The sequence below is a fragment of the Ovis canadensis genome, chromosome 20 (assembly GCF_042477335.2).
Source record: "Ovis canadensis isolate MfBH-ARS-UI-01 breed Bighorn chromosome 20, ARS-UI_OviCan_v2, whole genome shotgun sequence".
In the NCBI taxonomy this organism is placed as follows: Eukaryota; Metazoa; Chordata; class Mammalia; order Artiodactyla; family Bovidae; genus Ovis; species Ovis canadensis.
The window spans coordinates 43,781,372-43,853,460 of record NC_091264.1 but is presented as its reverse complement, the minus strand read 5'-3'; the positions used below and the strand labels follow the sequence as shown (position 1 = coordinate 43,853,460).

Below are 72,089 nucleotides of genomic sequence, written 5' to 3'. Positions count from 1 at the left end.
TTCAGCTGTCTTCACAGTCCAACTCTCACATCCATACATGACTACTGGAAAAACCATAGCCTTGACTAGACGGACCTTAGTTGGCAATAGAGAGAGACAAATTTTTTGACTCTAGGTGGGAAATTTTCCACACTCATGTGTTTGGTGAAGGCTAGTGCAGCCACTGTGTAGGGCAATTTGTCAACATTTCTCTAGTGTAAAATTCATTTGCATAAGTTTGGGCCATTTTCTTTTTTCTTAAATCATTTTTTTCTCTTGGAGTTCTTATTTATATATTCTGAGAACTCATCTTTTATTAGTGACTTGTAATGCAAAAATCTCCTATTTGGGGTGACTCTCTTATTATTGTAATTTTTCATAAATTATTATAATAAATAGAATTCTATTTATTATAGGTGAATGTATCTATAGTATTCTTTATGGTGTATTTTTTTTTGTTTCTAAGATATTCTCAAATAATAAATATATTCTCCTCTACCTAACTCAGAAAGTTAAAAAAATATGTTTTTCATTTCTGTGTACTTAATAGCCTACAATGTATTTATGTATGTAATATAAGGTAGAGACCCAATTTTGTGTTTTCTCCAAATGGTTAAAAAGTTTCTCTTGTGACACCAAGGTGAGTTTCTGAGAAAACAATCATTTTTATACACTTGTAAATGGAGGGTATATTGGTATAGATATATTTCAGGTTTTTGGCATTATTCAGTATGCAAAATTTATACAACCTTTGATGTAAAATTCTCGTTAAGCATCCAACTGAAATACTATTACATACACAGCAATACATGTTCACAAACTGTCTACTGCAGATTTTGTAAAAGTGAAACACTGGAAAGAACCAAAATGTCAATCATCACTGCAAGAGTAAATAATCCATTTAAGTATAAATTGTTGACATTGTTCTGCATTAAAATAATAAGATCTCTGTGTACTGATGTAGAATAATTTTCAGACACTCGTAAATGAAGAAAGGCAGTTGCATAAAAATACACTTTCCATGATAAAATTTGCTTTTCAAAATGTTCATGTAATCTTGAGTCTGTCTGTGTATGTGTGTCTGTCCATGCAAGGCGGGGGAAGGGGAGGAGAAGGAGAAATGGAGAGAGGAAGGGATCAGGAAAGCTTGGTTATAGCCAAGAGATTAAATCAGCAAAAACTATTTTTTTGCTTTTGGAAAGAACGTGTTATAGTACCAGGGCTACTTAGTCCTACAGCTTGATCTCATCAGCTCCCTCTTAGATTGTCTTCCTGCCCGGCTTCAAGTCTTCCACTTCACTCTTCTCCACAGCAGTGCTCCTGGTATGCCTGTCATCCCAAGTCCAAGATCCAAAGATTCCTAAATGTCCTTAGGAAGGTCTTACCCTCAGACCCCAGCCTAACTATCCTATCTCTTTATTTCTGCTATGCTAACTATACAGTCTATTTTGGTGAATGCTGTATGTGTTTTGTAAAAAAAAAAAATGTTTGATTCACTTCAACTAGTTCAAGTTGGCTGAGTGGTTTTCAAATACATTCTGTATCATTATTATTTTCTTGTCTAGTTGTCCTACTCATTATTGAGAGAAATGTGTTGATAGTCCCAATGATGTTTGTACATTTTCTATTTGTCCTTTGATGTTTTCAACTTCTGCTTCATGAAGTTTGAGATTTTATTAGTTGTGCACACACTTGTGACTGTTACCTATTCAAGATAGAGTTGCCAATTTAATCTTTATATAATATTTCACTTTTTCTCTTATAATGCTCCTTGTCTTGGAGTCTGGTTTATTTGATATGAATATAGTTAAATCTGCTTTTAAAGCTTTGTGTTTGCATGGTATACTTTGCTAACTCTTTTAGTAAAAAGAGTTTTAAAAGAATCAATTTATCTTTTATTTTTAAAGTCTATTTCTTGAAAACAGGATATAGTTGGATGTTGTTATTTATTAAGCATAACAATTTCTGCCTTTAGTTTGGAATGATTTTTCTGTATTTGTGTAATGTAAGTGAATAAAAAGCCTCTTGATGAAAGTGAAAGAGGAGAATGAAAAAGTTGGCTTAAAGCTCAACATTCAGAAAACGAAGATCATGGCATCTGGTCCCACCACTTCATGGCAAATAGATGGGGAAACAGTGGATACAGTGTCAGACTTTATTTTGGGGGACTCTAAAATCACTGCAGATGGTGACTGCAGCCATGAAATTAAAACACGCTTACTCCTTGGAAGAAAAGTTATGACCAACCTAGCTAGCATATTCAAAAGCAGAGACATTACTTTGCCAACAAAGGTCCATCTAGTCAAGGCTATGGTTTTTCCAGTGGTCATGTATGGATGTGAGAGTTGGACTGTGAAGAAAGCTGAGCGCTGAAGAATGGATGCTTTTGAACTGTGGTGTTGGAGAAGACTCTTGAGAGTCCCTTGGACTGCAAGGAGATCCAACCAGTCCATTCTGAAGGAGATCAGTCCTGGGTGTTCTTTGGAAGGAATGATGCTAAAGCTGAAACTCAAGTACTTTGGCCACCTCATTCGAAGAGTTGACTCATTGGAAAAGACTCTGATGCTGGGAGGGATTGGGGGCAGGAGGAAGAGGGAATGAGAGAGGATGAGATGGCTGGATGGCATCACCGACTCAATGGACGTGAGTTTGAGTGAACTCCAGGAGATGGTGATGGACAGGGAGGCCTGGTGTGCTGCGATTCATGGGGTCACAAAGAGTTGGACACGACTGAGTGACTTTACTGAGCTTAACTGAAGTGGATTAAAATATGGTTGGGTTCAAGTCTACAATTTTTTGCTTGTTTTCTATTTGTCTCAACTCTTCTGTTTTTGTTTTATTTCTCCTTTGCTGCCTTCTTTGGTATGAATTCATTTTTTTTTTTTTACTATTTCATTTTATCTCCTTTATTAACTTCTTAGATTGTGTCTTTTTTGTTGTTGAAGTTGCTTTAGTGGTTAAAAATACATATTTTTAACTGATAGGAGTGCACCATCAAGCTATTTTATTCTAATCCAGAAACAATAAAAGAAAATTAAAGCAGTATAATTCCATGTCCTCCTCTCTTCCTTGTGCTCTTGTTGTCATCTACAGATTTTATTTCAATATATGCCAAATACTACATATGCATTTTCCACACACATTTTTAGTTTTTAAACAGTCAGTTGTCTTTAAACCAACTTATACATATGTACATAAAACAGACAAATCTTTGATATGTTTATCTACATATTAATACTTGTGTATCTTGTTTGTTCTATATTTTCAGACTTCCCTTCAGCCTGAAAGGCTTCTTGAACTTTTCTTGTAGAGCTTTTCTTGTGTAGATGATTTTAAACATTTAAAAAATCTGAAAATGTCTTATGTTGCCTTAATTTTGAAGGTCATTTTCCCTGAATATAATATTCTAAGTTGATAACTTTTTCCACACCTTCAATATGACATTTTATCGACTTTTGGCTTTCATTGTTTCTGATAATAAATCACTCATTGTTATCATTATCACCCTGTATTCAATCTTTCTTTTTCTCTGACTTCTTTCAAGCTTTTCTCCTTGTTTTTTGCTTTCATCAGTTAGATGTAAGTTGGCTACATTAATTTTATTTTTATTTATCTAGATTTGGGTTTGGTGAATTTTTAAAAAATTTGTAGTGTGTTATTAACCAATTTTGTATTATTCCAAGCCATTACTTCCCTGATAGCTCAGCTGGTAAAGAATCCACCTGCAATGCAGGAGACCACAGTTTGATTCCTGGGTTGACTGGAAGACCTGACTCATTGGAAAAGACCCTTTCCCAATTGGGAAAGATTGAAGGCAGGAGGAGAGGGGGATGACAGAGGATGAGATGGTTGGATGGCATCACTGGCTCAATGGACATGAGTCTGAGTAAGCTCTGGGGGTTGGTGATGGACAGGGAACCCCGGTGTGCTGCAGTCCATGGTTGCAGAGTTGGACACGACTGAGCAACTGAACTGACTGACTGAAACCATTATTATCTTTTCAAATAATCTTTCTAATTCTTTTTTTCTCTTGTCACGTTATAGGACTTCAGTTACTCATATGGTAGAGAAGTTGATTTATCCTACAGAACATGAATGCTCTGTGTTTTGTTTTCTGACACTGTATTTTTTGTATCTAATATTTACGCTTTTTTGTATAATGCTCATCTTTTTGATGAAGTTTCCTGTATGTTCATAAATATTGTCTGCCTTCACCACTAAAAATTTAAACATATTTGTTACAGCTTTTGAAAATCCTTATAATCCTCAGGAAAATGCAAATTAAATCATAATGAGATATCCCTTATGTACCAAATGGAAGAATACTTTTTTCCAAAAGTTGACATTTCCAAGTGAAGAGGCTATAAAGGAAATAAATGCTCAACTTTGGAAATTTATTGGCAGTTTTTAATTAAAAATGAGTACACTCAATACCATTTACACCAGAAATTTCAATCCAAAGTATAGACTCAAAGAAATATTTGATTTTTTCCCCCTTGGCTATGCATGTGGCTTGTGGGATGTTAGTTACCCAACCAGAATTAGAACTCAGGCCCTTGGCAGTGAAAGTGGGAAGTCCTAACCACTGAACCAGCAGGAAATTCCCCAGAAATGCATACATTTGTCCACTGAAAGACATATCCGATAATGTATATATTAACACTATATGTAATAGCATTCCAATGAAACTATCCAAATGTAGGCAATAAAAATAAATTGCATTATATTCATAAATGTATAAGCATATGGTAATGAGAATGAATGCCCTAAATGGTACATGTAAAAACATAGATGAATCCTACAGACACAAAATTGTACATCTTAGATGAGTTTAGTTATTTAAATTTCAAAACCAAGCAAATATGGCTTATGGTTTGGGTAATTAAAAGAGTGTCTTAGGGGATAGTGACTAGAAAGAGGCACAAGGGGAGCTTCTGACCTGATGGATATATTCTCTCTTGCTTCTATGTGCCACTTCACAGGAGTCTTTCAACTCTGTAAAAATTCATTGAGCTTATACTTATGACTTTTTCATTTTTCTATATATGTTTTACTATTATACAATAAAAAATGTAATAAGAAAAGTTAGAACACAAGTTACAATCAAAAAAATCATATTCATATTGTTGCTAAAGGGCTAATCTCCTAATATATAAAAAGCTTCCTCAAACCAAGAGGAAACTTATAAACTCATAGTAAAATGGACAACAACATCTTCAAATACCAACAGCTATTTCACAAATAGGCAGCAGCATCTGAACGTACAGAAAGAACATCAACCTCATTTATTATAACAGAAATACAAAACGCAGTGACACAAAGATACAATTTCTTAACTATCAGGTTAAAAACTAAATCCAAAAGTTTCACAACATATTATATTGGTGAAGCTCTGGATTACCAAATGATGTAATTCAGATTAAGCTTTAATAAAAAGGTGTCAAGCCCTGATAGCTCAGTTGGTAAAGAATCTGCCTGCAATACAGGAAACCCCAGTTCAACTCCTGGGACAGGAAGATCCCCTGGAGAAGGGATAGGCTACCCACTCCAGTATTCTGGCCTGGAGAATTCCATGGACTATTGGTCGCAAACAGTTGGACATGACTGAGTGGCATTCACTCCAATTTCTTTCACTTTCAAACACAAAGTAAACACCCCTTATTCATCTTAAGATCCGTGAGTTTATATACTATGGCAGAATTATGTATAATTCATTTGCTTTGTAAGCAGTTTATGACGCTATTTTTATTTTTTGTATTTTCCCCATGGCCCAAGCGCTTTTCTCTATGAGTTTTAATTGCAACTGGCAGATTGGTTCCCCAAGGTCAGAATTTCCAGCATGCCCCATCCTAAAGTCACTAGATTCCCTGAGGAGTAAAAAACAAGGAGACCCTAGGTATCCTTGTATTCTTTTAAATATGGCATAAAAAAAAGAGGAGAGTCAATATTGTGATAAGATCTAGACACAAGGAATTTGTGCTAGGACTAGCGAGAGTGAGACACCTTACAAGCTGAACAATGCAGCAAAACAGAAGTAAGTGACACAGAACCTCTGAGAGGCTTCTTTCAGAGGAAAAGGAAACTTAGTTCCAAAAGAGGGGAAGTTACTTTTACTCTTGGTGCTATTCTTAGTCTTAGAAACTGTTGCTTAGAAGACTGTCACTTTGACAAGCAACAGGTTTGTTTGTGCAGACCAAGACTATGGACAACAGCAGGAGGGAGAGGTACTATCATGGCATGTGAATTAAAATAATTTTATTAAAGATAAAATTAATTAGAGGTAAAGAAAAAGGAATAATGATATTTAAATATTTGAATAGTAAGAGTGAGTAGGGTATTTAGGTTCCATCAGGTAACTTTTTTTCTTTTTTAATTTCCAAGATTTTTCATTTTGGGGAGAGCTTACTGCCAGGTGAGGAAAATTACCCTGAGTAATCCTTCTAAAGCATGAACTGATCTCTCCCCAACCAAGTCAATGTAGATTTGGTAAGATATCTTAGAATTTTGGGAAATGACCCAAATAATCAAGTGGATGAGTTCCTGTTTACTATGGAACCATATTTCTACATATTTGTAATTTGTAATCTGGAAAGGATTGCTAGTGGATTCAGGGGTAGTACAAATTCATTTCAGCATAACAACAGAGTACAGAAAGTTTGCGGATGTGCACAAGCTTCAGTGAATTTATTATTATGTCAGTTTGGTAGCATAAAAGGTAGAAAGAGATACTGTACTTGTTTCTAGGACCGGTTTGATTACACACTTCCTGTTCACAATGTCTTATTCTGTCAAAGATAAAGAAAAAATTCCATTTTATACTATTTTATTCTAAGAATGCATACAGTAAGAAAGCATATACTAACTGTACTATATACTAAGAAAGCATGAGGAAAGATGTTTTGAATGACTGTTGTGAGGTATTTACTTAGATTAAGTAGGATGTAAAAGTATTTTCTGAATACATCTTCAGCTTATATTTATCATATGACACTTGATCTTCAGAAAATGTTCCTATATAGAAATTGTTATTCTTAGCAATTGTTCTTTTCAGGAAACATTAAAATCAGAATCCCTTCCCACCTTTCTTTTTTCATCCTGTCCTTGCTTCCGTCCTACCATCCAAAAGGAGCAGTGAATAATATCCTTTGAGAGGTGAATATTACAACTGGCCACAGACTAATTTTTGAATTAGCTGAATTCTGACTTTGGTGACTTCATTTCTATTTCATAGTCTTATACTCCATTATCATTCCTTCTCAGTTTGGGAAGTTTTCTACACTGTCCACATAACCATCCATGCATAGAAGATTCCATATGCTGTAGAAGGTCCTCTTCTTTCCATAAGAATGACTCTCATATTCATATCAAACAGATCAAAATATAAGTGGTGAATGATGTATATATGGAAACAGTATAAATTTTACCAGGACACTATGGTAATCCAAAGGGTTTAAGCTTTTATTTTTTTTCCTTACTGCCTGTCAAATAATTCTGCTTATTTGTATTATGGATTTGACTAATCACAAAAAACAAATACTCCGGTATTCTTTCCAGGAGAATTCCATGGACAGAGGAGCCTGGTGGGCTAGAGTCCATAGGGGTTACGAACAGTTGGACACAACTGAGCAACTAAAACACACACACATATAAGAAGAATGCTTAATCACTGAATATAATTTGGAAAAGTGAAGTGAAGTCTCTCAGTCGTATCTGACTCTTTGCAACCCCATGGACTGTAGCCTACTAGTCTCCTCCCTCCATGGGATTCTCCAGGCAAGAGTACTGGAGTGGGTTGCCATTTCCTTCTCCAGGGGATCTTCCTGACCCAGGGATCAAACCCTGGTCTCCTGCATTCCAGGCAGACACTTTAACCTCTGAGCCACCAGGGAAGTCTTTGGAAAAGTGGAACATAATTATATGATGAAAATAATTAGTAATCGCAAACCCAATTTTTTTTTGTAGTTTTCTCAATTCTTTTGTAAGCATAATTTACATGTATTTTAGCAATATTCAAAAAATATGTCATATTTTAGGCATGTTTCATATACCAAGATGCTATGATAATGATGAACAGGCATTGCATGTATGTAATTAATTTTATTGACTGTAACAGTCTAATCAATAGATAAATTATATTCAACATTTTGCTATTCTGAAACATTAAAGTTATTTTTTCTAATTTTTTAAATCATGTAGATATACCAGCAATGCCTATCCTAGCATGTAAATATGTATGTGCATTGATTTTATATCTCAAGTGTTTTCTTAAGGAGAGGTTGACAAATGATATTTTTAATATCATTTAAAATAACATTCCTATATACTTTTAAATTATTGGTGATGTTTAAAATTTTTCAGCATGAAATTTTATTTGCATTTATATGCTAATCTTTTGGAATTGCACCTTTATTTAGTATTAATAATTATTTGCTATATGAACTTAATTTTAATAGAATTTTTAATAATTAGATCTCAGGATAGTAATTATGTATAAATTATCTCAAAATATTTTATTCTTCCTAGTCTTTTTACTTCTTATTTAATTTTATTATTTCACTGTGCTAGCTAATAAACCAGCTGACTGTTCTTTCCAGGACACAATCCTGTTTTGCTTAATGTACTTTGCCATCTTTAAGTTTAGACAAGAGTATCCTTGAATCCAGGCATACAGATAATTAAAGATAACAGATTTCATATCTTTACTAGCTAATATCCAATGTGACAAATAAAATGTTATTAAGTGAATGTTTATTCACACATTACAGGTTTATTCATGAATCCTATGGCTACATACAATAGTGTTTAAAAAACAGGGTTTTCTCGGAGGCAGAGACAAAGAGTCTGATGCTTATACTACCATTTACTACCTATGTAATTATAGGCCATTTACAATCTATGTAATCCAGGACTCACACAAGAGAGTTTGTATATTTTTCACAGCTTTTTCCACTTTGTTACAGCCCATTATGAGAATTTTTAATCCTTAGAAGTGTGGCTAAATGGAGGGAATAGTAAAACATCCATGAAAAACAAACTTTTTAAATATAAATATATACATATCTACATATATATATATCAAAACTTTTTTGATATACATATATACTATTTGGTAGAAATGTGTTCAACATAAGTAAAATAAGTAAAAATTTTAGTCCTACTTATGTTAGCTTCTACTAATTATTTCTTGGCTAAATGTGATAATAAATTAATTCTATAAGGGATTGTCTTTGGTCCTTGGAATTTTATCTGTATTAACTTAATTACAATAAGAGGAAAGGAGGCATACAGTAATTAAAAAGGAAGATTTATATTCTTTAACTGACAATGCCTATCAAAGATGGTAAATTTCATCTGATATAATATAAGTGCACTAAGATCAGCAAGAAAGTGAACTGAATTGAAAAAAAATAAGTTAAAAAATATATCGAGTGAATTAGAGATTTAATGAAGCTCCAGTGAAGTCTCAGTGTCTCTCCATCTTAACAGATCCAACACTTTCTTTTTGCAATGAATATTGTGTAATACACCTTTACAATATTTAGTTTTGTAATACCTCTACTTAGTTAGCTATGTGTTTACCAAATGAAAGCCATGGCTTAAAATATGGTTGTTAAAATATAGATATATTATTGTTAACTCTCATTCTTCTTGCCTAGGTAATAAAAGGAAATACATTAATGATCTTATTTGTTTCAGCATCCTCTACCCAGTTCCTCTATTACATGTAGGTTCATGAACCAACATTAAGTTCTAAGCAAAGGCTAATCAAGCTCCAAAATCTGCCTGTGGTGTTTCCAGCAAGTAGAGTCACAGCAATGAGAAGATTCAATAACACTCTTCATCACTCTAAGGGCTTTGTTCTGGTGGGCTTCTCTGAATGGCCCAAACTAGAAATGGTTCTTTTTGTGGCCATCTTCATTTTCTACATAATGACTCTCCTTGGGAATTCAGCCATCATTATCTTGTCACGTCTTAATCCTAGACTCCACACCCCAATGTATTTCTTTCTGGCCAATCTCTCTTTTTTGGACCTCTGCTATACTACCTCCACTGTCCCCCAGATGCTGGTCAACATACAGAGCCGCTGGAGAAATATCAGCTACGGAGGCTGCATAGCTCAACTATTCATCTTCCTTGGCTTAGGATCCACTGAATGTGTCCTTCTCTCAGTAATGGCCTTTGATCGTTATGTAGCTATCTGCCAGCCTCTGCATTACACAGTTATCATGCATTCTCAGCTATGCCAACAATTGGCAGCAGTGGCTTGGGCAACAGGTTTCAGCAACTCTCTGGTGCAAACAGTGTTGACTTTCCTGTTACCTCGCTGTGGTCAATATCAGGTGGAGAATTTCTTCTGTGAAGTACCTGCCATGCTTCAATTATCATGTGTTGATACATGGATCAATGAAGTGGAGATGTATGCTGCTGTGGTGGTCATAAAAGTTATCCCTGTGGGATTAATCCTGTTCTCTTACATCAACATTGTTAGGTCAGTGGTAAGAATCCAGTCTTCTGAGGGTCGAAAGAAGGCCTTCAACACATGTGGGTCACATCTGCTTGTGGTTGTTATGTTCTATGGCTCAGCCATTAGTGGTTATGCATACATGGCACCCAAGAGCAATTCTGCCAAGTTGAAGGGCAAGCTTCTTGCTCTCTTCTATGGGCTCGTAACTCCAATGCTCAACCCCCTCATCTACACCTTGAGGAATAAGGATGTAAAGGAAGCAGTAAAGAAGCTGCTGGGGAGAGAACTAGAGCAAGGGTGGAACATGGCTTAGGAGAATGTAGTCCTCTTATAATTCAAACACCACACTCCCAGACTGTCTTTACCAACTTTCATCACTCCTTTCACTCCCAAGTAACAGTAGCTGATTATTACTATAATCACCCAAGTATTTCATAGAAAGTCAAATGTTGATTATTCTCCTCTTGAAATAATGAAGCAGCTTGAAAAATGGATAATGAATATTTATAGGTTTTAATTAAATATTTCATTTTTACTCTGTCTTTTCTAATGAAGTTTAAAAATTAACATCCAAATATGATTTCTTATACATAGAATACTAAAACTGGTGATTAAGGAAGTGATCTTGAGACTTCTTTAAAAAGCAGAAAGATGACTACTGGAAAAGACTAAATTATGCTATAAAATTAGCGGAATGCACCTATAGAGCATCAACAGGGCAATTCATTTCTTCTTTTCATATACTGTCTTCAAAATGCTGTCAGTGTAGCTGTTGTATATGTAATATAATTTAAATCAAATGAGAATGGAAGCTCCTCAGGGAGCCAAGTACATGCTGTGGTTCCCTACACTATTCTGAAGAAAAGGGGCATACCTGTAGAAGGCTCTGTGCCTATGACTGTTAGCTCACTTATCCTTTCCTGCTAGCGACCTCTTACAGAATATTTTTACAACTCTGCAGGCCATTCTACAGAAGTTTTCCCTCATGGCACTCATCTCACATACTAGCAAAGTAGTGCTCAAAATTCTCCAAGCCAGGCTTCAACAGTATGGGAACCATGAGCTTCCAGATGCTCAAGCTGGATTTAGAAAAGGCAGAAGAACCAGAGATCAAATTGTCAACATCTGTTGGATCATCGAAAAAGCAAGAGAGTTCCAGAAAAACACACACTTCTGCTTTATTGACTATGCCAAAGCCTTTGACTGTGTGGATCACAAAAAACTGTAGAAAATTCTGAGAGAGATGGGAATACCAGATCACCTGACCTGCCTCTTGAGAAGTCTGTATGCAGGTCAAAATCAACAGTTAAAACGACATGGAACAACAGACTGGTTTCAAATTGGGAAAAGAGTACGTCAAGGCTGTATATTGTCTCCCTGCTTATTTAACTTATAAGCAGAGTGTACATCATGAGAAATGCTGGACTGGATGAAGCACAAGCTAGAATCAAGATTGCCAGGAGAAATATCAATAACCTCAGATATGCAGATGACACCACACTTACGGCAGAAAGTGGAGAAGAACTAAAGAACCTTTTGATGAAAGTGAAAAGGAGAGTGAAAAAGCTGGCTTAAAACTCAGCATTCAGAAAATGAAGATCTTGACATCATTTCATGGCAAATAGATGGGGCAACAATGGAAACAGTGACAGACTTTATTTTGGGGGGCCCCAAATCACTGCAGATGGTGACTCCAGCCATGAAACTAAAAGACACTTACTCCTTAGAAGGAAAGTTATGACCAACCTAGACAGCATATTAAAAAACAGAGACATTACTTTGGCAACAAAGGTCTGTCTAGTCAAAGCTTTGGTTTTACCAGTGGTCATGTATGGATGTGAGAGTTAGACTATAAAGAAAGCTGAGTGCTGTAGAATTGATGCTTTTGAACTGTGGTGTTGGACAAGACTCTTGCAAGTCCCTTGGACTGCAAGGAGATCCAACCAGTCCATCCTAAAGGAAATCAGTCCTGACTATTCATTGGAAGGACTGATGCTGAAACTGAAACTCCAATACTTTGGCCACCTGATGAAACTAACTCATTAGAAAAGACCCCGATGCTGGGAAAGATTGAAGGCAGGAGGAGAAGAGGACAACAGAGGATGAGATGGTTGGATGGTGTCACTGACTCAATGGACATGAGTTTGAGTAAGCTCTGGGAGTTGGGGATAGACATAGAAGCCTGGCATGCTGCAGTCCATGGGGTCACAGAGTCAGACACGACTGAGAAATTGAACCGAACTGAACATGTGGGGAACATGTACATCTCTCAGTAATGGTGTTTTGTCTAAAAACATCTTGTTGCCCAAACAGTATATATTTTATTTTTGGTGCTCATTCATCTTTATCAGCATTTTAATAGCTATTTTCAGCAGGCCAAATGGAAAAACTATTTTTTCTTTAAGTTGGAATGCAGGAAATCATATAGCTTCTTTACACAGGTTGTATTTCCCTAAACTCAAGTTTTACAAATTCTATGTTTTTATGTAATGACTACTGGATGTAAAAACCTGTGCTGTGCTGTGCTTAGTCATTCAGTCCTGTGCAACTCTTTGCGACTGCATATACTGTAATCCACCAGGCTCCTCTGTTCATGGGGATTCTCCAGGCAAGAATGCTGTGTTGGGTTGCCATGCCCTCCTCCAGGGGATCTTCCCAACCCAAGGATTGAATCCACATTTCCCACATTGTGGGTGAATTCTTTACCATCTGAGCCACCAGGAAAGCCCAAGAATACTGGGGTGGGTAGCCTATCCCTTCTCCAGGGGATCTTCCTAACCCAGGAATTTTTACCAGCTGAGCTACCAGGGAAGCCTGGATGAAAAGCCTACTTCTCAGCAACAGTATCTGGGCTTGAAACAGTCAAGAGCCCCTTGCATGTACTCTGAAAATAGCCCAAATATCTGAAAGAAGTTCCTACATGGATACATGCCACTATATATTAATCACATCTTTTCTTACCTTCTTATGCAAATTATGATGTTCCCATTGGGAACATAGGAGAAAAAAGCAGACTGAGTGGATTTAGCACAAAGTACAAAAAAGCATGCACTCTCAAAGATTGTAATGCAATAGGTCATTTTATTAATGGTGATGTACACTTGTCCTTTGCAGATATGTTTCAGCAGTGGATATATAGTTTATTTCTCCTAAAGAGTATGGAAGTGAGTTGCTTGAAGATGTTATAAAATTCCCATCAGAGTATTTTTTAAGAGCAGTTTTAGCTACAGGGGCTTCCCTTATGGTTCAGCTGCTAAAGAATCAGCCTGCAATGTGGGAGACCTGGGTTCAATTTCTGGGTTGGGAAGATCCCTTGGAGAAGGGAAATGCTACCCACTCCAGAATTCCGTGGACTGTATAGTCTATGGGGTCACAAAGAGTCTGACACAACTGAGTGACTTTCACTTTCACTTAGCTTTACAGCAAGTTTAAGAAAAATGTTCAGAGATAGTCCATATATCTTCCCCACCTCCCTCCCACCACCCCCCACCCCCACCACCCCACAACACAAACAGCCTCCCCTGCCCCCACGCCCCGGACTATCAACATCCCTCTTCAGAATGCTACATTCGTTTTAACTAATGAACCTGTACTGATACATCATTATCTCTCAAAGTCCATGCTTCACATTAGGGTTCATTCTTGGTGTTGTACATTCTATGAGTTTGAATACATTTCAATGACATATGTCCACCATTGAAGTATCATACAGGTTATTTTCACTGTCCTAAAAATCCTCTGTGCTCTGCCTATTCATCCTTCCTTCAACCCTAATGCCTGGCAAACACTAATCTTTTTGATCTCCATAGTTTGGCCTTTTCAATATATCATACAGTTGGAATCATTATAAACTGTAGCCTTTTCAGACTGGCCTCTTTCACTTGGTAATATGGATTTAAGTTTCTTCTGTGGCTTTTCAATGTTTGATAGTTCATTACTTTTTAGCACTGAATAAGATTCCATTGCCTGGAAGTATCACAGTTCATTTATTTACTCACTTACTGAAGGGTATCTTTTTGGGTTAGTTCTAAAAGGTCTTGTAGGTCTTCATAAAACCATTCAACTTCAACTTCTTCAGCATTACTGGTTGGGGCATAGACTTGGATAACTGTGATATTGAATGGTTTGCCTTGGAGATGAACAGAGATCATTCTGTCGTTTTTGAGATTGCATCCAAGTACTGCATTTCGGACTCTTTTGTTGACCATCATGGCTACTCCATTTCTTCTGAGGGATTCCTGCCTGCAGTAGTAGATATAATGGTCATCTGACTTAAATTCACCCATTCCAGTCCATTTTAGTTCGCTGATTCCTAGAATGTCGACGTTCAACCTTGCCATCTCTTGTTTGACCATTTCCAATTTGCCTTGATTCATAGACCTGATATTCCAGGTTCCTATGCAACATTGCTCTTTACAGTATCGGATCTTGCTTCTATCACCAGTCACATCCACAGCTGGGTATTGTTTTCGCTTTGGCTCCATCCCTTCGTTCTTTCTGGAGTTATTTCTCCACTGATCTCCAGTAGCATATTGGGCACCTAATGACCTGGGGAGTTCCTCTTTTGGTATCCTATCATTTTGCCTTTTCATACTGTTCGTGGGGTTCTCAAGGCAAGAATACTGAAGTGGCTTGCCATTCCCTTGGACCACGTTCTGTCAGACCTCTCCACCATGACCCACCCGTCTTGGGTTGCCCCGCAGGCATGGCTTGGTTTCATTGAGTTAGACAAGGCTGTGGTCCTAGTGTGATTAGATTGACTAATTTTCTGTGAGTATGGTTTTAGTGAACGAAGCAGGGCAAAGGCTAATAGAGTTTTGCCAAGAAAATGCACTGGTCATAGCAAACACCCTCTTCCAACAACACAAGAGAAAACTCTACACATGGACATCACCAGATGGTCAACACCGAAATCAGATTGATTATATTCTATGCAGCCAAAGATGGAGAAGCTCTATACAGTCAACAAAAACAAGACCAGGAGCTGACTGTGGCTCAGATCATGAAATCCTTATTTCCAAATTCAGACTTAAGCTGAAGAAAGTAGGGAAAACTGCTAGACCATTCAGGTATGACCTAAATCAAATCCCACACGATTATACAGTGGAAATGAGAAATAGATTTAAGGGCCTAGATCTGATAGAAAGAGTGCCTGATGAACTATGGATGGAGGTTCGTGACACTGTACAGGAGACAGGGATCAAGACCATCCCTATGGAAAAGAAATGCAAAAAAGCAAAACGGCTGTCTGGAGAAGCCTTACAAATAGCTGTGAAAAGAAGAGAAGCGAAAAGCAAAGGAGAAAATGAAAGATACAAGCATCTGAATGCAGAATTCTAAAGAATAGCAAGAAGAGATAAGAAAGCCTTCTTTAGCAATCAGTGCAAAGAAATAGAGGAAAAGAATAGAACAGGAAAGACTAGAGATCTCTTCAAGAAAATTAGAGGTACCAAGGGAACATTTCATGCAAAGATGGGCTCAATAAAGGACAGAAATGGTCTGGACCTAACAGAAGCAGAAGATATTAAGAAGAGGTGGCAAGAATACACAGAAGAACGGTACAAAAAAGATCTTCACGACACAGATAATCATGATGATGTGATCACTAATCTAGAACCACACATCTTGGAATGTGAAGTCAAGTGGGCCTTAGAAAGCAGCACTACGAACAAAGCTAGTGGAGGTGATGGAATTCCAGTAGAGCTATTTCAAATCCTGAAAGATGATGCTGTGAAAGTGCTGCACTCAATATGCCAGCAAATTTGGAAAACTCAGCAGTGGTCACAGGACTGGAAAAGGTCAGTTTTCATTCCAATTCCAAACAAAGGCAATGCCAAAGAATGCTCAAACTACCGTACAATTACACTCATCTCACATGCTGGTAAAGTAATGCTCAAAATTCTCCAAGCCAGGCTTCAGCAGTATGTGAACTGTGAACTTCCAGATACTCAAGGTGGTTTTAGAAAAGGCAGAGGAACCAGAGATCAAATTGCCCATATCCTCTGGACCACTGAAAAAGCAAGAGAGTTCCAGAAAAACATCTATTTCTGCTTTATTGACTATGCCAAAGCCTTTGACTGTGTGGATCACAATAAACTGGAAAATTCTGAAAGAGATGGGAATACCAGACCACATGACCTGCCTCTTGAGAAACCTGTATGCAGGTCAGGAAGCAACTTTTAGAACTGGACATGGAACAACAGAATGGTTCCCAACAGGAAAAGGAGTACGTCAAGGCTGTATATTGTCACCCTGCTTATTTAACTTCTGTGCAGAGTACATCATGAGAAACGCTGGACTGGAAGAAACACGAGCTGGAATCAAGATTGCTGGGAGAAATATCAATAACCTCAGATATGCAGATGACACCACCCTTATGGCAGAAAGTGAAGAAGACCTAAAAAGCCTCTTGATGAAAGTGAAAGAGGAGAGTGAAAAAGTTGACTTAAAGTTCAACATTCAGAAAACAAAGATCATGGCATCTGGTTCCATCACTTCATGGGAAATAGATGGGGAAACAGAGGAAACAGTGTCAGACTTTATTTTGGGGGGCTCCCAAATCACTGCAGATGGTGACTACAGCCATGAAATTAAAAGACGCTTACTCCTTGGAAGAAAAGTTATGACCAACCTAGCTAGCATATTCAAAAGCAGAGACGTTACTTTGCCGACTAAGGTCCATCTATTCAAGGCTATGGTTTTTCCTGTGGTCATGTATGGATGTGAGAGTTGGACTGTGAAGAAGGCTGAGCACCAAAGAATTGATGCTTTTGAACTGCCGTGTTGGAGAAGACTCTTGAGAATCCCTTGGACTGCAAGGACATCCAACCAGTCCATTCTGAAGGAGATCAACCCTGGGATTTATTTGGAAGGAATGATGCTAAAGCTGAAACTCCAGTACTTTGGCCACCTCTTGCGAAGAGTTGACTCATTGGAAGAGACTCTGATGCTGGGAGGGATTGGAGGCAGGAGGAGAAGGTAATGACCGAGGATGAGATGGCTGTATGGCATCTCAGACTCGATGGACGTGAGTCTGAGTGATCTCCGGGAGATGGTGATGAACAGGGAGGCCTGGCATGTTGCGATTCATGGGGTTGCAAAGAGTAGAACACGACTGAGGGACTGAACTGAACTGAAGGGTATCTTGGTTGTTTCCAAGTTTTGGCGTTTACAACTGGAGCCACTGTAAACATCCATGTTCAGGGTTTTGTGTGAACATAGGTTTTCAACCCCTTTGCATAAATACTAAGGAGTATGATTGCTATGTCATAGGGTAAGAATATGTTTAGTTTTGTAAGAAACTGCCAAACTATCTTCCAAAGTGGATGTACCATTTTGCAAACCCATCAACAATGAACGAGAATTTCTGGTGCTCTACATGCTCACCAGCATTCAGTGTTGTCAATGTTCTGAATCTTGGCAGTGCTTCTAAGTGTAGAGTGGTATCTCATTGTTTTAATTTGCATAATTTGCATTTCCTTGGTGGCCTGATATGGAGCATCTTTTCATATGCTTACTTGCCATCTGTGTATCTTCTTTGATGAGGTATCAAACTCTTCGGCCCATTTTTTAAATTGAAATATTTAATTATTATTGAGTTTTAATATTTCCTTGTATATTTTAGACAGCAGTTCTTTATGAGATTTTTTTTTTTGCAAATATTTTCTCCTAGTCTGTGGCCTTTCTAGAGGTAGCATCTTTTAAGTTTTACCTATATAATTTATTCTTCTTGCTCTGTTCAAAGCCTCACATATTTTAATACTATAAAAATATAAATTTCCTTGTTTTTCCAATATGTATTTATATTTGATGTATGCATGTGAGAGGTACAAGATGTTAAATATTTCAAATATCCTTGCATGTATGGTCCAGTAGTTTTGGGCTCTGTCTCTTGGTCACACAATTAACTATGACTTTGGACATAGTTTAAGTCCATTTAAACTAATTTAAAATTTAATTCCATTTAAACCAACATTCATTGGTTCTTCAAAATTTTGCTAGCTATTGTTAGGCATAAGCAGTGATTTTCTCTTGTAAGACGTTTACAGCTACACTTTATCATGTTCCCCTCTAATGTTAGTATGCCAAATGTTATTATGTTTTTATGTTATCATGAATGGATGTTGAATTTTATCAAAGGACTATTCTGCACCTATTGAAGTGATCCAATGGCTTTTTATCCCCTTTTTTATTAATACAGTATATTCCATCGAATGACTTTTCAACATTAATACAACTTTGAATTCTTGGAATAAAATCCCCTTGGTCATAATCTATTCTCCTTTTGATATATTTTAGATTCAAATGTTAATAATTTGCTTAGAATTTTTCATTATGTTCATGAGAGAGAGATAGATCTATAATTTTCCCCTTTGAACAAAGCGGGAAGACTTGGGAATCTTGATATCAAGATTTATTATTAATAATAAATGTCTTATGGGCACAGAATAGACAAGGAAAATAATTAAACACAATGGAGAATTCAGAAAGAGACCCACATTCTTTTAGACACTAGATTTATAACAAACTTGATCCTGAAGAGAAGAGAGGAACAGTGATTTTTATTTTTTTATTTTTTATTTTTTTTTTTAGTTTGAGTAGTTTTTCCTGGGCTACTAGTTTTGTTTTGTTTTGTTTTGTTTTTCCTTTATTTTAATTTACAATACTGTATTGGTTTTGCCATACATTGACATGAATCCACCACGGGTGTACATGCGTTCCCAAACATGAACCCCCCACCCACCTCCCTCCCCATAACGTCTCTCTGGGTCATCACCGTGCACCAGCCCCAAGCATGCTGTATACTGCGTCGGACATAGACTGGCGATTCAATACTTACATGATAGTATACATGTTACAATGCCATTCTCCCAAATCATCCCACCCTCTCCCTCTCCCTCTGAGTCCAAAAGTCCGCTATACACATCTGTGTCTTTTTTCCTGTCTTGCATACAGGGTCGTCATTGCCATCTTTCTAAATTCCATATATATGTGTTAGTATACTGTATTGGTGTTTTTCTTTCTGGCTTACTTCACTCTGTATAATCGGCTCCAGTTTCATCCATCTCATCAGAACTGATTCAAATGTATTCTTTTTAACAGCTGAGTAATACTCCATTGTGTATATGAACCACAGCTTTCTTATCCATTCATCTGCTGATGGACATCTAGGTTGTTTCCATGTCCTGGCTATTATAAACAGTGCTGCAGTGAACATTGGGGTACACGTGTCTCTTTCCATTCTGGTTTCCTCAGTGTGTATGCCCAGCACTGGGATTGCTGGGTCATAAGGTAGTTCTATTTGCAATTTTTTAAGGAATCTCCACACTGTTCTCCAAAGTGGCTGTACTAGTTTGCATTCCCAACAACAGTGTAGGAGGGTTCCCTTTTCTCCACACCCTCTCCAGCATTTATTGCTTGCAGATATTTGGATCGCAGCCATTCTGACTGGTGTGAAGTGGTACCTCATTGTGGTTTTGATTTGCATTTCTCTAATAATGAGTGATGTTGAGCATCTTTTCATGTGTTTGTTAGCCATCCATATGTCTTCTTTGGAGAAATGTCTATTTAGTTCTTTGGCCCATTTTTTGATTGGGTAGTTTATTTTTCTGGAATTGAGCTGCATAACTTGCTTGTATATTTTTGAGATTAGTTGTTTGTCAGTTGCTTCATTTGCTATTGTTTTCTCCCATTCAGAAGGCTGTCTTTTCACCTTGCTTATATTTTCCTTTGTTGTGCAGAAGCTTTTAATTTTAATTAGATCCCATTTGTTTATTTTTGCTTTTATTTCCAGAATTCTGGGAGTTGGATCATAGAGGATCCTGCTGTGATTTATGTCGGAGAGTGTTTTGCCTATATTCTCCTCTAGGAGTTTTATAGTTTCTGATCTTACATTTAGATCTTTAATCCATTTTGAGTTTATTTTTGTGTATGGTGTTAGAAAGTGATCTAGATTCATTCTTTTACAAGTGGTTGACCAGTTTTCCCAGCACCACTTGTTAAAGAGATTGTCTTTACTCCATTGTATATTCTTGCCTCCTTTGTCAAAGATAAGGTGTCCATATGTGTGTGGATTTATCTCTGGGCTTTCTATTTTGTTCCATTGATCTATATGTCTGTCTTTGTGCCAGTACCATACTGTCTTGATGACTGTGGCTTTGTAGTAGAGTCTGAAGTCAGGCAAGTTGATTCCTCCAGTTCCATTCTTCTTTCTCAAGATTGCTTTGGCTATTCGAGGTTTTTTGTATTTCCATACAAATCTTGAAATTATCTGTCCTAGTTCTGTGAAAAATATGGCTGGTAGCTTAATAGGGATTGCATTGAATTTGTAAATTGCTTTGGGTAGTATACTCATTTTCACTATATTGATTCTTCCGATCCATGAACATGGTATATTTCTCCATCTATTAGTGTCCTCTTTGATTTCTTTCACCAGTGTTTTATAGTTTTCTATGTATAGGTCTTTAGTTTCTTTAGGTAGATATATTCCTAAGTATTTTATTCTTTTCATTGCAATGGTGAATGGAATTGTTTCCTTAATTTCTTTTTCTACTTTCTCATTATTAGTGCATAGGAATGCAAGGGATTTCTCTGTGTTAATTTTATATCCTGCAACTTTACTATATTCATTGATGATCTCTAGTAATTTTCTGGTGGAGTCTTTAGGGTATTCTATGTAGAGGATCATGTCATCTGCAAACATTGAAAGTTTTACTTCTTCTTTTCCATTTGGATTCCTTTTATTTCTTTTTCTGCTCTGATTGCTGTGGCCAAAGCTTCCAAAACTATGTTGCATAGTAGCGGTGAAAGTGGGCACCCTTGTCTTCTTCCTGACTTTAGGGGGAATGCTTCAGTTTTTCACCATTGAGGATAATGTTTGCTTTGGGTTTGTCTTATATAGCTTTTATTATCTTGAGGTATGTTCCTTCTATTCCTGCTTTCTGGAGAGTTTTTATCATAAATGGATGTTGAATTTTGTCAAAAGCCTTCTCTGCATCTATTGAGATAATCATGTGGTTTTTATTTTTCAATTTGTTAATGTGGTGAATTACATTGATTGATTTGTGGATATTGAAGAATCCTTGCCTCCCTGGGATAAAGCCCACTTGGTCATGGTGTATGATCTTTTTAATGTGTTGTTGGATTCTGATTACTAGAATTTTGTTGAGGATTTTTGCATCTATGTTCATCAGTGATATTGGCCTGTCGTTTTCTTTTTTTGTAGTATCTTTGTCAGGTTTTGGTATTAGGGTGATGGTGGCCTCATAAAATGAGTTTGGAAGTTTACCTTCCTCTGCAATTTTCTGGAAGAGTTTGAGGAGGATAGGTGTTAGCTCTCCTCTAAATTTTTGGTAGAATTCAGCTGTGAAGCCGTCTGGACCTGGGCTTTTGTTTGCTGGAAGATTTCTGATTACACTTTCAATTTCCGTGCTTGTGGTGGGTCTGTTAAGATTTTCTATTTCTTCCTGGTTCAGTTTTGGAAAATTGTACTTTTCTAAGAATTTGTCCATTTCTTCCACGTTGTCCATTTTATTGGCATATAACTGCTATTAGTAGTCTCTTATGATCCTTTGTATTTCTGTGTTGTCTGTTGTGATCTCTCCATTTTCATTTCTAATTTTATTGATTTGATTTTTCTCTCTTTGCTTCTTGATGAGTCTGGCTAATGGTTTGTCAATTTTATTTTTCTTTTCAAAGAACAAGGTTTTGGCTTTGTTGATTTTTGCTATGGTCTCTTTTGTTTCTTTTGCATTTATTTCTGCCCTAATTTTTAAGATTTCTTTCCTTCTACTAACTCTGGGGTTCTCCAACTCTTCCTTTTCTAGTTGCTTTAGTTGTAGAGTTAGGTTTTTATTTGACTTTTTTCTTGTTTCTTGAGGTATGCCTGTATTGCTATGAACTTTCCTCTTAGCACTGCTTTTATAATGTCCCACAGGTTTTGGGTTGTTGTGTTTTCATTTTCATTCGTTTCTATGCATATTTTGATTTCTTTTTTGATTTCTTCTGTGATTTGTTGGTTATTCAGAAGTGTGTTGTTCAACCTCCATATGTTGGAATTTTTAATAGTTTTTCTCCTGTAATTGAGATCTAATCTTAATGCATTATGGTCAGAAAAGATGCTTGGAATGATTTCGATTTTTTTGAATTTATCAAGTTTAGATTTATGGCCCAGGATGTGATCTATCCTGGAGAATGTTCCATGAGCACTTGAGAAAAAGGTGAAATTCATTGTTTTGGGGTGAAATGTCCTATAGATATCAATTAGGTCTAACTGATCTAATGTATCATTTAAAGTTTGCGTTTCTTTGTTGATTTTCTGTTTAGTTGATCTGTCCATAGGTGTGAGTGGGGTATTAAAGTCTCCCACTATTATTGTGTTATTGTTGATTTCCCCTTTCATACTTGTTAGCATTTGTCTTACATATTGCGGTGCTCCTATATTGGGTGCATATATATTTATAATTGTTATATCTTCTTCTTGGATCGATCCTTTGATCATTATGTAGTGGCCTTCTTTGTCTCTTTTCACAGCCTTTGTTTTAAAGTCTATTTTATCGGATATGAGTATTGCCACTCCTGCTTTCTTTTGGTCTCTATTTGCATGGTGTATCTTTTTCCAGCCCTTCACTTTCAGTCTGTATGTGTCCCTTGTTTTGAGGTGGGTCTCTTGTAAGCAGCATATAGAGGGGTCTTGTTTTTGTATCCATTCGGCCAGTCTTTGTCTTTTGGTTGGGGCATTCAACCGATTTATGTTTAAGGTAATTATTGATAAGTATGATCCTGTTACCATTTCCTTTATTGTTTTGGGTTCGGGTTTATACACCCTTTTTGTGTTTCCTGTCTAGAGAATATCCTTTAGAATTTGTTGGAGAGCTAGTTTGGTGGTGCTGAATTCTCTCAGCTTTGGCTTGTCTGTAAAGCTTTTGATTTCTCCTTCGTATTTGAATGAGATCCTTGCTGGGTACAGTAATCTGGGCTGCAGGTTATTGTCTTTCATCACTTTAAGTATGTCTTGCCATTCCCTCCTGGCCTGAAGAGTTTCTATTGAAAGATCAGCTGTTATCCTTATGGGAATCCCCTTGTGTGTTATTTGTTGTTTTTCCCTTGCTGCTTTTAATATTTGTTCTTTGTGTTTGATCTTTGTTAATTTGATTACTATGTGTCTTGGGGTGTTTCGCCTTGGGTTTATCCTATTTGGAACTCTCTGTGTTTCTTGGACTTGGGTGATTATTTCCTTCCCCATTTTAGGGAAGTTTTCAACTATTATCTCCTTAAGGATTTTCTCATGGTCTTTCTTTTTGTCTTCTTCTTCTGGGACTCCTATAATTCAAATGTTGGAGCGTTTCATATCGTCCTGGAGGTTTCTGAGATTGTCCTCATTTCTTTTAATTCGTTTTTCTTGTTTCCTCTCAGATTCATTTATTTCTACCATTCTATCTTCTATTTCACTGATCCTATCTTCTGCCTCCGTTATTCTACTATTTGTTGTCTCCAGAGTGTTTCTGATCTCATTTATTGAGTTATTCATTATATTTTGACTCTTTTTTATTTCTTCTAGGTCCTTGTTAAACCTTTCTTGCATCTTCTCAGTCCTTGTCTCTAGGCTATTTATCTGTGTTTCCATTTTGATTTCAAGATTTTGGATCATTTTCACTATCAATATTTGGAATTCTTTCTCAGGTAGATTCCCTACCTCTTCCTCTTTTGTTTGGTTTGGTGGGCAACCCTCCTGTTCCTTTATCTGCTGAGTATTCCTCTGTCTCTTCATCTTGATTATATTGCTGCGTTTGGGGTGGCCTTTTTATATTCTGGTAATTTGTGGAGTTCTCTTTATTATGGAGCTTCCTCACTGTGGGTGGGGTTGTATCATTGGCTTGTCTAGGTTTCCTGGTTAGGGAAGCTTGTGTTGGAGTTCTGGTGGGTGGAGCTGGGTTTCTTCTCTCTGGAGTGCAGTAATGGGTTATGAGATGTCAAAGGTTTTGGAGTAACTTTGAGCTGCCTGTATATTGAAGTTCAGGAGTGTGTTCCTGTGTTGCTGGAGAATTTGTGTGGTATGTCTTGTTCTGGAACTTGTTGGTCCTTGGGTGGAGCTTGGTTTCACTCTTAGATATGGAGGCATTTGATGAGCTCCTATTGCTTAATGTTCCCTGAATTCAAGAGTTATCTGATGTTTTTAGGCTTTGGACTTAAGCCTCCTGCTTCTGGTTTTCAGTTTTATTTTTACAGTAGCCTCTAGACTTCTCCATCTATATAGCACCGATGATAAAACATCTAGGTTAAAGATGAAAAGTTTCTCCACATTGAGGGACACCCAGAGAGGTTCACTGTTTTTGAAGACAATGGTCTGCTTTTCTGGTTGCCTGATGTCCTCTGCCAGCCTACAGGAGTTTGCTCAGTGTTGAAATGTTCTTTTGAGGAATTTGTGAGGGAGAAAGTGGTCTTCCCGTCCTATTCCTCTGCCATCTTAGGACCGCCCCCAACAGTCATTTTTAAATAGTGTTTTGTCAACTGGATATTCATTAAAAATAAATATTGACATTTCTCTCACAAAATTATTTTAGAGAATATAAATGTAGATTTTAGAGACTATAAATGTGAACAGCAAACATGAAACCATCTGGAAAATAACACTGATGAATATGTTTATGATCTGGAGGTTGAAAAGAAAAGTTTTTTAAAAAAATAATGCATAAGTGTACATAAGTTCCTGTAGCAGATTCATGTCAATGTATGGCAAAACCAATACAGTATTGTAAAGTAAAAAATAAATAAATAAATAAAATAAAAATAATGCATAAATAGCACTAATATAAGGAAGTCATTGATAAATCAGATGTCATTAGCAACTTTTTTAAGTACAAGATAACATTAAGAAAGTGAAATGTCAAACCATAGTGCAGGATAATGTGTTTATAAAACTTACTACAGCAAAAGTTAGATCAGAAAATAAAAATATCTACAAATGCAGAAGAAGGAAAAGCAGATGATCTAACATAAAAATGTCTTAAAATCTTGAATGGGTGCTTCACAAAAACTGATTCTTAAATGACCAATCAACATACAAAAAAGATGCTCAACTACTTTAGCCATCATGGAAATGCAACTTAAACTGACAATTTAATACTACTATAAGATTCCCAGAATACCTAAACTAAGACAGACTAATACTTCCAAGTGTTATTAAAAATGTGAGCAGAAAGAATTCTCATACATGGCTGGTGGGAGTCTACAACGGTTCCTCCACCTGAAAACTGTTAGGCAGTACACATACTGAAGCTTAGCATATGCATTCCATATTACTTAGAAATTCCATTACTAGATACACTTATCAAAATATTTTTTAAAATAAAACATTCATACAAGCAGTACTGATAATAAAACCAAATAGAAATTATCAAATATTCAGTAGTTAAATGATCAATAAAGTGTACTATGTTCATAATATAGAATACTATACAGCAATGAAAGCAAAATACTGCTACATGCAATGTTCTGGATGAATCTCAGAAACAAGTGAAATGAAAAGGTTATGTACGGCACTATTCAATCTATGCAAAGTTCGTAAACACGTAAAACAAACTTTGTTTTTAGACATCTGGGTAGTGATTTCATACTGTTCATACTGTTCATGAGGTTATCAAGGCAAGAATAGTGAAGTGGCTTGCCATTCCCTTCTCCAGTGGACCACGTTCTGTCAGACCTCTCCACCATGACCCGCCCATCTTGGGTTGCCCCACAGGCATGGCTTGGTTTCCTTGAGTTAGACAAGGCTGTGGTCCTAGTGTGATTAGATTGACTAGTTTTCTGTGAGTATGGTTTCAGTGTGTCTGCTCTCTGATGCCCTCTTGCAACACCTACCATCTTACTTGGGTTTCTCTTACCTTGGGCGTGGGGTATCTCTTCACGGCTGCTTCAGCAAAGCACAGCCACTGCTCCTTACCTTGGATGAGGGGTATCTCCCCACCACTGCTGTTCCTGACCTTCAACGTGGGATAGCTCCTCTAGACCCTCCCGCACCTGAGCAGCCACCGCTCCTAGGGTTGCTCCTCCTGGCCACAGGCCCTGGCCTCCGGCTTGGCATGGCTCCTCAGGGTCACTGCCCCTGGCCACGGGCTCGAGGTGGCTTCTCCCGGCCGCCCCTGACCTCAGACGTGGGGTGTCTCTTCCCGGCCGCCACTGGCCTCGGACACGGGGTAGCTCCTCCCGGCCGCCGCCCTGACCTCGGACAAAGGGTAGCTCCTCTAGGCCGTTCCTGTGCTGTCGCAGCCTGGCACTCTAGGCCACTGCCCCTGACCTCAGACATACGGTAGCTCCTCTTGGCCACGCGTAGTGCGCCGGCCGGCTCTGGCTGCCACCTGAGCTTAGTGCACCGGAACCAGAGATCAAATTGCCAACATCCGCTGGATCATGGAAAAAGCAAGAGAGTTCCAGAAAAACATCTATTTCTGCTTTATTGACTATGCCAAAGCCTTGACTGTGTGGATCACAATAAACTGTGGAAAATTCTGAAAGAGAGGGGGATACCAACCACCTAACCTGCCTCTTGAGAAATCTGTATGCAGGTCAGGAAGCAACAGTTAGAACTGGACATGGAACAACAGAATGGTTCCAAATAGGAAAAAGGGGTACATCAAGGCTGTATATTGTCACCCTGCTTATTTAACTTCTGTGCAGAGTACATCATGAGAAATGCTAGACTGGAAGAAACACAAGCTGGAATCAAGATTGCTGGGAGAAATATCAATAACCTCAGATATGCAGATGACACCACCCTTATGGCAGAAAGTGAAGAGGAACGAAAAAGCCTCTTGATGAAAGTGAAACAGGAGAGCGAAAAAGTTGGCTTAAAGCTCAGCATTCAGAAAATGAAGCTCATGGCATCTGGTCCCATCACTTCATGGGAAATAGATGGGGAAACAGAGGAAACAGTGTCAGACTTTATTTTGGGGGGCTCCCAAATCACTGCAGATGGTGACTGCAGCCAGGAAATTAAGACACTTACTCCTTGGAAGAAAAGTTATGACCAATCTAGATAGTATATTCAAAAGCAGAGACATTACTTTGCCGACTAAGGTCCGTCTAGTCAAGGCTATGGTTTTTCCTGTGGTCATGTATGGATGTGAGAGTTGGATTGTGAAGAAGGCTGAGCATCGAAGAATTGATGCTTTTGAACTGCCGTGTTGGAGAAGACTCTTGAGAATCCCTTGGACTGCAAAGACATCCAACCAGTCCATTCTGAAGGAGATCAACCCTGGGATTTCTTTGGAAGGAAAGATGCTAAAGCTGAAACTCCAGTACTTTGGCCACCTCATGTGAAGTGTTGACTCATTGGAAGAGACTCTGCTGCTGGGAGGGATTGGAGGCAGGAGGAGAAGGTGATGACCGAGGATGAGATGGCTGGATGGCATGATGGACTCAATAGACGGGAGTCTGGGTGAGCTCTCGGAGATGATGATGGACAGGGAGGCCTGGCGTGTTGCGATTCATGGGGTTGCAAAGACTCGGATACGACTGAGCGACTGAACTGAACTGAACTGGATAGTGATTATATGTGGGTAAGAAAATTAATGAATGGAATAGGAATGAGGGGGCCTTGGAGAGTGCATAATGTTCAAGTTTCATATCTGGGAAATGGCTCCATGTGTTTTTATTTTCTTTTTGTGATTAATCAAGTTGACAGTCGTGTTTATTGTTTTCTTCTTTATGTCAAGGTTGTATAACTAGAAATTTATGCTGGCATTCTTACAAGGAGAAATACATAGAGCGGTTTTTAAGGACAAAATTATTAAACAGTCTAACATTTCAAAAGAATAAACTTAAGTAATGATAATATATATATGTTTTCCATACATAGTTACATATCACATTTAAAGACTTCAAAATTGTTCAAAACTAATGTAACTTGATTCAGTTTTATTTTGTCATGTAGCCAATAATGAAAACCATTAATTAGATTCAGAAAATATTTTTTAACTTGGAGTTACAATGTGAGAAAAAAAGCTTCTAAAAAGTCAATCCATAATTTAAAGCAAAATGATACATGATCTTAGAAGTCTAAGTTTATTTTGCTTTAGGTTGGTATAGCACATAGCTTATCTTTGTAAATCAGCGATAATACCATGGCATTTAAAAAATTATATTTTAATTAATTATCTCCCTCTTCATGAAGAAAGAAATACTGATTTGTTTACTTAAAAATATATTTATAAAAATTGAAAATTTTATCAGTTCATAAATATTAGATAAGTAAATGTAGTAGAAAATGATTTAAAGTAGAAACAGAGCACTGCTACATAGTAAAGAAAAAAGAAATAATGACATATAATTAAATATCATTAGATCTCTCAAGAGGCCTCGTTGGTGAGAAATCTTAGTAGTATTATGACTCCCTTTTGAATTTGACAGGATATTCTCTTTTCTCAGAATACATGTCCTTTAACAATGGCATTGGTTTCCCTTAGTTTTCCATAAAAGACTAACTTGTTTACGGTTTTGAGAATATTAAATCTTGATTGATACTGCTGTAGGAAACCCTCATTTTTCTGAATCATTTTTTCTGATTTGCAATGGCATAATTTTTTTTGTCTCTGCTTTACTCAGCCTATTTAAAGAGTCTTGAAAGAACACTGACTTCAAATAATCTAATCATTTGAAAGTTTTGGCAAACCAATCAAAGAAATCCAAATGTGAGAAGTGAAGGATTCAGTTTCCTTTTAGTTTAAGGTTTTTAAGTATAAAACTTTACTAAAGCCAAAACTGCAAGAGACTCAGGAGACCCAGGTTCAATTCTAGGTCAGAAAGAACTCTGTAGTAGGAAATGCCACCTACTGCAGTATTGTTGCCTGGAGAATTCCGTGGGCAGAGGAGGCTGGTGGGCTATAGTCCATGAGGCTACAAAGAATCAGACACGACTGAGCACATTACACACAAAGCCAAAAATACCCTGTATGCGAGACAGCAAAAGAGACCCAGATGTATAGAACAGTCTTTTGGACTCTGTGGGAGAGGGAGAGGAAGAGGGTGAGATGACTTGGGAGAATGGCATTGAAACATGTATAATATCATATAAGAAATGAATCACCAGTCTAGGTTCGATGCAGGATATAGGATGCTTGGGGCTGGTGCACTGGGGTGACCCAGAGAGATGATATGGGGAAGGAGGTGAGAGGGGGTGTTCAGGATTGGGAACATATGTACACCCGTGGCAGATTCATGTTGATGTATGGCAAAACCAATACAGTATCGTAAAGTAAAAACAAACAAACAAACAAAAAAAAGCAAACATGGAAGAGCGGGTGGCATATCAAGATATACAAACTCCATTTTTGCAGGCACTGCCAGTTACTGAACTGACAACGAATATATATTTAAAAAATGTGAGTGTTGGGAGGAGGAAAGAAGGTTCTAACTGTTAAGATATAGGAACACTCACACTGGGGCAAACACAAAACACACAGAGAGGATTCCTCCAAATGTCAGAGAGACAAAGGACTAAAAACCTCTCAACCCTCTATCTCCCATATCAGGAAATACAACTGCTAGAAATACTGGTACCCTCAAACACACACACACACACTCATGAAATGAAATGAAATGAAATGAAATGAATTAGATTTAAATGCCCTGTCACTTTTCACATGGCAAGAACTGGATCCTATAATCTGTCACTTGATAGAAATCATTTAATCATCTAAATGCAAAATGAAAACTCAAAATCCACATTCCTGGCACCAGTGTGGACACAATTTCTATGGACAATGAAAATATCAAGGAAAAGCTAACCTGACAATGACTCAAATTAGACTGTAAGAGTGAGAAACAAACAAACAAAAAATTAAACAGAAGACTTAAACAGGATGGCCAATGGATGGTGCGTTGCAGAGTCAGTGCAGATAAGGTGGATTTTCAAGCTACTGGTTTCTACTGGTCCAAGGGTGGGATCGAGATGAGCAATACTGCAGCAGACCACCAGAAATAAGCTGCTAAGGGTAGTTACTACTACTGTTGAAAGCGAAAGTGAAGTCGCTCAGTCGTGTCCGACTCTCTGCGACCCCATGGGCTGTAGCATACCAGGCTCCTCTGTCCATGGGATTTTCCAGGCAATAGCCCTGGAATGGATTGCCATTTCTTTCTCCAGGGGATATTCCCAACCCAGGGATCGAACCCGGGTCTCCCACATTGTAAACAGACGCTTTACCATCTGAGCCACCAGGGAAGTCCTTAGTAGTAGTAAAACTACTAGGTTAAAAACATCTAGCTCGTGAATATCACACTGTTTATTTATACAAAGTGAAAGTGAAGGCACTCAGTCATTTCCCACTCTTTGCAACCATATGGACTGTAGCCCACCAAGCTCCTCCATCCATGGAATTCTCCAGGCAAGAATACTGGAGTGGGTTGCCATTTCCTTCTCCAGGATTTATACAAAGGAACCAACCAATAGATTGATTTCATTTAACAAGGCAAAGCCAAGACTTACCTTAAAAAAAAGGGCAGAGAGGGAAGAAAATTAGCCACAGAGATTTTGGAAATAGTTAAGTCATGCTTGTAATTTATTGATTGACAGATAACAAAGATGTCTGTTTAGACAGTTTATCCTCTAGTACTTTAAGCAAGGAAATGAAAGAAAGCAATTGTAGGCTTATGGATTCTCTAGAAAGTCTTGCAGGTTTGGTTTTGCAGCATATATGTGAAGCTATCTCCAGATAATGCCTTCTGGTACATCTTTCCTTCAGCATCTCAACCTTAGTCAGGCCATGTCTATACTTTTACCTCATCAGAGTTTCTCACTCTGCTGTGCTCTATCTTTCTGTACCAGCCTCTTTAAAGCCCCCTTTACATCTTTGTTTCTCAGAGTGTAAATGATAGGGTTAAGGGTGGGAGTTACAACAGTATACAAAAGGGTTATGAACTTTCCTTGACTGTGGGCATAAGAACTGTTGGGCTGGATATAGACAGCTGTGATGGTTCCATAGAAGAGAGTTACTACCAAGAGGTGGGATCCACAAGTGCCAAGGGCTTTTCGCCAGGCTTGAGCTGACCTGATCCTCATTACTGCTTGAGCAATGCATCCATATGAGATCAAGATAAGTGTCAGAGGGAGGAGGAGAAGCACCAAGGACGCCATGAAGAGCTGCACCTCATTGGCGTGAATGTTTACGCAGGCCAACTTGACCATGGCAGGCACTTCACAGATGAAGTGGTAAATCCTGTGGTTCCCACAGCGGGGCAGCCGAAGGGTGATGGTGCTCTGAATTAGGGTGTTGCCCACTCCACTCAACCATGCCATTCCTACCAGAGACTGGCAAAGTCGTGAGTGCATCACTGTGGCATAATGGAGTGGTCGACAAACAGCAGCATAGCGATCAAACGCCATGACAGCTAGGAGAACACATTCAGTGGATCCCAGCGCTAGGGATACATAGAGTTGAATGGCACAGCCTGTAGGACTGATGGTCTTGTATGGACCACGGAGGTTCCATAGCAGTTGGGGAGCGATGCTGGTGGTAAAGCAGAGGTCAACAAAGGAGAGATGGGTAAGAAAATGATACATGGGTGTGTGGAGCATGGGATCCTGATAAGAGATCAAGATGATTGCTGTGTTGCCAACCAGTGTCAGGAGATAGGAGATTAACACAACCGCAAAGAGGATCTTCTCAAGCTGCGGGTTATCCGAGAAGCCCACCAGTATGAAATCCCCTGCCAAACTCTCATTAATCATCGCCATCACCCTGCTCTTGAAAAGGAGAGAGGCGCATGTGAAAATATAGAAGTCAGATAGTGAGAAACAGTTAAGATCAGAAATACAGTTGGGAGAAACCGATCCTGAACGTGAGATAAGAGGGGTGTGCCATTTGGGGAAAGAGAGAGAACCGTTTGTCTCTAGGAGGAAATTAAAAGTGTACAAGAGCTTACAGAAAACTATTAAACATATGATGACATAAAATGGACCATATAAGAAATGATTAATTATTAATTATTGCTCTGTTCTCCAAAGTGTTTCATTTTTTCTTATAAATCCACCATCTTATTCCCCAATAATATCCTGTAAGCTTGTAAGTTAAAGACAATAAGGAGATGTTATCCAATCAAAAAAATCTTTGTAGACATTCTATCAGTTGTCAATAATAAAAAAAGCAATAAGAATATTTTTTGATGAAAATTATATAATTATTTCCATACTCTATAGTAACACATGCAATTCTTAAAGTCATGCTAAGGGTGAAAAATCTAATCATCATAGAGTTTTAATTAGTTATTAGATACCATCTATATAAATAGTTTCTCTCAATATTTTTTCATAATAAAAAAATGGGTAGATTAAATGGTGTTATAGAGTCTTCAGAGAGAAGCATTGTTGTAAGTTGCAAGTAAATGTTTAGCTCCTCATTAAAAACATTTTGTTTTTAATCAGATATATTATTTTTATATTAATCAAAGGACCCAATGCTACTCAAAAATTTCATTTATTTCATAAAACTTTTTGGAATATTATGAATTTTTCTTTATATAACTTTGTATTATATAGTAGCAGAATATCAAGTCTGTTTGATTCCTTGGTGATATGTCACTAACTTCATAACACTTTCATTTCATAGTAACTGCTGACTCGCTGCTGAAGAATTTGATGATAAGAGACAAAAACGACCATTTTTGGAAAGGAGATAAAGATGCAGTACATTTTAAAAATGACAGCCTCTTTTGGCAAGTGAAGTAGAGAGCGAATAAGAGCTAACTAGTGGATAAGATAAGGAAGGACTATTTTCAGCAGAGGAAGTAGCTTGGTAAGGCTTTAAACCGAAAAAGCATTGAGGAGCTGAGAAATATCTGAGAAATATCACTGAATAAGGAAAATTATGGGCAAAGTGTCTTATGGTTAGACTGCAATAGTAAGCAAACAAAATAATCAAGAGAAGTGTTTGAGATTTGTATTTATTGAAAGCACCTTAAAAGGTTAGCCTTTGAGGGATTTATAAACAGGTCAAGGGGTAATGAATGTCAGGAGGGAGTCAATAACCGACATGTTGTTTTTGTTCATTTGCTAAGTCATGTCCGATTCTTTATGACCTCATGAACTGCAGGATGCCAGGCTTTTCTGTTCATCACTATCTCCTGGAGCTTGCTCAAACTCATGTCCATTAAGTTGGTGATGTCATCCAACTATCTCATCCTCTGTCACCCCCTTCTCCTCTTGCCTTCAATCTTTCCCAGCATCAGAGTCTTTTCCAATGAGTTGGCTCCTTGCATCAGGTGGCCAAAGTATTGGAGCTTCAGCATCAGTCCTTCCAGTGACTATTTGAAGTTGATTTCCTTTAGGACTGACGGGTTTGATCTCCTTGCTGTCCAAGGGACTCTCAAGAGTCTTCTGCAGCACTGCAATTCAAAAGCATCCATTCTTTTGTGCTCATGTTGTTTGTGTTTAAAAAACAGCTGGCCTCAGATTGCAGGATGGAATGACAAGTAGTGAATGAACAAAGGAACTGGTTAGGAGGCTGTTGCAATACTTCAGGAAACAGATGGCTTGGTGGTAGCAGGGAAGATTTGTATTTTAGACACACTCTACAGATTAGTCTAGACAAACTTGAGACTCTGGATGTGGAAAGTGAGAAGGAAGTATCAATAATGGGTCACAGGTTTATTTCTTGAAAACTTGCATGTCATCTACAGAGAAGCATGAAAGCTGAAAAATTTTTGTAGAGAAAATGCTAGATATACATATCTCTGTTGATGATTTTTAAAAAGCTGAATGGATAAGAATGTCAAGCATGATTCAATTCTACTTTTGATTATTTGTCACACATCTTCTTCTTAAGTCATCCAGCTTGGACATACCTCAGTTCAGTTCAGTCACTCAGTCATGTCCGACTCTTTGCGATCCCATGGACTGCAGCATGCCAAGCCTCCCTGTCCATCACCAACTCCCAGAGCTTACTCAAACTCATGTCCATTGTGTCAGTGATGCCATCCAACCATCTCATCCTTTGTTGTCCCCTTCTCCTTCTACCTTCAGTCTTTCCCAGCGTCAGGGTCTTTTCAAATGAGTCGATTCTTCACATCAGGTGGCCAAAATATTGGACTTTCAGCTTCAGCATCAGTCCTTCCAATGAATATACATGGCTGATTTCCTTAGGATGGACTGGTTGGATCTCCTTGCAGTCCAAAGGACTCTCAAGAGTCTTCTCCAACACCACAGTTCAAAAGCATAAATTCTGTGGCACTCAGCTTTCTTTATAGTCCAACTCTCACATCCGTACATGACTACTGGAAAAACCATACCTTTGACTAGATGGGCCTTGGTTGGTAAAGTAATGCCTCTGCTTTGTAATATGCTGCCTATGTTAGTCATAACTTTTCTTCCAAGGAGCAAGCATCTTTTAATTTCATGGCTACAGTCACCATTTGCAGTGATTTTGGAGCCCCCCCCCAAAAAGGTCTGTCACTGTCTCCATCGTTTCCCCATCTATTTGCCATGAAGTGATGTGACCAGATGCCATCATCTTAGTTTTCTGAATGTTGAGTTTTAAGCCAGCTTTTTCACTCTCCTCTTTACCTTTCCTCAAGAGGCTCTTTAGTTCTGCTATAATTGGAAACCTTCAGTACTTTCCCTGACAAAAAAATTGTTCACTTTGCAGTATTCTATCAATTGTATTCATCATTTGGATAACATAACTACCCAAATACAAGTTTGAATGTGATGATTACATTCATGCATTTTAACCAATATATTCTTATTTCATTTAATTTTCTAAGAAGACTTTTTAATTCATATCATCCTAGATGGCAACACATTCTAGATGATCTCATATCTTTTGGTTTGTATTCTTCATTACCTTCCTGTACATGATTGTCAGAATCATACAACAATGGGATATTTATCAAGATACAACTTCTATTTCTTAGAATGTAAAATTGACTTTAAGGCTCTGTACAATTTCAGTTTCCCTTTCTGCTTTCAGAATTATGTCCCATCATTTAGAACTTGTTCTGGCCAAATCAATCTCTCTGTTTCCATAAAGTTATAATGTACTGAAACTGCTTGCTAACTCCAAGTCTCCTCCTTTGAATGTCTTTGAACCCACTTCTTTCACCCTTGACAAACTCTACTTACCTGTTAACGTTCATCTCTATATCAACATCTAAGATGCACTCACATCCTTACTGTACAATATACTTGTCTTCTGAAATCCTGAATTACTTCCTAACACTGTGTCAATATGCATAAGGACCTTTTTCATTAAGCACGGCAAGTGTTATAAAATGGAAAGTAACCTCTTAATGGGCTAAGATATCTATCTTAAATATCTTTTGTATTATCCTTAGCATACAGGTCTTTTTTTTTTTTAACATAGTCAAAGCCAAATAAATATGTTTTGAATAAACTAATAACTTTGCTAATTCTACTAAACTGCTCTTCCCCTGAACTAGCAAAACACATGTCTAAAACATATATTTAAACATAAAGCAACATAGCTACAAATAATAATGTTAATTTAAAAACCTATATCTATTCAACTGCTGTACCAACTCCCCCATTATTTAGTCAGTGAATTTTAATGTCATTAGCAGCAATATCAGAAGACTCATTTTAAAAAATGTAAAGCTCTGAAATATACTTCCCAGAAACGTTAGGGGTTTTCTTAAGATAGATAGGTAGATAGATAAAATCTCCAAGTTTTTCTTCTGATACAGTGATGATGCCCATATATATTTAACTCACTCATTAACCCAATGCCATTCATGCAACTTGTCCCTAGGAAAATAGGATACATGAGCATCACAGTTTACTGCATCCCACATTTTAAACTGCATACATTTAAATTAGGGAACCCTCCTACACTGTTGGTGGGAATGCAAACTAGTACAGCCACTATGGAGAACGGTGTGGAGATTCCTTAAAAAATTGCAAATAGAACTACCTTATGACCCAGCAATCCCACTTCTGGGCATACACACCGAGGAAACCAGAATTGAAAGAGACACCTGTACCCCAATGTTCATTGCAGCACTGTTTATAATAGCCAGGACATGGAAACAACCTAGATGTCCATCAGCAGATGAATGGATAAGAAAGCTGTGGTACATATACACAATGGAGTATTACTCAGCCGTTAAAAAGAATTCATTTGAATCAGTTCTGATGAGATGGATGAAACTGGAGCCGATTATACAGAGTGAAGTAAGCCAGAAAGAAAAACACCAATACAGTATACTAACACATATATATGGAATTTAGGAAGATGGCAATGACGACCCTGTATGCAAGACAGGGAAAGAGACACAGATGTGTATAACGGACTTTTGGACTCAGAGGGAGAGGGAGAGGGTGGGATGATTTGGGAGAATGACATTCTAACATGTATACTATCATGTGAATTGAATCGCCAGTCTATGTCTGACGCAGGATGCAGCATGCTTGGGGCTGGTGCATGGGGATGACCCAGAAAGTTGTTATGGGAAGGGAGGTGGGAGGGGGGCTCATGTTTGGGAATGCATGTAAGAATTAAAGATTTTAAAATTAAAAAAAAAATAAATAAATTAAAAAAATAAATAAAATAAAAATAAAAATTTTCAAAAAAAAAAAAAAAAGAAATTTTTGTGCACACACAGAATAATGGAAGAATAAAGTAATAATCCTTAAAAAAAAATAATAAATATGAATAGAGTCTCTTCAATTCTCTGCCACCCTTGAAAAAATAAAATGATTCCAAGGCTAAGGGGAGGAGAAACACATACATACAAACACAACATAAACATACATATATGTATGAATCCAAATGTATGACTTTATCAGAAGAGTTCATATCTTCAATATCTTAACAAACTGTATAAGTGGAAATAATTTACGAAAGCTAAGAGTGAGAAGGAAATTCTTCCAAATGTAGAGAAAGCACACTTTCTTTGTTTTCTGTTTTGCATTTACCCATCTTAAATGTACATTCTTCAAAATTAAAGGATCTGTACAAACAGCTTACTTCAAATTGAGCTCCCTTCTAAACTAGTAAGTTTACAATGATGTTCAGAAATGAAAACACGTTATAGACAATGGACATGAAAGCTGGGAGAATTATTATTGGCCAGAGTGGCTTGAGGAAGACTGACATGAGTGATTGTAGAAAGTAATTATTATTTTGTCTTTATATAGATAACTTGCAGAATATGTAAATAAGCAAGAGAAAATATGTGGTTCTCGTTATTTCCTCACCTCTGAAAAGTTTGTCCTTCACTCTTCTAACTAGTTAAATAAGCCAGGAAAGTGATGCTTATCCATGAGCTTTCCAAACCACATGATTCTAAATATGTATCTCTAAATCCAAGACCAAGCTGAGGTGGTAGTGTTTATTTCTGGAGCCAGAATAAACTAAAGTTTGTTACTATAGCGGGAATTGATAGCAAGTCTGGAATGGAACCTTAGAGACTTTATATTCCTAATAGGACAATTAATACCAAGCCCAATAGTGACCAAGAACAAAGGTCTCATAGGAAAACTATATGGAAAGAACTACTTCTGATCACACAGATCTTCAGTCTTGAAGACTTATAGACTCCAATGTACATGCTAAAATAAAATCTTAGAAAAGTGAAAATGAAGTTCTCACTCTCAGCACAGTGTATGTATCTTCCCAACCGAGGGGTCAAACTCATGTCTCCCACATTGCATGTAGACGCTTTACTGTCTGAGTCACCAGGGAAGCCCAGTGTATGTGTAGAGGCATGATTTCCATGCAATTATCACCATTACTTTCATGTTTAAATAATCACTGTAGAATCATCAAGAGCTCAGAAGTGGAATACGTGTGCCTGTGTCACAAGTTGAGGCCGCCAACAGGACAGGAGCCTCCCATAGAGGACTCGGGAGTGACACATTTACTCTGGCCAGCGTTTCCAACACTTTTCAAAAGTTTCTCTGGTCAAATAAGTTTGAGAAACTCAGCATATACACTCCTTAGAAATCCACAAAGTACACTGATATGGTAAAGGCAATGCCTGTTTTCATTAGATTTCTTCCAGAATATCCCAAGTTATTTGTCCACAAAACATTTTATTGAGTAATGCTGTGAACATCTTGTGTAAAGAGGATAGTGGAATAAGTTTTCAGGGACATTTAAACAACATTTTACAACAAACATTAATTTTATGGAGAGTAATTATGAAATGTGAGAGTTGGACTATAAAGAAAGCTGAGCATCAAAGAACTGATACTTTTGAAATGTGGTGTTGGAGAAGACTCTTGAGAGTCCCTTGGACTGCAAGGAGATCCAACCAATCCATCCAGAGGAGATCAGTCCTGAGTGTTCATTGGAAGGACTAATGCTAAAGTTGAAACTCCAATACTTTGGCCACCTCATGCGAAGAGTTGACTCATTGGAAAAGACCCTGATGCTGGGAAAGATTGAGGGCAGGAAGAGAAGGGGACGACAGAGGATGAGATGGTTGGATGGCATCACCGACTCAATGAACATGGATTTGGGTGGACTCCAGGTGTTGGTGATGCACAGGGAGGCCTGGCGTGCTGCGGTTCACGGGGTCACAAAGATCAGACATGACTGAGGGACTGAACTGAACTGAATTGAATTATAAAATGTCTGAAGTTACACAGAGGAGGATAAAGGTAATTTTTACCTACTTATGACTCTGAGAGGATCCTGAAATTGGCCCCAGTTTATTATGTCTTACAAAAAAACAAGCTAATAGAAGACATTACATACAAATATGTGAAATTGCTATATATATGTATATATATAAACTATGATGGATTAAAAATAAGGGTGTTATTATATGCAGATGAAATTAAGTTAATAATCTTTCTTGAACAGATTAATTGGTAGATACAAAATAGCCAAAATTATAAATTATTTAAAAACTTAGAAGAGTATGAGAGCTAGGAAATAATAAATAAAAACATTTAAAAATTCTAATATCTTCTCACAGTTTGTAGAAAAATGTTTTAAAGTGATCAGTACAATTTTTTAAATTTAAATTTATTTATTTAAATTGGAGGCTAATTAGTTTACAATATTGTATTGGTTTTGCCATACATCAACATGAATCTGCCACGGCATGTGTTCCCAATCCTGAACCCCCCTCCCACCTCCCTCCCCATACCATCCCTCTGGGTCATCCAAGTGCACCAGCCCCAAGCATCCTGTATCCTGCATCGAACCTGGATTGGCAATTCATTCTTTATATGATATACATGTTTCAATGCCATTCTCCCAAATCATCCCACCTTCTCCCTCTCCCACAGAGTCCAAAAGACTGTTCTATACATCTGTGTCTCTTTTGTTGTCTTGCATACAGTTTGAAAGTAAAGTAAAACATGCACAAAGAACTAAAGCATATCAGAAAAATAATGTGTACACAGAATGTGAAGTCATAAAATTGGTGAAATAGACGTTTTCTACCCTCTTTCCCCCAATAATGGTATTTTTGAGACTTTCTTTATGGAACTCCAGGAATCCAGAGATTCTGGGGATGGAGGCATTGACAAAGGTCAAAGAACAGTTTCACGTTACTTGTGTCACCTCTCCCCCATGGTGGCCCAGTTCATGCCAAGAGAGATGTTCTTGGCCTGTGACTTCTCCCATGAGGAAAAGTGAGACAAGGGAGTGAGTGCCCAGCTTCCTGGGCAGTGTGGGATGCTGCCAAAGAGACCCACTTCTTTTAGAATACTGAGGGCTGTAGCATGACTATTGGGTAGGAAAAGGCTGGGAGAACAGCAGCCAGGGCTCTTGGAGTGCATCAGAGAGACAAGGATCCTACTAACTAAGTTCTGGAGCCCCTTAGGAAGCCTGGCCTTGAGTCACTGAGGATGTCTTATCTGAAGATCCCTCAAAGGGTCCATGGGTATTCCAGAGGCTCTGCATGCCTCAGCCACACACTTCTCTAGCCAGTGGCCATCTTCGTTTATGCACTGGAGGCAAGCCTTAGCAGACGGCTGCAGAGTTTGTGCAGAAAGCTGACCCAACTCTGGGACTGGAAGAAAACACACGAATTTGAGCATTCAATACTGTCTTAGGGAAAGTAAACAGAAGACTATTGGTACCAAGCGAGGCTTTGCACTGTAATGAGAAGGCATACAAACTTAAAATTTTTCTCCCCAAAGGAGACATTTGTCCTTACTGTGTGAGCTGCTATGTGAGTCAGCCATCAGATTGAGTTCCAAGGCAGTAGATGGATTGTTGTTTAGTTGCTGAGTTGTGTGTGACTCTTTGTGACCCCATGGACCACAGCCCGCCAGGCTCCTCTGTCTATGGGATTTCCAAAGTAAGAACACTAAAGTGAGTTGCCATTTCCTCCTCCAGGGGATCTTCCTAAACCAGGAATCGAACCCATGTCTCTTTTATTGGCAGGTGGATTCTTTACCACTGAGCCCCACCAGGGAAGTCCTTGAGCATCTCACTCTCTTTCTGTAGACAATGATTGAAATTAAACTTTCTTTGTATGTACATAAATCTGACTTCTACTATATGGATTTCAGGGTCTCCAGAAAAAGGTCAGTATTGAATAAATCCTGATAACAGTAGAAGGGTAATGAAAAAAAATCAGATATTACCTGGTTTGGCATTATTCTAAGTGACAGGGACAGAGAAGAGAATTTGACTGCAGTTGCTTGTATCCTTACCTCCAGTGAGACCTCTGTATTTATTTCTATATGATTTAGCATTTATTTCTAGACAGAGTATCATTATTTGTCAGTTTAAATATTTGAAAACACTCACAGACCTTAACTACTTCTGATATCTTATTTTCTTAACTGACCCTGAATTTTGTGAACATCTAGTGACATTTTTATGTACATATGTATTTTTGCTTTTCTCTTTTAATCATGGAAAATGAACTGGAGATGAAGATAATAAATGGGAGGGGGGCTAATTATGTATCTGGGTGGCTTCCTTGGTGGCTCAGAGGTTAAAGCGTCTGCCTGCAATGTGGGAAACCTTGGTTCAATCCCTGGGTCGAGAAGGTCCCCTGTAGAAGGAATGGCAAGCCACTCTAGTATTCTTGCCTGGAGAATCCCATGGATGGAGTAGCCTGGTGGGCTACAGTCCATGGGATCTAAAAGAATTGGACACGACTGTGCGATTTCACTTCCACTTTCCCTTTCAATTATGGATCGTGACATCAAATTCTACAAGAGAGAGTGTTGTTGTTACTATTCAGTCGATCAGTCACATCCAACTTTTTGTGACCCCATGGACTGCAGCAATGCCAGGCTTCGCTGTCCTTCACCATCTCCCTGAGCTTGTTCAAACTCATGTCCATTGAATCAGTGATGCCATCCAACCATCTCGTCCTCTGTTGTCCCCTCCTCCTCCTGCCTTCAATCTTTCCCAGCATCAGGGTCTTTTCTAATGTCAACTCTTTGCATTAGGTGGCCAAAGTATTGGCGCTTCAGCATCATCCTTCGAAAGAATACTCAGGATTTATTTCTTTAGGATTGACTGGTTGGATCTCCTTGCAGTCCAAGGGACTCTCAAAAGTTTTCTCCAACACCACAGTTCAAAAGCATCAGTTCTTCAGTGTCCGGTCTTCTCTATGCTCCAACTCTCACAGCCATATATGACCACTGGAAAACCAATAGCTTGACTAGATGGACCTTTGTCGGCAAAGTAATGTCTCTGCTTTTGAATACACTGTCTAGGTTTGTCATAGGTTTTTTTCCAAGAAGCAAGTGTCTGTTAATTTCATGGCTGCAGTCACCATCTGCAGTGATTTTGGAGCCCAAGAAAATAAAGTCTGTCACTGATTCTACTGTTTCCCCATCTACTTGCCATGAAGTGATGGGACCAGATGCCATAATCTTTGTTTTTTGAATATTGACTTTTAAGCCAACTTTTTCATTCTCCTCTTTCACCCTCATCAGTAGGCTCTTTAGTTCCTCTTCAACTTCTGCCATAAGGGTGGTGTCATCTGCATATCTGGGTTATTGATATTTCTCCTGGCAAACTTGATTCTCAGCTTGTGCTTCATCCGGACCAGCATTTTGCATAATTTACTCTGCATATAAGTTAATTAAGCAAGATGACAATATACAGCCTTGACATACTCCTTTCCCAATTTTGAACTAGTCCACTGTTTCATGTCCAGTTCTAACTGTTGTTTCTTGACCAGCATACAGAAAGATAAGAGAGAGTGCATATGACAGTGTGACCGTATTATATATAGGTACTGCTATAGCTAATGCTTATTAAGTACTTTGCCATTTTTCCAAGTGCTTTTAAAGAAATTAATCCACTTACTCTTCATTACAACCCAAATAGGGAGGTATTATTATCACATCTTTTTACAAATGGGAAAATTGAGAAACAGATATTTAAGAAAATTTTACTTTTGAACCTAGTTTAGATGGCTGTACTAGGAGCTGAACCCAGATAGAATATATCCAGAATACCCATTTCTATACTATTCAGTATGGATTTGAATGTGTGTGGTTCTGTGAGTGTACATGGGTTCATGTATATGCAAAACTACACATTTTATACATACTCTTTGGTGAATGCTCCCAGTATATTTGCTATTCATAATAACTTGGAGCCTAGAAAAGCATGCTATTGTTTTTTTATATTCTGGCATCAAATGTTAATGAGGAATAAACAATAATGTGCTATGAACAAATATATAAGCATAAGCTCAGATGATGCTAATAAACAGATAAGAGTCCAGAGGAATGAAGATAAAACCTCTTCATTCTTCTGCCATTTTCATGGAAAAAATTGTTTAGAAATTTGGTTGATGACATTTCAGAAGAACAAGCTAAGCTGTGGTACATCCACAGAAAGAACAAGGAATATTTTGTCAGGAATTGATAATGATGATCAGATTGAGAGAAAAATAGCCATAACATTTGAGATATTTGAGGAAGAGAGATTTATCCATAATTAACTTCAGAAAACAGAATATGTGCCAATGGGCAGAATATATGGACAGCCAGAGTAAAGCTTGGCATTCATAAAACTCTTCACTCTGTGTCTGTGTCTGAGACTATGCTCAGGAAGACATGAACAATTAATTGTCCTTGGGGGTAGTGTAAGTGCTCAAATAGCAGTTATAGAGTGGTGGAAACACATAGTGGAAGGGACATGTAAGTGACTATTATGGGGCTAAGGGAGAGGAGTTGTTGGGAAGAAAGTTCAAGAGAGGAGATGAAGCTATGCTGGACCTGAACATAGGCTATTTAGTAGATGGACAAATGAGGAGGCAAATGTCAAGCCCCTTATCCCCAGGAAAATAAGCACAAAGAAAAGGAAATACATGCAATACTGGGCATAACAGTGTCATTTTTATTATTATTTTTAATGTGATGTCTATTTGAAATAATAAGAATTTAAATTATTTGGGTAATCATATTGCTTATTAGACCTTTGGCTGCCCTAAACCATAAATGGAATAATTTATTTTGAATATTACTACAATAATGGGGCTTCCCCAGTGGCTCAAAGGTTAAAGCGTTTGCCTGGAATGCAGGAGGCCCGGGTTCAATCCCTGGGTTGGGAAGATCCCCTGGAGAAGGAAATGGCAACCCACTCCAGTACTCTTACCTGGAGAATCCCATGGAAGGAGGAGCCTGGTAGGCTACTAGTCCATGGGGTGAAAAAGGGTCGGACACGACTGAGCAACTTCACTCACTCACTCATTACGATAATAATTATTGGGATTCCCTGGTGGCTCAGACAGTAAAGAATCTGCCTGCAATGCAGGAGACTTGGCTTCAATCCCTGGTTGGGAAGATCCTCTGGAGAAGGGAAAGGCTACCCACTCCAGTATTATTTCCCGGAGAAGTCCATAGACAGAGGAGCCTGACAGGCTACAGTCCATAGGGTCGCAAATTAATACTAACCAAAGTTTGTCTTATGAATAGAGAGATACAATTTACAGAGATAACACTTAAGTTACTTTATCAATGGCTTCTGACTTCATCCTGTTTTTCTTCTCCAATATGGTTGAATATTTTTTGACAATTCCATTTAACTTTGTATTATATTCAGCTAGAGTTTCTTATCTTTCTTGAATGATTCCTTAGGATTAGCTTCTATTAAATATGTTGAAAAGCCACACTTATAGAAGAATCACATGTTGCAAGTCTGCCTACCCAGGCTCTAGAATTAAAGCCAGTAAGAATCTAGATGATCCTGATGAAGAGAACTGAAAGGCAAAGGAGAAAAGGAAAGATAAACTCATTTGAATGCAGAGTTCCAAAGAATAGCAAGGAGAGATAAGAAAGCCTTCCTCAGCAATCAATGCAAAGAAATAGAGGAAAACAACAGAATGGGAAAGACTAGAGATCTCTTCAAGAAAATTCAAGATACAATGGAAACACTTCATTCAAAGATGGGCTCAATAAAGAACAGAAATTGTAGCGACCTAACAGAAGCAGAAGATACTAACAACAGGTGGCAAGAATACACAGGAGAACAATACAAAAAGAATCTTCATGACTTAGATAATCACAATGTTGTGATCACTCACCTAGAGCCAGACATCTTGGAATGTGAAGTCAAGTGGGCCTTAGGAAGCACCACTATGAACAAAGGTAGTGGAGGTGATGGAATTCCAGTTGAGCTATTTCAAATCCTGAAAGATGATGCTGTGAAAGTGCTGCACTCAATATGCCAGCAAATTTGGAAAACTCAGCAGTGGCCACAGGATTGGAAAAGGTCCATTTTCACTCCAATCCCAAAGAAAGACAATGCCAAAGGATGTTCAAACTACCGCACAATTGCACTCATCTCACATGCTAGTAAAGTAATGCTCAAAATTCTCCAAGCCAGGCTTCAAAAATATGTGAACTGTGAACTTCCAGATGTTCAAGCTGGTTTTAGAAAAGGCAGACGAACCAGAGATCAAATTGCCAATATCCTCTGGACCATTGAAAAAGCAAGAGAGTTCCAGAAAAACATCTATTTCTGCTTTATTGACTATGCCAAGTCTTTGACTGTGTGGATCACAATAAACTGGAAAATTCTGAAAGAGATGGGAATACCAGACCACCTGACCTGCCTCTTGAGAAACCTGTATGCAGGTCAAAATCAACAGTTAAAACTGGACATGGAACAACAGAATGGTTTAAAATTGGGAAAAGAGTACGTCAAGGCTGTATATTGTCACCCTGCTTATTTAACTTCTATGCAGAGCACATCATGAGAAAGGCTGGGCGGGAAGAAACACAAGCTGGAATCAAGATTGCCGGGAGAAATATCAATAACCTCAGATATGCAGATGACACCACCCTTACAGCAGAAAGTGAAGAAAAACTAAAGAGTCTCTTGATGAAAGTGAAAGAGGAGAGTGAAAAAGTTGGCTTAAAGCTCAACATTTAGAAAACTAAGATCATGGCATCTGGCCCCATCACTCCATGGCAAATAGATGGGGAAACAGTGGAAACAGTGACAGACTTTATTTTTCTGGACTCCAAAATCACTGCAGATGGCAAAGGCAGCCATGAAATTAACAGACATTTACTTCTTGGAAGAAAAGCTATGACAAACCTAGACAGCATATTAAAAAGCAGAGACATTACTTTGACAACAAAGGTCCATCTCATCAAAACTATTGTTTTCCAGTGATCATGTATGGATGTGAGAGTTGAACTATAAAGAAAGCCGAGCGCAGAAGAACTGATGCTTTTGAACTGTGGTGTTGGAGAAGACTCTTGAGATTCCCTTGGACTGCAAGGAGATCCTACCAGTCCATCGTAAAGGAAATTAACCGTGAATATTCATTGGAAGGACTGATGTTGAAACTAAAACTCCAATACTTTGGCCACCTGATGTGAAGAACTGACTCAGTTCTGTGACGACCCTGATGCTGGGAAAGATTGAATGTGGGAAGAGAAGGGAATGACAGAGGATGAGATGGTTGGATGGCATCACTGACTCAATGGATCTGAGTCTGAGTACACTCTGGGAGTTGATGATGGACAGGACTGGCATGTTGTCGTCCATGGAGTTGCAAGGAGTCAGACATGACTTAGCAACTGAGCTGAACTGAACTGACTGAAGGATTTTGATAATATTTTATAAATAAATAATCACTGTGAATATATAAAGTCAATATTTTAAAGAATGTTATTGGAACAGATAAAAATGTTATATTCAATATGAGGAAAAACAATTTTGCAAATTCTATAAAATTATATTATCTATAAAAGTGAATAACATATCAGACAATCTTTACAAAAGACAATTTTTGTAAAGATATCTCTTTACTTTGTCAAATTAAATATTCACATTTAATGACAATACTTAAAGCTCTATTTGCATATTTACTTAGATTCCAGATAGAAAGCTAAATAATTGATCAAAAGAGATTGAGAGGTATTTAGTGCTGACAAGACATGTATGAAAGAAAAATACTCATCTCATGGCTCATAGCCATTGGAAGCTTTCCCTGTGGGTAGAGGAGATCTGAAAAATCCCAGATGTACTTATTCCCAGATTCCTCTAGTGAATGAACTGAAATCAACAGTCCTCCAAATAAGAAAAATTTTAGGTAATTGTGGCTCTTTCAGTGAACCTTTTCATTTTCATATAAACTGTGCGCAGAACACATATCGCCTAGGAACTATTGAGTGTGAGACCCGGAGAGCAATAGGAAGGTCTCAGGTAAACCCCTATATCTGCACCTATGATGTGAGCTCCACCACGATGAGGCAGAAGATTTCTTCTGTGATGAGAAAACAGATCTGTCATAACAGTATCATTATCATTAATGAATATCTGTCACTAGTTAATCACTAGAGTAGTAACTCCAGATTTATGAAAGCATAATACAAATACATGCGCACATAATATAAATATTTATTTATTCATAGAATCTTTACAAAATAGCTGAAAAAAAGAGACACAACATTTCTGAGGCGAGAATGAGAATTTAGAATTGGTAACTTCAAGACGTCATTGAAAAAAAAGTTGACATCATTTTATTCAGGAGATTTAGCTGTGATCCTCATAAGTGAAAGGATAAACCAGAAGTAGATGATGTTAAAAGTTCCCAGCATTTGAAGGACTGGATGAGAATGGCTCACATTTCTCTTTAGCTTGAATCTCTTCCTACTAATCTTCTTAGCGCCCACTTAGCTTCTTTGTTTCTCAAGGTGTAGATCAAAGGATTAAGTGAGGGTGTCACTACAGTGTAGAAGAGGGTGAGGAATTTACTGTAATTCTGTGTGTATTTGCTCTTGGGTTGGATGTAGACAGAAATTATTGTCCCAAAAAACAAAACCACAACAATTAGGTGGGACCCACAAGTCCCAAATGCTTTCCTCCTGCCTTCAGTGGATTTTATCCTCAGCACACTCCGAACAATGCAGCCATAGGAGGCCAGAATAAGCCCCAGAGGTATCACCACATAGAGGACAGAAGCTATGGAGAGCTCATTTTCCAGGAAGGTTGTGTCCACACAGGCAATCTTAATCAGGGCAGGCTCCTCACACATGAAGTCATCCACCATGTGATGGCTGCAGAGAGGCAACTGGAAAACAAGGATGGTCTGAACCGTGGACTCCACAAAGCCACTGATCCAGGCCAGAGCTGCTAGTTGCTGGAGAAGCTTTGGGTGCATGATCACTCCATAGTGGAGGGGTCGACAGATAGCATTGAAGCGGTCATAGGCCATAACAGTCAGCAGGACACACTCCGTGGAGCCCAGCCCCAGAGCAACATACAGCTGGATCACACAACCAGTGTAGCTAATGGTCTTGTCAGGCCCCTTGAGATTCCAAAGCATCTGTGGGACAACACTGGTGGTGAAACAGAGGTCCAGGAAGGAGAGATTGGAGAGGAAGAAATACATGGGTGTGTGGAGTTTGGGGTTAAAGTATGAGAGCAGTATGATCGCTGTGTTCCCCATCAGTGTCAGAATGTATATGATAGAGACAACAAGAAGGAGAAGCATCTCCAGGTGGGGCTGGTCAGAAAAGCCCAGTAGGATGAAACCTGCCAGAGTGCTAGCATTTGCTCCTCTCATTGCTTAATTGTGAGTCACTGTTCTTGATCATTCCTATTTTCTTCCTGTGGGAAAGAAAGTCAGATATCATAACCAAAAATATGTAACAAACTAAGTAAAATGAGCACTTTGACACTGATTTTTTAATATAGAGAAATGACAGAGTAAACGTATGCAAAATAAATAGTATAATAGATTGTCTTGTTACAAAAAGACACACAGAGTCTGAAAACACCAAATGCATTGCAAGGAAATATATAAACATAGAATAGACTTTAGAGAATAACCCAGAACAGAAGTGAGAAGTATCCCAAATTCTCTGAAGACAAAATACACGGACCATCAACTTGCATAGTGTGAAAAACAAAGAAATGGAAAGTAAGATGATTGTTACACATACACATACATGATAGATGATAGATATAAAGGAAAATATTGACAAATACACTGAGTGAGCAAGAGTCTGAGAAACAAGGCATATAGAATCCAAAACATGGAACAAAATAGAAATTGTTAGAATTTTCAAAAATGAAGGGTTAGAGATAATTATCATTAATATTCATTGTTTTTCTCTGAAGCAAATAATTACTGATCTAAAAAGTGTGGAGGAAAACTTCTGGAATCTCCCCATTTGAATCACAGGTCTGGTATTTTATGAATATGCTCTCCAGGAAATTCTATTTACAATCCCCAATAAGTAAGCTCTACCCTATATGACATTAATAGTTCATATGCTTTAGTGTAGTTTTATTACAAGAGTTCATGAATTCAGCCACTAATGCAATCCAGTGACCTTCCCTAAAGTAAGTTATGTTGAATTTATCAGTGTCTTTACACTATTACTTGCAAAGATTAAGAAACATAGGTATGAAAATTTGTACTTTTGAAGGGTCAGTTTTGAGGTCTTCAAAACAGGTGCAGTCATTTATCTTGGAGATAGAATCTAAACAAGTTGCTTAAAAACAAGCAAATAAACAACAATACCATCCAATGACAATACTGATCTCTCTTAAGTATCCTAGCAAGAAAATTAAACTTACTTCTAAGAAACCTTCACCTTCATAGCACCTCTCAGGCAATTATTGCACAGTCCAGTTTAGAGAGAATAAGTGGCTTATTTTCTTTGGCATCCACAGTAATAATCAGTTGCATTTTTAATTTTGGCCAAGACAAAACTCTCATGCGTTTTGCATAGAGGATGATAATTATTTCCAGAATTATAGCAAAAGAAAGAAACTGATCTTGGTGGTCACATTTGTTAGCATTTTTGTATCCGCCTATGCATTTTGGTGGTAAAATTAAAACCCTGAGTGTTATGATGCACCAAAATTGACATTGACCTTACCTGCCTAAATTTCTTCTATTATTCAGTAAAGTGTAAAACAATTGTGTTTTTGAGAGATCCAACATCTCCTGGGGAAAAGACAGCATGTGAGTGGCCTCACTTTGCTTGATGTAATTCTACACTGTAATAATATTTCCTTGTTTATTTATGTTACAAGAAAACCCAACAATTTCCAGGCAGACACCACACTTAAACTGGTCTCACTCCCTTTGATATTTCTGTTCTTAATCAAAAGGAGGATAAAGGGATTTATATCTGCAAAGAGACAAAGCTGGAAGGTATTCCATAATTTAGAATAAATGTTAGTTTATACATGAAAAACTGCTTTTGTTCACTGCTAAAGGCAAATAGCTCTGGATTTCCTCAACTTTTAAAATTGATTTTCTGCCCCCCCTCCCCGACCTAAACAGCAAAGTACTACTTTCCAGAAAGAATGACAATCCAGCTGTGGACATTCTTGGGGATTTTGATGAGAAGTTCAATCATGATCACAGATCTTGGACAAGCAGTGGAGGAACCCCATGTCTGCAGTTTGTTGACTCCCTTTTTCCTGTAAATTTCAGGACTCAAGTCTCTTCAAATAGATAGCTTGCTTACTCTGCACATACCTCTGGAATTCTTCCCAGGCAACTTCCAGTCATTATATTAGAGAGGGAGACAGGTCCCTGGAGAGGGAATAGCCACAGAGACATGTGCTCCTGTTGCTGCTAGAAGACAATCAATTGCAAACCTGCTTCTAAACACTCATGTGCAAAATTGTCAGTGTTATTTAGATATTATCTTAAAAGATTTATATTTGAAATTAGTTCATTAAAATTTTTATTAAACTCAGTTTTGAACATAGTATGGAGACATGCATATATCTGGAAATACATGTTTGAAGTTTACACACAATTAATGAAGATCCAAGAATAGATCTATAGACTTCTGGGTAATAGGAAATGCTGGGGAAGAAGTGGAGTCTAGTATAAAAGGGGAGAGGCTATTGCAAATTCATGAACTTTTCTATGAAGTGGTTAAAAATAAAGTTTTCATATCGGAAAAGATTTATTGCTACACATATAGCATTGTTATTACTTCTTGAAGAAATGGCATTTTTTTATAGTTGCTTTTAAAACACATGATATATATTCTGCTTTGTGTGACATGATCCTCTGGGTGCAGTATTTTTACAATGGATGTAAGTATATGTATAGAATAATACTTGCATGTAGTATACATGCATAATCATAATACAATTTGATAATAAAGTTCATATAGTGAAGTTGTCTATCCAAAAATTCCACCTAGTAAATTTGAAGATCTAATTAGTTTTATTGAAAGAGTCATGAGTTGGGCAGCATTCCAGTACCAGCTATACAAAACAGGAGGAATTTCTAGGCAGAAGGGGAAAGAGTGGAATGTTTCAGGCTTAGGTCACTTGCATGTGAGGGATGGTCTGGGTCTACGTGTCAGATTACCTCACTGGTGCTGACTAGAAAATTGCAGCCTGATTAAGACTACGTTCCTCGGAGAGGTTATATTTAAATTAGGGACTTGGTCTTGGTTTGCTGAAGTGGTCTGAGAATAGCTGCCTCTATTTGGGGTCTTTTGTTTCTTTTTTGACATTGAGTAAGAGTCTCAGTTCAGTTCAGTCGCTCAGTCGTGTCTGACTCTGCAACCCCATGAACCGCAGCATACCAGGCCTCCCTGTCCCATTTCCCATTCCCGGAGTCCACCCAAACTCATGTCCACTGAGTCGGTGATGCCATCCAACCATCTTATCCTCTGTCGTCCCCTTCTCCTCCTGCCTTCAATCTTTCCCAACATCAGGGTCTTTTCAAATAAGTCAGCTCTTCGCATCAAGTGGCAAAAATATTGGAGTTTCAGCTTCAACATCAGTCCTTCCAATGAACGCCCAGGACTGATTTCTTTTAGGATGGACTGGTTCGTAGCACCAAATATGATTCTCCATATTCTTACTCTTATCTTTCACAATATTCATCTTATGTTCAATCCGTATGCACCCAGCAGTTTCTGAATATTTTTTCCTTTCATTAAATTCATGGAAATTACATCGCATCTACTTTTCAAAGTCCAACTTAAATCTCATCTTTCACAAATGTGTCTTTCATTTGCTAATTAATAAAAATATGAGAAAAGGGGATCTTTTAGGGAATTCAAGTACTCTATTATAAGAAAGTGTGTTAGGAAATGACAAGAAATACACTTGGAAGATTTTAAAAAGGACCATATCACAAAGGGACTGATGTATATTATGCTAAGGAGGTGGGACTTCTTACGATCCCAAGGGGAGTATTTCATATTCGATAAGGTCATGGGACTCCAAATTCTGACTAACTTAAGTTCTAATTCCCAGGGCAAGTTATTGAACTTCTAGAAGGTAAAGATTTCTAAACTATAGTGAGTGAAATAACAGTTTCAAGTTCCTAGGGTGGAAGGCGATAAGCGAGGTACCACACGTGACGTACTTGAGTACCTGGCACCTAGCAAAACAGTCCATGTTTACCCACTGATATAGTAATGGTGAGGTTACTCATGGGATGTGGTTAAAACACAACAATATTTTGATTCCTTTATTCATCTTGCTTGTACCATGTAGCATTCTTTCCTTGGTCCTGGTTTAAAGCTTCAGAGTGTGCTATAATCTTTTTGGTCATTTACAAATGGTAAAAGTGTCCACTTATAGTAATAAAGTATTTTCACATTAGTAATTAAAATGTTCACTGTCAAGTGACAGTTAATCTACACGTAAAGATTCTGTGTTTCCTGAGCTTCAGCCTGCTCCCGTCTGAGACCTTGCAGTGAGGATTTGGGTGAGCTGAGTCCCTGCCTTCCATCTTGTGCATCTTCCCCTGTGCCTCTAGGTTGATAAGCGCAATTTCCGAACTTGCCAGGGCAAACGTGTGCAGAGGGAAAAGGAGAGGTTATGCAGGAAATTTTAGTTGACTACATAGATGAAGCAAAATTGGCATGATATTGATAATTTTAAAGTGCTTGTTAACATACATGGGTTTATTTTAAATTATTCTATATCCATTTTCCATTATTTGAAAGTTTTACAAATTAAGAGCACTAATACTTTGTTCACCGTGTTTCTGATTTCTGGCCTCATTTTATTTTATTTTTTTAGCCAAAATGCTCTTATGCTTTTAAACTTCTGAAATGTATTCATTTATAATTCAATATATGGTCAATGTTTTATAAATGTCCTGTGTGTGCCTGAAAAATTTTTGTATGTCTTTACACCTTCAGTGGTTTCACTATATTTATTTTGTAATTTTTGCTGTGCTGTTTATATTTTCTATATCCTTATTCATTTATGTTTGTATATCTTTTCTACCAATTTTCCATCTAATTCTGGCTATGAATTTGCCAATTTCCTTTCTTACTTGTTAGGTTTTGCTTCATATTTTGAAGTTATTTGATAGAAAGCATATTAATTTAAGATTATTATAGTTTTCAAGTTAACTAAACAGTTTACATTATGCAATGTCTCTCCTTGTTCCTAATAATAGTTCTTCCCTTAAAGGCTACCCTTTCTGATACTAGTAAGATCATGCCAGCCTTCTTTTTCGGCTAGTATTCACATGGTATATCTTTTTTGTATTCTTTACATTGCATCTTCTTATAGACTTATCTTATTTTTTAAATTACTATACTATATACAAAAAGAATATATGGAAAGTATTAATGTTCTATCCTAATATGGACATAAGGATATCATTTTCAATAGATTTTAAAAATGTATTGTATACTTAAAATTATAAGATTTTAAATGATTTGGGTAATCTTATTGCTTAGTAAGCATTTACCTGTCCTAATCAATCAGTGAAGTAATTTGATTTGAATATAACCAGTTTTAATTATTAATGTCAATAAAATTTTATCTATGAACAGAGATATAGAAAGTTTACTTAGACACCACTTGTTAACCTTATCAATGCCTCTGACTAAATCATATACTTTCTTCTCAAATATAGTTGCTTTTCTTTACTAATTTATTCTACTTCTTAATATAGCCAGAAAGAATTTATCTTTGTTAAAATGATCTAGGAATTAATCTCTGTTAAAAGAATTATTTTTTTTGACAGTAGCACACAGCACCGGGGAAATTAGCTCCCCAACCAGGGATCAAACCATGCGTCCTGCTTTGGAAGCAGGCAGTCTTAACCACTGGACCACCAGGGAAGTCTCTATTTAAGAAAAAAACAGACTATAAAGCCATAGCATGTTGCAAGTGTATCTAAGCAGGTTCTAGAATTAAAACCAATAAACTATTGATAATATTTTATAAACAAGTAACTATGTGGAAATGGGTAAAATAAGGTCAATATTTTTATACTGAACATATTACCAAAATTTTAAAGTACCTTATTGCTGCTGCTGCTGCTAAGTCGCTTCAGTTCTGTCCGACTCTGTGCGACCCCATAGACGGCAGCCCACCAGGCTCCCACGTCCCTGGGATTCTCCAGACAAGAACACTGGAGTGGGTTGCCATTTCCTTCTCCAGTGCATGAAAGTGAAAAGTGAAAGTGAAGTTGCTGAGTCGTGTCTGACTCCTAGCGTCCCCACGGAATGCAGCCTACCAGGCTCCTTCATACATGGGATTTTCCAGGCAAGAGTACTGGAGAGGGGTGCCATTGCCTTTTCTGAAACTATGTTATTAGAATAGAAAAACTTTATATTCAATATGAAGAGAATTATTTTCTAAAGTTATGATATCCATAAAAGTGAATAACACATAGGAGGCCAAACATATGTTTTGGTAAAGAAATCTATATATTGTGAAAAATATACATATTTGAATTAAATGACAATATTTAAAATTCTAATGCATATTTGCTGAGATTCCAGATAGAGAATTAAAGAATTGATCAAAAGAGATTGAGAGCCATTATGTGAGGACAAGAGATGTATAAATGAGAAATACTCGGTCTCATGGCTCATATCTCTTGGAAGCTTTCTCTGTGGGTGGAAGAGATCAGAAAAATCCCTGGATGTACTTAGTCCCAGATGCCTCTAGTAAATGAACAAGAATCAGTAAACCCCCAAAAGAAAAACTGTTAGGTAATTGTTGATTTTCCAGTGGACTTTTATGTTGTATGTAAACAACAGACAGAACAGTTACAGCCTGTGGAAATACTGAATTAGAGATCTGGAGAACAATAGAAAGTTCTCAAGAAAGTTCTGTTTCTAAGAGGCAGGTGATTTCTTCTGCGATGAGAAAATAGATCTGTCATGAACATATCCACCCTGCCATTAATTAATCTCTAGAGCAATAACTCCAGGATTTGGAAAATTATAATACATATACATATGCACCACTATAAATGTTTATTTATTTCTTCATAGCATATTTAGAAAACAGCCAAAAGAAAAAAGGGACATAATATTTCTGGAAAAGAATCTGAGAAGGATTTACAGTAGGCAGCTTCAGGATGAAAGAAAATTTCATACCATTTTATTCTGGAGATTTAGCTGTGATCTTTACAAACAAAAGGAAAAACCAAAATTAGATGATGCTAAAAGTCCTTAATATCTGAGGGATTGTATGAGGATATTTCACATTTCTCCCTAACTTGGGTTTCTTCCCAGCAACCTTCTTAGCGCCCACTTAGCTTCTTTGTTTCTCAAGGTGTAGATCAAAGGATTAAGTGAGGGTGTCACTACAGTGTAGAAGAGGGTGAGGAATTTACTGTAACTCTGTGTGTATTTGCTCTTGGGTTGAATGTAAATGGAAGCTAGAGTCCCAAAAAACAAAACCACAACAATTAGGTGGGACCCACAAGTCCCAAATGCTTTCCTCCTGCCTTCAGTGGATTTTATCCTCAGCACACTCCGAACAATGCAGCCATAGGAGGCCAGAATAAGCCCCAGAGGTATCACCACATAGAGGACAGAAGCTATGGAGAGCTCATTTTCCAGGAAGGTTGTGTCCACACAGGCAATCTTAATCAGGGCAGGCTCCTCACACGTGAAGTCATCCACCATGTGATGGCTGCAGAGAGGCAACTGGAAAACAAGGATGGTCTGAACCATGGACTCCACAAAGCCACTGATCCAGGCCAGAGCTGCTAGTTGCTGGAGAAGCTTTGGGTGCATGATCACTCCATAGTGGAGGGGTCGACAGATAGCATTGAAGCGGTCATAGGCCATAACAGTCAGCAGGACACACTCCGTGGAGCCCAGCCCCAGAGCAACATACAGCTGGATCACACAGCCAGTGTAGCTAATGGTCTTGTCAGGCCCCTTGAGATTCCAAAGCATCTGTGGGACAACACTGGTGGTGAAACAGAGGTCCAGGAAGGAGAGATTGGAGAGGAAGAAATACATGGGTGTGTGGAGTTTGGGGTTAAAGTATGAGAGCAGTATGATCGCTGTGTTCCCCATCAGTGTCAGAATGTATATGATAGAGATGACAAGAAGGAGAAGCATCTCCAGGTGGGGCTGGTCAGAAAAGCCCAGTAAGATGAAACCTGCCGGAGTGCTAGCATTTGCTCCTTTCATTGCTTAATTGTGAGTCACCGTTCTTGGTCATTCCTATTTTCTTCCAGTGGGAAAGAAAGTCAGATCATAATCATAAAAATACAACAAACTAAGTAAAATGAGCACTTTGACACTGATTTTTTTAATGTAGAGAAATAGTAAAATTACACAAAATAAATTGTGTAACAAGTTTTCTTTCTGTGTAAAGAACACACAAAGTCTGAAAATACCAAATTCATTGCAAGGATATATATAAACATGGAATTGAGATAGATATACAAGCTGGATTTAGAAAAGTCAGAGAAACCAGAGATCAAATTGCTAATATCTGCTGGATCACTCAAAAAGCAAGAAAACATCTACTTTTGCTTTATTGACTATGCCAAAGCGTCTGGCTGTGTGGATCACAACAAAGTGTGGAAAATTCTTAAAGAGATGGGAATACCAGCACACATGATCTGCTCTTGAGAAATCTGTATTCAAGTCAAGAAGCAAGTTAGAAGTGGACATGGAACAACAGACTGGTTCCAAATTGGGAAAGGAGTACATCAAGGCTGTATATTGTTATCCTGCTTATTTAACTTATATGAAGAGTACATCATGCAGAACGCTGGGCTGGATGAAGCACAAGCTGGAATCAAGATTGCTGGCAGAAATATCAATAACCTCAGATATGCAGATGACACCACCCTTATGGGAGAAAGTGAAGAAGAACTAAAGAGCCCCTTGATTAAGGTGAAAGAGGAAAATGAAAAAGTTGGCTAAATTTAATATTCATAAAAATAAGACCATGGCATCTGGTCCCATCACTTCATGGCAAATAGATGTGGAAACAATGGAAATAGTGAGAGACTATTTTTCTGGGCTCCAAAATCGCTGCAGATGGTCACTGCATCCCTGAAATTAAAAGATGCTTGCTCCTTGAAAGAAAAGCTATGACAAAACTAGACAGCGTATTAAAAAGCAGAGACATTACTTTATCAACAAAGGCCCGTTTAGTCAAAGCTATCGTTTTTTCAGTAGTCATGTATGGGTGTGAGAGTTGGACTATAAAGACAGCTGAGCACCAAAGAATTAATGCTTTTGAACTGTGTTGTTGGAGAAGACTTTTAGAGTCCCTTGGACTGCAAGGAGATCAAACCAGTCAATCCTAAAGGAAATCAGTCCTGAATATTCACTGGAAGGACTGATGCTGAAGCTGAAACTCCAATACTTTGGCCACTTGATCTGAAGAACTGACTCACTGGAAAAGACCCTGATGCTGGGAAAGACTGAAGGCATAAGGAAAGAGGATGACAGAGAATGAGATGGTTGGATGGCATTACTGACTTGATGGACATGAGTTTGAGCAAGCTCTGGGTGTTGGTGATGGACAGGGAAGCCTGGCATGCTGCAGTCCATGGTGTCACAAAAAATCTGACATGACTGATTGACTGAACTGAATTGAAATGAGAATAGACATTAGAGCATAATCCAGAACAGATGTGAGCAGTATCTCAAATTCTCTGAAAACAAAATACATGGGCTGTCAACGTGCATAGTATGAGAAACCAAAGAAATGGAAGGTAAGATGATTGTTACATGTATTCATACAGGATAGATGATAGATATAAAAGAAAAATATTGCCAAATACACTGAGTGAGCAAGAGTCTGAGAAACAAGGCATATAGAATTTGAAACATGGAACAAAATAGGAATTGTTAGAATTTTCAAAAATGAAGGGTTAGAGATAATTATCATTAGCATTCATTGTTTTTCTCTGAAGCAAATAATTACTGATCTAAAAAGTGTGGAGGAAAACTTCAGAAATCTCCGCATTTGAATCACAGGTCTGCTATTTTATGAATATGCTCTCCAGGAAATTCTATTTACAATCCCCAGTAAGCAAGCTCTACTGTATATGACATGAATAGTTCATATGCTTTAGTGTAGTTTTATTACAAGAGTTCATGAATTCCGCCACTAATGCAATCCAGTGACCTTCCCTAAAGTAAGTTATGTTGAATTTATCAGTGTCTTTACACTATTAATTTGCAAAGACTAAGAAATACAGTTATGAGAATTTGTACCTCTAAATGGTCAGTTTTGAGGTCTTCAAAACAGGTGCAGTCACTTATCTTGGAGATCGAATCTAAACAAGCTGCTTAAAAACAAATAAATAAACAACAAAACCATCCAATGACAATACTGATCTCCCTTAAGTATCCTAGAAAGAAAATTAAACTTGCTTCTAAGAAACCTTCACCTTTATAGCACCTCTCAGGCAATTATTGCACAGTCCAGTTTAGAGAGAATAAGTGGCTTATTTTCTTTGGCATCCATAGTAATAATCAGCTGCATTTTAAATTTTGGCCAAGACAAAACTCTCATGTGTTTTGCGTAGAGGATGATAATTATTTCCAGAATTATAGCAAAAGAAAGAAACTGATCTTGGTGGTCACACTGGTTAGCATTTTTCTATCTGTCCACGCATTTTGGTGGTAAAATTAAAACCCTGAGTACTATGATGCACCAAAATTGACATTGACCTTACCTGCCTAAATTTCCTCTATTGTTCAGTAAAGTGTAAAACAACTGTGCTTTTGAAAGATCCAACATCTCCTGGGGAAAAGACAGCATGTGAGTGGCCTCACTTTGCTTGATGTAATTCTACAATGTAATAATATTTCCTTGTGTATTTATGTTACAAGAAAAACCAACTATTTCCGAGCAGATACCACACTGAAACTGGTCTCGCTCCCTTTCACATTTCTGTTCTTAATCAAGATGAGGATAAAAGGATTTATATCTGCAAAGAGACGAAGCCGGGAAGTATTCCATAATTAAGAATCAATGTCAGTTTATACATGAAAAACTGCTTTTTTTTTTCACCGCTTAAGGCAGGTAACTCTGGATTTCTTCAACTTTTAAAATGGATTTTCTTTTCCTTCCCTCACCTAAACAGCAAAGTACTACTTTCCAGAAAGAATGACAGTCCAGCTGTGGAGATTCTTGGGGATTTTGATGAGAAGTTCAATCATGATCACAGATCCTGGACAAGCAGTGGAGGAACCCCATGTGTGCAGTTTGTTAGCTCCCTTTTTCCTGTAAGCTCATGGTTCAAGTCTCTTCAGATGGATGGTGGTTAGCTTGCTTACTCTGCACACACCTCTGGAGTTCTTCCCAGACAACTTCCTATCATTATATTAGAGAGGAAGACATTCCCTGGAGAGAGAAGAGCCATGGAGACTATGCTTCTGTTGCTGTTGAAAGACAATAAATAGCACACCACCTTCTAAACACACATGTACAAAATTGTCAATGTTATTTAGATAGTATCTTAAAAGATTTATTTTTTGAAATTAGTTCATTAAAATTTTTATTAAACTCAGTTTTGAACATAGTATGGAGACATGCATATATCTGGAAATACATGCTTGAAGTTTACACACAATTAATGAAGATCCAAGAATAGATCTATAGACTTCTGGGTAATAGGAAATGTTGGGGAAGAAGTAGAGTCTAGCATCTAGTATAAAAGGGGAGAGGCTATTGCAAATTCATGAACTCTTCTTGCTGCTGCTGCTGCTAAGTCGCTTCAGTTGTGTCCGACTCTGTGCAACCCCATAGATGGTAGCCTCCATCACTGGGATTCTCCAGGCAAGAATACTGGAGTGGGTTGCCATTCCCTTCTTAGAAGTGGCTAAAAATAAAGCTTTTATATCAGAAAAGATTTATGCTACACACATAACATTGTTATTACTTCTTGAAGAATTGATTTTTTTTATAGTTGCTTTTATTTTTTTTATTTTTTTATTTTTATTTTTATTTTTTTTTAATTTTAAAATCTTTAATTCTTACAGGCGTTCCCAAACATGAACCCCCCTCCCACCTCCCTCCCCATTACATCTCTGTGGGTCATCCCCATGCACCAGCCCCAAGCATGCTGTATCCTGCGTCAGACATATACTGGCGATTCAATTCACATGATAGTATACATGTTAGAATGCCATTCTCCCAAATCATCCCACCCTCTCCCTCTCCCTCTGAGTCCAAAAGTCTGTTATACACATCTGTGTCTTTTTTCCTGTCTTGCATACAGGGTCGTCATTGCCATCTTTCTAAATTCCATATATATGTGTTAGTATACTGTATTGGTGTTTTTCTTTCTGGCTTACTTCACTCTGTATAATCGGCTCCAGTTTCATCCATCTCATCAGAACTGATTCAAATGAATTCTTTTTAACGGCTGAGTAATACTCCATTGTGTATATGTACCACAGCTTTCTTATCCATTCATCTGCTGATGGACATCTAGGTTGTTTCCATGTCCTGGCTATTAGAAACAGTGCTGCGATGAACATTGGGGTACACGTGTCTCTTTCAATTCTGGTTTCCTCAGTGTGTATGCCCAGCACTGGGATTGCTGGGTCATAAGGTAGTTCTATTTGCAATTTTTTAAGGAATCTCCACACTGTTCTCCATAGTGGCTGTACTAGTTTGCATTCCCACCAACAGTGTAGGAGGGTTCCCTTTTCTCCACACCCTCTCTAGCATTTATTGCTTGCAGATTTTTGGATCGCAGCCATTCTGACTGGTGTGAAGTGGTACCTCATTGTAGTTTTGATTTGCATTTCTCTAATAATGAGTGATGTTGAGCATCTTTTCATGTGTTTGTTAGCCATCCGTATGTCTTCTAAAACACATGGTGTACATCCTGGTTAGTGTGAAATGATTCACTGCGTGCAGTTTATTTTTATGATGGATATTTGTGTAGAATAATACATGCATATAATTTGAAAATAAAGTTCATATACTGCAGTTGTCTATGCAAAAATTCAACCTAGTAAATTTGGAGATCGAATTGGTTTTATTGAATGAGTCATGAATTAGGCAGTATCCCATTTATCAAGTAGAGAAGAGCTGTACAAAACAGGAGGAATTTATATGCCGAAGGGGAAAGAGTGCATTGTTTCAGGCTTAGGTCACTTGCGTGTGAGGAACGGTCTGGGTCTCTGTGTCAGGTTACCTTACTGGTGCTGACTAGAAAATTGCGGACTGATTAAGACTACATTCCTCGGAGAGGTTGTATTTAAATTAGGTACTTGGTCATGGTTTGCTGAAGTGGTCTGAGAAGAGCTGACTCCATTTGGGGTCTTTTGTTTCTTTTTTCAGTTCAGTCCAGCTCAGTTTGGTTGCTCAGTTGTGTCTGACTCTTTGCAAGCCCATGGACTGTAGCACACCAGGCCTCCCTTCCATCACGAACATGTGAAGTCTGCTCAAACTCATGTCCATCGAGTTGGCTATCCAACCATCTCATCCTCTGTTGTCCCCTTCTCCTCCTGCCTTCAATGATTCCCAGCATCAGGGTCTTTTCCAAGAGTCAGTTCTTCGCATCAGGTGGCCAAGTATTGGGAGTTTCAACTTCACCATCAGTCCTTCCAATGAACATCCAGGACTGACTTCCTTTAGTATTGACTGGTTAGATCTCCTTGCAGTCCAAGGTACTGTCAAGAGTTTTCCCAACACCACAGTTCAAAAGCATCAATTCTTCTGCACTCAGCTTTCTTTATAGTCCAACTCTCACATCCATACACATGGCTACTGGAAAAGCCAGAGCTTGACTAGACAGACCTTTGTCAGCAAAGTAATGTCTCCTTTTTAGCAAGTTGTCTAGGTTGGTCATAGCTTTTTTTCCAAGAAGCAAGCATCTTTTAATTTTATCATTTCAGCCACTGTCCGTAATGATTTTGGAGCCCAAGAAAATAAAGCCTGTCACTGTTTCCATTGTTTCCCCACCTATTTGCCGTGAAGTGATAGGCCGGATGCCATGATCTTAGTTTTCTGAAATGTTGAGTTTTCAGCCAACTTTTTCACTCTCCTCTTTCACTTTCATCAAGAGGCTCTTTAGTTCTTTGCTTTCTGCCATCAGGGTCATGTCATCTGCATATATGAGGCTATTAATATTTCCTTTATATATTTTTCTTTTTTAACATCAAGTAAAAACCTTATGGCAGAAAGTGAAGAGGAACTAAAAAAGCCTCTTGATCAAAGTGAAGTGGAGAGTGAAAAGTTGGCTTAAAGCTCAACATTCAAAAAACGAACATCATGGATGGCATCTGGTCCCATCACTTTATGGGAAAACAGTGGAAACAGTGTCAGACTTTATTTTTTGCGGCTCCAAAATCACTGCAGATGGTGATTGCAGCCATGAAATTAAAAGACACTTACTCCTTGGAAGAAAAGTTATGACCAACTTAGCATATTGAAAAGAAGAGACATTACTTTGCCAACAAAGGTCCGTCTAGTCAAGGCTATGGTTTTTCCATTGGTCATGTATGGATGTGAGAGTTGGACTCTGAAGAAAGCTGAGCGCCGAAGAATTGATGCTTTTGTACTGTGGTGTTGGAGAAGACTCTTGAGAGTCCCTTGGACTGCAAGGAGATCCAACCAGTCCGTTCTGAAGGAGATCAGCCCTAGGATTTCTTTGGAAGGAATGATGCTAAAGCTGAAACTGCACTACTTTGGCCACCTCATGCAAAGAGTTGACTCATTGGAAAAGACTCTGATGCTGGGAGGGATTGGGAGCAGGAGGAGAAGGGGACGACCCAGGATGAGATGGCTGGATGGCATCACGGACTCGACGGACGTGAGTCTGAGTGAACTCCGGGAGTTGGTGATGGACAGGGAGGCCTGGCATGCTGCGATTCTTGGGTTGCAAAGAGTCGGACATGACTCAGCGACTGAACTGAACTGAAAAGTCTGAATAGCAGAAAATTCGATTCTCCATATTCTAACTCCTGTCTTTCACGACATTCATCTTATGTTCAATCAGTAGACACCAGCTGTTTCTGAGTATTTTTTCCTTTCATTATATTTATGGAAATTACACTGTATACTTCTCAAGTTCAGTTCAGTTCAACATCTGGGAAATTAGTTCCCCAACCAGGGATCAAACCATGCCTCCTGCTTTGGCAACATGCAGTCTTAACCACTGGACCACCAGGGAAATCCCTATTTAAGAAAAAAGCAGACTACATTCATAAAACCATAGCATGTTGCAAGTATATCTAAGCAGGCTCTAGAATTAAAGCCAATAAACTATTGATAATATTTTATAAGAAAATATCTATGTGGATATGGGCAAAATAAGGTCAATATTTTTAAACTGAACATAATATGAAATTTAAAGTATGTAATTAGAATAGATAAAACTTTATATTGAATATGAAGAGAATTATTTTCTCAAGTTATGATATCCATAAAAGTGAATTACATATAGGAGGCCAAAGACATGTTTCGGTAAAGAAATCTATTTATTGTGACAAATATAGATATTTAGATTAAATGACAATACTTTAAAATGCCAATGCATATTTGCTTATATTCCAGATAAAGAGTTAAAGAACTGATCAAAAGAGATTGAGAGCCTTTATGTGAGGACAAGAGATGTATAAATGAGAAATATTCAGTCTCATGGCTCATATCTCTTGGAAGCTTTCTCTGTGGGTGGGAGAGATCAGAAAAATCCCTGGATGTACTTAGTCCCAGATGCCTCTAGTAAATGAACAAGAATCAATAATCCCTCGAAAGAAAAACTGTTAGGTAATTGTTGATTTTCCAGTGGACCTTTATGCTTGTATGTAAACAATGGACACAACAGTTACAGCCTGTGGAAATACTGAATGAGAGATCTGGAGAACAATAGAAAGTTCTCAAGAAAGTTCTATCTCTATGAGGCAGGTGATTTCATCTGTGATGAGAAAATAGATCTGTCATGAACATATCCGCCCTGCCATTAGTTAATCTCTAGAGCAATAACTCCAGGATTTGTAAAATTATAATATGTATACATATACACCACTATAGATATTTATTTATTTCTTCATAGATTCTTTAGAAAACAGCCAAAAGGAAAAAGAGACATAACATTTCTGGAAAGGAATATGAGGATTTACAGTAGGCAGCTTCAGGATGTCACTGAAAGAAAACTTCATACCATTTTATTCAAGAGATTTAGCTGTGATCCTCATAAGTGAAAGGAAAAACCAAAATTAGATGATGCTAAAAGTCCTTAATATCTGAGGGATTGTATGAGGATATTTCACATTTCTCCCTCACTTGAATCTCTTCCCAGCAATTTTCTTAGCGCCCGCTTAGCTTCTTTGTTTCTCAAGGTGTAGATCAAAGGATTAAGTGAGGGTGTCACTACAGTGTAGAAGAGGGTGAGGAATTTACTGTAACTCTGTGTGTATTTGCTCTTGGGTTGAAGGTAAATGGAAGCTAGAGTCCCGAAAAACAAAACCACAACAATTAGATGGGACCCACAAGTCCCAAATGCTTTCCTCCTGCCTCCAGTGGATTTTATCCTCAGCACACTCCGAACAATGCAGCCATAGGAGGCCAGAATAAGCCCCAGAGGTATCACCACATGGAGGACAGAAGCTATGGAGAGCTCATTTTCCAGGAAGGTTGTGTTCACACAGGCAATCTTAATCAGGGCAGGCTCTTCACACATGAAGTCATCCACCATGTGATGGCTGCAGAGAGGCAACTGGAAAACAAGGATGGTCTGAACCGTGGACTCCACAAAGCCACTGATCCAGGCCAGAGCTGCTAGTTGCTGGAGAAGCTTTGGGTGCATGATCACTCCATAGTGGAGGGGTCGACAGATAGCATTGAAGCGGTCATAGGCCATAACAGTCAGCAGGACACACTCCATGGAGCCCAGCCCCAGAGCAACATACAGCTGGATCACACAGCCAGTGTAGCTAATGGTCTTGTCAGGTCCCTTGAGATTCCAAAGCATCTGTGGGACAATACAGGTGGTGAAACAGAGGTCCAGGAAGGAGAGATTGGAGAGGAAGAAATACATGGGTGTGTGGAGTTTGGGGTTAAAGCATGAGAGCAGTATGATCGCTGTGTTCCCCATCAGTGTCAGAATGTATATGATAGAGACGACAAGAAGGAGAAGCATCTCCAGGTGGGGCTGGTCAGAAAAGCCCAGTAGGATGAAACCTGCCAGAGTGCTAGCATTTGCTCCTCTCATTGCTTAATTGTGAGTCACCATTCTTGGTCATTCCTATTTTCTTCCTGTGGGAAAGAAAGTCAGATATTAAAGTCAGTGGAAAAATAACTGAGTAAAGTGAGCATTTTGATAGTGATTTTTATATAGAGAAATAATAGACAAAATAAAATTGTGGAAAATAAAAAATGTAACGTGTTGACTTGTTATACAGAAAGAAATATACAACGTCATGAAAACACTCAGTGCTTAAAATATATATATATAAATACAGAATAGAATTAGAACATATAGAAAAGCAAGTTTGAAATGTGTCCCAAATTCTCTGAGGATAAAATATGCAGGCCATTACTGTGCATAGTGTAAAAACCAAAGAAATTGAAAGAAAGATGATGGTTACACATATGCATACATGATAGATAATAGATATAAAAGATAAGTTGAAAAATACATTGAGAGAACAAGAGTCTAACAAGGTACACAGAACTGGAGACCTACAGACAAATTAAGAAGAGTTAGAATTTTCACATTGCAAGTGTTAGATATGGTTATCATTAATATTCATTCTTTTTCTGTGAAGCAAATAATTACTAAACTGATAATTGTATTAAAGGAAACTTCTGTGATCTCCCTAATTGAGTCACTAGTCTGACAACTTTCTAGAGAGAAATACTTTCTATTATTTACTTTCTAGAGAGTAAATACTACTCTCTAGAAAAATCTACTTTACAGTCCCTAAAGTAGCAAACCCTTGCCCTTAGTAGCCCCTCAGGTCACATACTTTAATGTCATTTTATTACAAGAGTATACGAATTCAGCCACCTAGTACAATGTGTTGACTCTGTTAAAAGTAAATTATGTAGAACTTACCTGCATCTTTTTAACTATTAACTTGCAAAGATTAAGAGATATAGTTATGAAAATTTGTGGTTCTGAATGTCAGTTCAGAGATCTCCAAAATGGTTGCAGTCATTTACTTGTGATATCAAATCTAAACAAATTCCTTAAAAACAAAGTAATAAAAATCAACAACAAACCCTCCATTGAAAATTTCTGATTTTCCCTTAAATATCTCCACTAGAAAATAAAACTTACTTCTAAGAACCCATGGCCATTGCAATGACTCTTAGACAATCATTGCATAGTCCAGTTTAGACAGAATAAGTGGCTTATCCAAGGGAAAAATCAGTTAAATTTTGAATTTTTGCTAAGACAAAACTATCATGTATTTTGAGTAGAGTATGATTGTTTTTCCAGAATTAGAGCAAAAGAAAGTAACTGACCCTGGTGATCACGTTGTTTAGCATCTGTCTATCTGCCCATGTATTTTGGTGGGAAAATAAAAACCCTGAATTAAAATTAACACTAGATACACTAAAATTGACATTGACCTTATCTGGCTAACTTTGACTCTACTATTCAGTAAAGAATAAAATAACTATATTGTTGAAATATTCAATGACTCCAGGAAAAATGTCAGCACATGAGTGACCTCATTTTGCTTGATGTAATTCTACATTTTCACAAATTTTTCCTCATGCATTTATGTTGCAAGAATAACCAATAGTTTCAAAACAGACCACACTGAACCTGTTTTCTCTTTCTGTGGTTAATCAAGATGACAATACGGAGATTTACATCTGCAAAGAGGAAAAGGTAGTCAATTATTCATCATTAGTCAATGTTGGGTCATACATTAAAAAAACTACTTCCATTCACTGCTAAAGGCAAGTAGCTCTAGATTTCTTCAACTTTTAAAATGAATTTTCCTTTTTTCCACTTTTTTGTTTTTGAGTATATGTGCTGCCAAAGTGAGCACTTTCCCTTTTCCCCCAAAACAACAGAGAGTAAGTTCTACCTTCTGGAAAGAATGGCAATCCAGGGTAGAGGTTCTTGGGGGTTTTGATGAAAAGTTCAATCATGATCACAGCTCTAGGACAGGCAGTGGAGGAACCCCATGTGGGCAGTAAACTCAGTCTCTCCTGTTATCTCATACTCCTGTAATCTCAAATCCCTCTAATCAGAAGCTCTCTTCAGATGGATGGTGGTTAGCTTGTTTACTCAGCACAAATTTCTTGAGTTTTTCTTCCCAGGTAACTTCCCATCACTATATTAAAGAGAGAGAGACAGGCCCCTGGAGAGAGAAGAGCCACAGAGACTTGTGCTTCTGTTGTCAGTGGAAGATAATCAATTGCATAATGCCTTGTAAACACATGCCTGCATGTACACAGGCATTTTGCTGTAAAGGTATTCAAAAGAGATACGTTCATGTTGTCATAGTATACTGGATAACAGATAGAAAGGACCAATGAAGTTCCAGTCTGTGAGAAAATCCTTTAGTTCTACACATAATAAAATTTGCAGAGCCTGTTAAGGTCTTTCACCTACTTTCTATTACATACTATTAAATAAACCTAGATAATATTGTGTTAATATTATTTAAATAGTACCTTAAAAGATTTTTTATTGAAGTATAGTTGAGTTACAATGTGTTAATTTCAGGTGTACATCAAATTGATCCAACTTTATACATATATAGTTTATATATTCTTGTACTTTTAATATATTTATATATGATTTATGATGTTTAGTTGTTAACTCATGTCCAACTCTTTTGTGACTTCATGGACTGATGTCCACCAGGCTTCTCTGTCCATGGGATTTTCCAGGCAAGAATACTGGAGTGGGTTGCAATTTCCTTCTCCAGGGGATCTTCCTGACCCAAAGATTGAACTCATGTCTCCTATATTGGTAGGCAGATTATTTACCACTGAGCCACCCTGGGAAGCCCCATATATAATATATATGTACATCTACATTCTTTTAATATTCTTTTGTATTATAGATTATCACCAGCTATTGAAGTCCATATGCTCTACAGGGACTGATATTCAATAGCCTTTTTAAATTTACTTTATAGTACTATATAGTAGCGTTTTTCTGTTAACCTAAACTTCTCATTTATTCCTCATTAAAATTTTAATTCGTTAAAGTTTTTGTTAGAGAACCCCGGTTTTGTACACACACATGCCACAGAATATTTTAAGGAATGGTTAAAAATAAAGCCTTTGTGGGGAACCTGGTCAAGCACTTGTAAAAGAATGAAACTAGAACACTTCCTAATGCCATTCACAAAAATAAATTAAAAATGGATTAAAGATCTAAATGCAAGACCAGAAAATATAAAACTCCTAGAGGAAAATATAGGCAAAACACTCTCCAACATAAATCACAGCAGGATCCTCTATGACCCACCTCCCAGGGTAATGGAAATAAAAGCAAAAATAAACAAATGGGACCCAGTTAAACTTAAAAACTTTTGCACAACGAAGGAAACCATAAGCAAGGTGAAAAGACAGCCTTCGGAATGGGAGAAAATAATAGAAAACAAAGCAATGGACAAAGAATTAATCTCAAAAATATGCAAGCAACTCCTGCAGTTCAATTCCAGAAAACGAAACGACCTAATCAAAAAATGGGCCAAAGAACTAAACAGACATTTCTCCAAAGAAGACATACAGATGGCTAACAAACACATAAAAAGATGCTCAACATCACTCATTATCAGAGAAATGCAAATCAGAACCACAATGAGGTGTCATTTCATGCCAGGCAGAATGGCTGTTATCCAAAAGTCTACAAGCAATAAATGCTGGAGAAGGTGTGGAGAAAAGGGAACCCTCTTACTCTGTTGGTGGGAATGCAAACCAGTGCAGCCACTATGGAGAACACTGTGGAGATTCCTTAAAACACTGGAAATAGAACTACCATACAACACAGCAATCCCACTGCTGGGCATACACACCGAGGAAACCAGAAGTGAGACACATGTACCCCAGTGTTCATTGCAACACAGTTTATAATAGCCAGGACATGGAAGCAACCTAGAAGTCCATCAGCAGATGAATGGATAAGAAAGCCGTGGTACATATACACAATGGAGTATTACTCAGCCATTAAAAAGAATACATTTGAATCAGTTCTAATGAGGTGGATGAAACTGGAGCCTATTATACAGAATGAAGTAAGCCAGAAAAAAAACCATCAATACAGTATCAGTTCAGTTCAGTTCAGTCGCTCAGTCATGTCCAACTCTTTGTGTCCCTATGAATCGCAGCACACCAGGCCTCCCTGTCCATCACCAACTCCCGGAGTTCACTCAGATTCACGTCCATCGAATCCGTGATGCCATCAAGTCATCTCATCCTCTGTCGTCCCCTTCTCCTCCTGCCCCCAGTCCCTCCCAGCATCAGAGTCTTTTCCAATGAGTCAACTCTTTGCATGAGGTGGCCAAAGTATTGGAGTTTCAGCTTTAGCATCATTCCTTCCAAAGAAATCCCAGGGCTGATCTCCTTCAGAATGGATTGGTTGGATCTCCTTGCAGTCCAAGGAACTCTCAAGAGTCTTCTCTATACTAATGCATATATATGGAATTTAGAAAGATGGTAATGATAACCCTATATGTGAGACAGCAAAAGAGCCACAGATGTATAGAACAGTCTTTTGGACTCTGTGAGAGAGGGCAAGGGTGAGATGATTTGGGAGAATGGCATTGAAACATGTGTATTATCATATGTGAAACAGATCGCCAGTCCAGGTTCAATGCATGATATAAGGTGCTCGCAGCTGGTGCACTGGGATGACCCAGAGGGATGGGATGGGGAGGGAGGTGGGAGGGGGGTTCAGGATGGGGAACACATGTACACCTGTGGCTGATTCATGTCAATGTATGGCAAAACCACTATAATATTGTAAAGTAATTAGCCTCCAATTAAAATGAATAAATTTATTTTTTTAAACCTTTGTATCAAAAAGGAATTATGCTCTACACACAGCAGTATTATCACTTCATAAATATTGCCAGTGTTATTCTATAGTTGTCTCTTAAGTAGATGGTGTATATCAGGTTTTGTGTAAAATAACCCTTTCAGGTACAGTTTATATTTTACAAAAATTATAAATATATAGATAAAATATGAGATATAAATATATGTATCTAATTTGAAAATTACAGTGTTCATGTATTGGGATTGCCTGTAAAAGTTTCTGATGCGATTGGGCTTCCCTGGGGCTCAGGCGGTAAAGAATGCCTGCAATGCAGGAGATCCAAGTTCGGTTCCTGGGTTGGAAAGATCCCCTGGAGAAGGGAATGGCAACCCACTCCAGTATTCTTGCCGGGAGAATCTCATGGACAGAGGTGCTCAGTGGGCTACAGTCCATAGGGTTTCAAAGAGTCTGATACATCTTAGTGACTAATGCTCACATAATAGTAAACATTAGAAACAACAGATATGTAGACTATGTCATAATTTTCCTTCTATAACCTTTTCTTTCAACTGTAGTGACAAAGTGTGAAAATGTAGTGCCTAAAAGGGATAAAAATATTTGCTAGGTGTGCTGGTCCTGGGTTTGTTTGCCCTCAAATTCTTTCTTTGTCCCTTTTCTTCACTGTTCTGTATTACAGGAGGACTGGGGTCTGAAGACTGCTTCCTCCAGGCTCCCATATTGACTGGCTTTCACATGGGAGATACTGACTGGAAGGAGAGCAGAAAGAAGAGAAAAGAGAAGCCAGGGTAATTCTGCCTTCCACTGTGCTGTAGGAGGCTTTTCAAGGTGGGGTGGCCATCTCCTCTTTTTGTTCTAGTTTTGTTGGCAAGCTTATCATTGTCCCTGCTTCCACCAGGTTATCCTGGGCCTTTGGCTTCTTTTGCTTCTTCAAGCCCAGCAGTGGGAACAGCTGCCAGCTATTTCTAGCCTCAAGTTCAACTCTCATTTCACTGTTTGGTTTTCCAGCTATCCCATCACTTGTGTAACCCACTTATACATTAAAGTCTCTCGACGCCCAAGGTAAGAGAAACCCAAGTAAGATGGCAAGGGTTGCAAGAAGGCATCAGAAAGCAGACAAACTGAAACCATACTCACAGAAAACTGGTCAATCTAATCACACTAGGACCACAGCCTTGTCTAACTCAATGAAACTAAGCCATGCCCGAGGGGCAACCCAAGATGGGCGGGTCATGGTGGAGAGGTCTGACAGAACGTGGTCCACTGGAGAAGGGAATGGCAAGCCACTTCAGTATTCTTGCCTTGAGAACCCCACAAACAGTATGAAAAGGCAAAATGATAGGATACTGAAAGAGGAACTCCCCAGGTCAGTATGTGCCCAACACACTACTGGAGATCAGTGGAGAAATAACTCCAGAAAGAATGAAGGGATGGAGCCAAAGCAAAAACAATACCCAGTTGTGTATGTGACTGGTGATAGAAGCAAGGTCTGATACTGTAAAGAGCAATATTGCATAGAAACCTGGAATGTCAGGTCCATGAATCAAGGCAAATTGGAAGTGGTCAAACAAGAGATGGCAAGAGTGAACGTCGACATTCTAGGAATCAGCGAACTAAAATGGACTGGAATGGGTGAATTTAAGTCAGATGACCATTATATCTACTACTGCAAGAAGGAATCCCTCAGAAGAAATGGAGTAGCCATCATGGTCAACAAAAGAGTCCGAATGAAGTACTTGGATACAATCTCAAAAACGACAGAAGGATCTCCGTTCGTTTCCAAGGCAAACCATTCAATATCAGAGTAATCCAAGTCTATGCCCCAACCAGTAACGCTGAAGAAGCTGAAGGTAAATGCGTCTATGAAGACCTACAAGACCTTTTAGAACTAACACCCCAAAAAGATGTCCTTTTCATTATAGGGGACTGGAATGCAAAAGAAGGAAGTCAAGAAACACCTGGAATAACAGGAAAATTTGGCCTTGGAATGCAGAATGAAGCAGGGCAAAGACTAATAGAGTTTTGCCAAGAAAATGTACTGATCACAGCAAACACCTTCTTCCAACAACACAAGAGA

The 72,089-nt window shown here is 38.0% G+C and overlaps 5 protein-coding genes across 5 annotated transcripts; 1 reads left to right on the top strand and 4 right to left on the bottom strand.

The window, feature by feature from the left end:
* Positions 1-7,511: 7,511 nt before the first annotated feature.
* LOC138425172 (putative olfactory receptor 2B8) lies at positions 7,512-10,757 on the top strand (the record flags this gene model as incomplete). The annotated part of the gene is made up of 2 exons (XM_069562775.1): positions 7,512-7,520; positions 9,831-10,757. Coding segments are annotated over 2 exons (936 nt in total), but the record flags the coding sequence as incomplete, so codon positions are not given.
* A 20,463-nt stretch (positions 10,758-31,220) lies between these two features.
* LOC138425171 (olfactory receptor 2G3-like) lies at positions 31,221-32,171 on the bottom strand. Its single transcript, XM_069562774.1, has one exon. The coding sequence runs from the start codon at positions 32,169-32,171 to the stop codon at positions 31,221-31,223; it is 951 nt and encodes a 316-aa protein (XP_069418875.1).
* Positions 32,172-47,221: 15,050 nt separating this feature from the next.
* LOC138425058 (olfactory receptor 2G3-like) lies at positions 47,222-54,188 on the bottom strand. Its single transcript, XM_069562644.1, has 2 exons — positions 54,107-54,188; positions 47,222-48,453 (listed from the first exon to the last, which is right to left on the bottom strand). The coding sequence occupies exon 2, from the start codon at positions 48,407-48,409 to the stop codon at positions 47,477-47,479; it is 933 nt and encodes a 310-aa protein (XP_069418745.1). The 5' UTR covers positions 48,410-48,453; positions 54,107-54,188; the 3' UTR covers positions 47,222-47,476.
* Positions 54,189-55,310: 1,122 nt separating this feature from the next.
* On the bottom strand, positions 55,311-56,243 carry LOC138425104 (olfactory receptor 2H1-like). The gene has a single exon (XM_069562736.1). The coding sequence runs from the start codon at positions 56,241-56,243 to the stop codon at positions 55,311-55,313; it is 933 nt and encodes a 310-aa protein (XP_069418837.1).
* A 5,135-nt stretch (positions 56,244-61,378) lies between these two features.
* Positions 61,379-65,251, bottom strand: LOC138425170 (olfactory receptor 2H1-like). The gene is made up of 2 exons (XM_069562773.1): positions 64,329-65,251; positions 61,379-61,466 (listed from the first exon to the last, which is right to left on the bottom strand). The coding sequence occupies exons 1-2, from the start codon at positions 65,249-65,251 to the stop codon at positions 61,379-61,381; spliced, it is 1,011 nt and encodes a 336-aa protein (XP_069418874.1).
* Between the last annotated feature and the right edge of the window lie 6,838 nt (positions 65,252-72,089).

Bases quoted from the DNA above. Each gene is read 5' to 3' on its own strand.
- LOC138425171 (XM_069562774.1), bottom strand. From the start codon at position 32,171: ATGGCGATGATTAATGAGAGTTTGGCAGGGGATTTCATACTGGTGGGC.
- LOC138425058 (XM_069562644.1), bottom strand. From the start codon at position 48,409: ATGAGAGGAGCAAATGCTAGCACTCTGGCAGGTTTCATCCTACTGGGC.
- LOC138425104 (XM_069562736.1), bottom strand. From the start codon at position 56,243: ATGAAAGGAGCAAATGCTAGCACTCCGGCAGGTTTCATCTTACTGGGC.
- LOC138425170 (XM_069562773.1), bottom strand. From the start codon at position 65,251: ATGAGAGGAGCAAATGCTAGCACTCTGGCAGGTTTCATCCTACTGGGC. The intron at 61,467-64,328 runs TTCAAGTGAGGG...GACTTCACATGT, and splicing joins AGAAAATTGCTGGGAAGAGA to TCGTGATGGAAGGGAGGCCT.